Source organism: Lolium rigidum, chromosome 3, assembly GCF_022539505.1.
Source record: "Lolium rigidum isolate FL_2022 chromosome 3, APGP_CSIRO_Lrig_0.1, whole genome shotgun sequence".
Lineage (NCBI taxonomy): Eukaryota > Viridiplantae > Streptophyta > Magnoliopsida > Poales > Poaceae > Lolium > Lolium rigidum.
Genome location: NC_061510.1, coordinates 400,058,484 through 400,130,572, shown reverse-complemented (window position 1 = coordinate 400,130,572; position 72,089 = coordinate 400,058,484). Strand labels below are relative to the sequence as shown.

Genomic DNA, 72,089 nt, shown 5'->3' with positions numbered 1-72,089 from the left:
GGAGTTAAGAGCAAAAACTTGGCCGAGCCTCTACTAATAACGGAGAGCATGCAAGATCATAAACAACACATAAACAATAGATTGATAATCACCATAACATAGTATTCTCTATCCATCGGATCCCGACAAACACAACATATAGTATTACGGATAGATGATCTTGATCATGTTAGGCAGCTCACAAGATCCAACAATGAAGCACAACAAGGAGAAGACGACCATCTAGCTACTCGCTATGGACCCATGGTCCAGGGGTGAACTACTCACTCATCACTCCGGAGGCGATCATGGCGATGAAGAGTCCTCCGGAGATGAATCCCTCTCCGGCGAGGTGCCGGGAGGCGATCTCCCGAATCCCCGAGATGGGATTCGCGGCGGCGGCGCCTGCGGAAGGTTTTCCGTATCGTGGCTCTCGGTATCGGGGGTTTCGCGACGGGGCTTTAAGTAGGCGAAAGGGTAGGTCAAGAGGTGACGCGAGGGCCCACACCACAGGCCGGCGCGGCCGGGCCCGGGCCGCGCCGCCCTATGGTGTGGCCACCTCGTGGCCCCACTTCCTTCCCTCTTCGGTCTTCCGGAAGCTCCGTGCAAAAATAGGACCCCGGGCGAAGATTTCGTCCAATTCCGAGAATATTTCCTTACTAGGATTTCGAAACCAAAAACAGCGTGAAAACAGACAACTAGCTCTTCGGCATCTTGTTAATAGGTTAGTTCCGTAAAATGCATAAATATGACATATAATGTGCATAAAACATGTAGGTATCATCAATAAAGTGGCATGGAACATAAGAAATTATCGATACGTTGGAGACGTATCACCGCACCTCGTCACCGCTGTAACAATTTGGGTTAAATCTTGATTGTATGATAGGGGAAACTCTCCCGGCATTATTCTCTACTTGTTATAGATGCTATTGAGTGAAACCATTGAACCAAGGTTTATGTTCAGATTGTTATTCATCATCATATCACCTCTGATTGTATTCCATATGATGTCTCGTGAGTAGTTCGTTTAGTTCTTGAGGACATGGGTGAAGTCTAAATGCTAGTAGTGAATTATGGTTGAGTAATATTCAATGTTATGATATTTAAGTTGTGGTGTCATTCTTCTAGTGGTGTCGTGTGAACGTCGACTACACGACACTTCACCATTTATGGGCCTAGGGGAGTGCATCTTGTATTCGGTTGCTAATTGCGGAGTTGCCGGAGTGACGAAACCTGAGCTCCCGTTAGTATATCGATGCAAGAGGGATCGCAGGATCTCGAGTTTAAGGTTGTGGTTAGATTTATCTTAATTACTTTCTTGTAGTTGCGGATGCTTGCAAGGGGTATAATCACAAGTATGTATTAGTCCTAGGAAGGGCGGTGCATTAGCATAGGTTCACCCACACAACACTTATCAAAACAATGAAGATTATTAAGCCACATGAAGCGAAAGCACTAGACTAAAATCCCCGTGTGTCCTCAAGAACGTTTGGTCATTATAAGTAAACAAACCGGCTTGTCCTTTGTGCTAAAAAGGATTGGGCCACTCGCTACAATTATTTCTCTCGCATTTTACTTACTCGTACTTTATTCATCTGTTACATCAAAACCCCTTGAATACTTGTTTGTGAGCATTTACAGTGAATCCTTCATCGAAACTGCTGCCAACACCTTCTGCTCCTCGTTGGGATCGACATTCTTACTTATCGAAGATACTACGATACACCCCCTATACTTGTGGGTCATCACCCACGTGAAAGAAGCACATGTCATAACCATTTGTGACTGTGTATATTTCGCGGACCTGTTCATCATTCCCATGAAGGATATATCAGTCATCCTAGGGATGGACTGGTTAACGGAGAATGGAGCAGTAATCAACTGTGGAGACAAGACAGTATCACTCCGAAACTCCATAGGAGGTCAGATAGTGTTTCAAGGAGACAAGTACACTCAGTTGGAGATAGGATTGGAGCTGAATAGTCTGAAGGAGGTGAAGATTGAAGATATCCATGTAGTGAATGAGTTTCAAGATGTATTTCCCAAGGAACTACCGGGAATGCCACCCGATAGAGAGATCGAGTTTACCATAGATCTGATTCCAGGCACAATACCAATAGCTCAACCACCATATAAGATGGGACCAAAGGAGTTAGTAGAACTGAAGGCTCAGATAGATGAACTGGAACAGAAGGGATTTATCCAAGAAAGTGTATCACCATGGGGTACACCAGTTATCTTTGTGGATAAAAGAGATGGAGGAAAGAGAATGTGTGGAGATTACAGGAATCTTAACAATGTAACAATCAAGAATAAGTACCCTTTACCCAGAATACAAGATCTTTTTGACCAAGTTCAAGGAGCTGGAGTCTTCTCGAAGATAGATTTAAGGTCAGGATATCATCAAATCAAGTTCAAGAAGGAAGATGTGCCAAAAACAGCGTTTGTATCAAGGTATGGACACCATGAATACTTGGTTGTACCATTTGGACTAACAAATGCACCAGCTATTTTCATGAATTTGATGAACAAGATATTCATGAAGTACTTGGACAAGTTTGTGATCGTGTTTATCGATGACATTTTGATCTACTCCAAAGATAAATAAGAACATGCCAATCATTTGAAGATAGTTCTGCAGATTTTAAGAGAACATCAGCTATATGCAAAGTTCAGCAAGTGCAAGTTTTGGTTAGATAGTGTTGAATTTCTTGGACATGTCATAACCAAAGAGGGAATAGCAGTGAATCCAAGCAAGGTTCAGTCAGTATTGGAATGGAAGTCACCTAAGAATGCTAAGGAAATCAGAGGATTCCTTGGTATGGCAGGTTATTATCGGAGATTCATTGAAGGATTTTCGAAGATTGCAGGACCAATGACCAAGTTACTCAAGAAGAATACCCTATTTGTGTGGACTGATGAGTGTGAAACCAGTTTCCAAACACTCAAGGAGAAGTTAACCACGGCACCGGTGTTAGCAGTTCCGGAACCCGGAAAGGATTACACGGTGTATTGTGATGCTTCCAAGAATGGACTTGGATGTGTTCTAATGCAAGATCGTAAGGTGATAGCTTACGGATCAAGACAACTAAAGCCACATGAACATAACTACCCAGTACATGACTTAGAATTGGCGGCAGTTGTGTGTGCTTTGAAGAGTTGGAGGCAATTTCTCTATGGATCCAAATGTGAGTTGTATACGGATCACAAAAGTTTGAAGTATTTCTTCACTCAGAAGGAATTAAACATGAGACAAAAGAGATGGTTAGAGTTGATTAAGGACTATGAACTGACAATCAACTATACACCAGGCAAGGCTAATGTAGTAGCAGATGCTTTAAGCAGGAAGAGTACCGAGAATCAACCTACGGAATGGGAGATTCCGAAGGAACTTCGGAAAGAACTAGAAGAAGCTCATATTCTTCTTATCCAAGGTGATACAGTGGGAAGCATAGCAACCATGAGGATCATGGATGAAATATACTCAGACTTAAAGTATGAAATCATTCGGAAGCAAGTAGACGATTTATTCATCCAAGAAGAAATCAAAAGGATTGGAGTAGGTAAACCGTCAGAATTCAATCTCGGAGAATTTGATTCTCTATACTTTCAGAAGAGAATATGTGTACCGGATGATCCAGAAGTAAAGTCAATTATATTGAAGGAAGCACATGAAACCCCTTATTCAATACATCCGGGAAGTACTAAGATGTATATGGATTTGAAGGAAATGTTCTGGTGGAACAACATGAAAAGAGAGATAGCTCAATATGTCTCTGAATGCCATACATGTCAGCGAGTGAAAGCAGAACATCAAAGTCCTGCTGGATTACTAAAACCTTTAGAGATACCAGAATGGAAATGGGATGAAATCGGAATGGATTTCGTTACTGGTTTACCAATGACCAGTAAAAAGAAGGATATGATATGGGTAATCGTGGATAGACTTACCAAGAATGCTCATTTCATACCAGTAAACCAGAAAGATGATTCTGAGAAGCTGGTAAACATGTATGTTAAAGAAATAGTTAGCAAGCATGGAGTACCAAAGAAGATAGTCTCAGATCGAGGTTCGATCTTCACATCAGCATTTTGGAAACAACTCCAGGAAGCTTTGGGATCCAAGTTGGATTTCAGTACAGCATATCATCCACAAACCGGAGGACAAACCGAAAGAACCAATCAGATACTTGAAGACATGCTTAGAGCTTGTGCTCTAAACTTTGGAGGCTCATGGGAGGACCATCTACCATTGGCGGAATTCTCATATAACAATAGTTATCAGAGTAGTATCCAGATGGCACCATATGAAGCATTGTACGGGAGGAAGTGTCGATCTCCAATCTGTTGGTTTGAGCCAGGTGAGAATAAGGAATTTACACCCGACTACATCAAGGAGAGACAAGGAGTCATCGAGGTTATCAGAGATAGACTCAAGATAGCCCAAAGTCGACAAAAGAGTTATGCCGACCAGAAGAGACGAGTTTGGGAACCAAAGGTAGGAGACATGGTATATCTGAAAGTTAGCCCGATGAAAGGACTCAAAAGGTTCGGAGTAAAAGGAAAATTAAGTCCTCGATACATAGGACCATTCAAGATACTCAGTCAGAATCGAGAAATAGCTTTTGAGTTGGAACTACCGGAACAGCTCAGTCTAATTCACAATGTCTTTCATGTATCACAACTCAGAAAGTGTTTGAAGGCACCTGATGATCCCATTACACATGAAGAAATAGAGCTACAATCAGACTTAACCTATGTGGAGAAGCATTAAATTTTTTGGAAGTACAGTGGAAGAAGTTAAGAAATAGAGCAATCAAATACTGCAAGATACAATGGCGACATCATCCTGAACGAGAAGCAACATGGGAGACCGAAGAAGAGCTCAGGAAGTCCTACCCCGAATTATTCAGGTACCAATCTTAACTTCGGGACGAAGTTTCTGTTAAGGGGGAGAGGATGTAATAACCCAGAACATAGGAACAACGAAGGGTAGATTTAGAAATGGGATGTGCATTGCATTGCAAAACGGGGGAAATTTTCGCGCCTTATTGCAACTAAACCTAAGAGGGATCGAGGTTCTCTCTCATTTTGCACTTAGGGTTAGGCAATGTGAGTTAGGGAAATTTCGACATGATCTCTTTTGTATCTTATTGATTTGGGGGAAATAATTTCATTTGACAAGTGTTAATACATTTAACAATAAGCAATGATGATTATAGAAAATGGAATTTCCAATTTAAATACAACTTATGAATTCAAAGGACTTTGGATTTCAAATTGAAATATAAATACAACAATGATCCAGAAATATAATCATTACATAAACCAAAAAGCTCATAAGCAAAACTTGAGCTTTATTGATATACACACACATACATTGTCTTTACAATATTCTGGATACAAGAATTTAAGGAAATATAAACAGAAATAAAAAGAAGGTTACATAATTGGATCCTAAACTAAAATTCTAGACTAATGACTTGGAGGATTCTTCTTGGTCATATTCACTTTCAAACCTGCAAAATAAACAAAGAAACTAGCCAGGGGGATTAGAAGCTACATATATTCAGTTTGGTCAGTTAACAAAGTGTCATTGACACTTGTGATTGTCCAAAACCAAGGACAGCATCAGGATAAGATGGAGCAGACCAAAACTGAGCACCACCAGGGGCTCAAGTTTTAGCATATGAGCACACTGCTCATGTGTGCTGTGCACACAACAGCAAGGCAGTACACCAGCTTAGTCACCAGAGCAAGGCATGCTTGTGTGTCATGGCAGGAACAGTAGTAGGGCTCATATAAAAGGGGCATAAACCCTAGCAGCAGTAACCAGTCGACCAGATAGGATTCACAGGATAGGGTGAAGCTAAACAACACAGAGTTCATCCTGTTCTTGCTTAAGAACAATACCATCCACCACAGAACCCAACTGTCAATCCAAAACCAACAAGTAAAACATCAGAGCAGCATGGTGACTTAAGATAGAGATTAACCAAGAGCTAGGAGGAGAAGGGCTGTGATCACAACAACTATCCAGAAGCACTGCATCAACAAAAGATTTCATACTTGGAGCTGGAGCAAGGTATACATCATACCTGGATGGATCTGATGATCCCATCCATCATAAGCATGCTCATACACAAATATTGTGGAGCAGATTGTTCCACTGGTATATCATCACTTGGTATTCACCAAGTGATGCCGAGCGAAGAGGCCGGACCAAGATCTAGTGGATCTAGTCACCTGGATATGTCTATATGCTAGTTATCCATGACACTGAAACCCTAGAACAGTAGCCAACTATGTTACCTAGCACCTATGGTGAGATAAACCATCAGATCCAACCCTTTTTCATCAAAAGCATCCACAGGGCATTCACCTTGGTGATTCCCAACTGTGGAGTTTGTTTCACAAAACCAACCAAATAGCCAAATAGGATGCAACCAGATGCAGTAGACAACTACTGAGGTCACAAACCATCTCAATATGCAAGCAAGGCCACACAGGCTATTTGAAATCATCACCACACGGAGTTCGATCAAAGATTCATATTCCAAAATGATTTTGGAATTCATTTAGGCAACAGCTGGAGCATTGAATCATAACCAAACATGGTTCATCAAGAATAACTGACAGAAATTAAAACTTGGTAACATCATGACCTGCACAGAAGGATTACTGAAGCAGATGCTTCAGTAATGCCTATCTGGCTACCAAAACCATTAAACAAGTAATAATATAAGAATCAGCACATCAATTCATCCATAATTAATCCATCCAAGCATGAATATATAACAAATCCATGCAGTATTTATTTAGTAGCACACTGTGAGGCAACACAAGCATATATCAATGCATCATAGCTTCTGGATTAAGTCCAGAAAGCTATGGAGAGCCACAGCTCACACACACAGGAGCATAAGCATGCTTGAGTAGCGATACCGATGAAGAAACCCATCCATTTAGCAAAAGAAGCCACAATAACCAAGCAGATCTGATGATCCAAGAGATCAATTGGATCATGCACAGGCTACTGAACACACCACTAGCAGCACAGGTGTCAAGCACAGCAGAGCATGACAGTAAGCATCACCAACACAGCTCAGGCATAGTTATACACCTAGACAAGCAAGGATAGCATGCCAGTAAGCATAAGCAGCATTACAATCATGTATAGCATGGCATAGCATGGCATGGCATGACAATTGCAGTAAAAGAGCAGCACTGGCCATAAACAGCAAGCAACACACTTGACCAGTCACCAGAACTTGGTGAATTGGCCAAGGCTTGCCAAGAGGAAGCATAAGGAGCATTGGCAGCAGCAGCAAAGCCCTGTATGATCATTGGATCATCAGGAAGCTTGAGCAGCAGAGAAGGAGGAAGCACAGAGGAATGGAGGCGCACAGACATGGCGTTGAGAAGGAGGAGCAGGAGAACCTTACCAGCGCCTGGAAGCAGAAGCTAGGGCATGGCGAGGCAGTGCCCGCGCGGCCATAGCAGCTGCAAAGCCAGGGAAGTCGCCGGCGTTACGCCGACGAACACCACCAGCAACAGCACCGCACCAGAGACGACGACACAGGCGCTGTGAGCACAGCACCCGCGCCAGGTCGGTCTCAGGAGCGCGCACGTCGACGGCGAGGGCGAGGGGTCACCGGAGACCACCAAATCGCCCAAGGCGATTCTCCAGTGGATCCAGAGCGGAGGAGATTCGCCAGGAGAGGAAGAAATCGGAGAAACCACGCGGACTGATCGATAGATCGTCTCGCGGCGGTCAAGATCCGGTAGGTGGCCAGGGAAGGGGAGCACCGTGACGGCCGGAGCACGGCGGCGGCCATGGCGGCGATGCCATCGCCACTGAGTCGCGAGAGATTAGGGTTAGCGAGTGAGAGACGAGTGAGTGAGCGTGGTGGGCCGAGACGGTTCCACCGAACCGATTTGGGGCAAGCCTTATTGGGCTGTCCTAATGGGCCTTAGTTAGTGGGCTGGCCCAATAGGGGCCAGGAGAGGGTATTTTAGTCATTTCACATTTTATAATAGCCAGAATTTCACCAAATTTTAATAAATAAAATATACCTCTAAAAATCCATTAAAAATTGGATTGGTGAATGAAAAATTATTCTTAATAAGAATAAAATATAAAATAAAATTTAATGAACAAATTAAAATTTGTGAATTTTATGAATTTAAAATAAACATTTGGAATTTCAAATTATTATTTCCTTGTATTAATAAATCAAGGAAAAATCCCAAATAAGTTCAAATACTTATTTTTAAATATTTCAAAATGAAATTCTATAATTCCAAGTCATTTCTTTTAAAAGGAAAATATTTCCAAAGGAAAATATTCTAGTACTCCATTTAAAGAAATTAGTAGAAATTCTATTATTTCAAAATATTTTTAAATAAATATTTTTGAGAAGGAAATTGTATTGCTTTTAAAAGTATTCCTTCATACAAGTTTATAAGTAATTGCAAATTACTGCCAAAGGCACAAATCTTAACTTAACCTAAATTTTCACTAAATATGGGGGTCAGGGTTCCACATAAAATAATACATCCATGCATGCATTATTTGGATTTTATAACATTGTCCTTACCGGACAATGATGCTTCTTTACAGAACCCGAGGTCCATGTTCCATCCAACGCATTGAACTGCACTACCTCGCAGTTCACAGGCAAGTTCCCCCTTGCTCATGTCAATTTGAGTATTTTCTATTAATTTAATGCAAAGCTATATGACTTATCATTCCTGCATTGAAAATGAAATGTTAATTTTCCAATTATGAATATGACTATGTGGCTGGCAATGGAACCATGGTATGTGTTGATTGGTGGAGGTTCCATTGCAAGGGTACTATTCATCTAGGACTAAGTACCAATGCCGTCCAGTGATTCTAGCGCCGTACATATCGCGTTGACCATAAGATCTATAATGGCTCTGGGGAAGCCAGCTGTATCTTTCCCTCCTGCACGCCAACGGACTTGATAGAGCCTGGCGGGGTGCTGGAGGCACTGCCGTAGGTTGGGATGGCCTTTAAAATCCCCATCCGGACGTTTGGATGAGAGGCTCTACCGTCTATGAGGGATTGTCCATCGTACACCGTGGGTAAAGCCATATGATCGGGAGATGTCTACCGGGGGTGTACGGATGGACAAAAGGGTGGGTTTGCAGGGTCGCGGAGAAGGCGGTGTGGGCTTGGATCTTTATACCTGGCCTCACACCAAGGAAGTGTGACCGGGGGCAAGTCCCTGCGGTTGGCAAAAAGGGTGAGATCTCTTATGGGAAAAGTAACGCACCTCTGCAGAGTGTATCAAATTGTGGCTGTCACTCATTGTTCCGGGAAGGGAACTGCGAACGCGGCAGGAAAGGAACTCCGTGAAGTTCTAGTCAACCTGTGAAGACTGACGGGCATAGTTTTCAGAATAAAATAAACCTTTTGAAGAAATGATTTCGAAACATGCATTGACCTAAGATTTTCTGATCGAGGGTCGTAGCTAGAGCATCAAACACCTTTTACTCTTTTGAACTTGCTGAGTACCCCTGTACTCACTTTATTTCGACACCCTTGTTAGACTGTGATCCGGAAGTGGAGGCAAACACCGAGGTACCACCGGAAGGAGACTACGAGATGGTCTGCGAGGAACCAGATTTATCCGGAGGGGTGGAAGGCGTAGACTATGGGATAGTCTATGGAGCAGACAACACGGAAGCCGAGGAGTAGTGGAGTGCTATAGTTATCTTAGAGCCGAGCAGCGTAGTGGCATACTTAAATAAGTTGTTGAGCTCTCTTTTCATATCTACTAGTTGAATGCCCGTGCGTTGCTACGGCTCTTTGAGTCTTTTTTTCTCAGCAAACATGTAAATGGACATTTTTTTAATTTTAACGGCAATACCATCCAAGCTGAGAAGGAAAGAGCATGCAATTTGGATTACTAAATTAAATACAATCCATTGTCACTGAAGCAAAGTATGGTTACATTAGTTATTGTATTTTGTCAGATATATAAGACGAGGTCATTTAGGTACATATATATCCAAAACAATCTTTTAACATTGATATTCATCAGTGTGCAGTGTGAATAACTAAGGGGTGGTATTTGCAAGTTTGTCATACAACTGCCAGTTTAAGTACTACATATAACTCCAAAATTTATTCATCATATAGAAGGTATAAGTCTAGTAAAGGAAAATTCTGATTTAAATCTTAAATGGTCCTATACTCACAAGTAAAACATCTTCTGGTTCTTCTCATAAAGACTGGATGCCATAGTCCCAAAATCAATGATGTGCTGGTTTACATGTATAAATTAAGAACAATGCGAATTTCAGACTTGATATACTTTACAAATGTGCAGATAACATTGTGTAAAGTAATTTTTTGTTAATGTTATCTTGAAAAGTTGTAAAAATAACATTACAAAGAGTCAAAGGATATTGACTTAAAGTTGCATGTAATAACCATAGTAAAATATATGCATATCATGTTAGGAAGTATCAAATTTAACTACATGAAACAAAAGTATCGATCGGTTGCGGTTTCGCTTACGCTTTCCAAAGTGAAAACCAGTATCATAACAACATATTGACTGAATTAAATCAGTGGAACTACCTATCTATTATCTTAGTAAAGTAGGTCTGGAAAGTCAAGGAAGAGGTAGACCTGAGATAGCTTTCCTTGGAGTAAAAACACCCCACTTCCTATCTTGTTGGAATAAGAACACGTTTATCATGATGTAAAGGTCCATACAATAATTGAAGTTATTTTTTTGGAGCAACCCGTAGGGACACTACTTTCATAAAGAAGAGGGAAAATGACCAGTTAATAAGGAAAACTGGCCAAAAACCGAACAACACGACACACCGATCCCGAGACCGCGCACCACACAAATGTGGAACTGAGAGAATGCTATGTTATAAAATGTGGGACTGAGAAAATTCATATCAGGAGTAAAACAATTGCTATTTCTCAATGGTAAGGAAAACAGAAGAAACAACACGTATACTTGCAACTGAAAAATTCAGAACTCGTGTACGATTACCTGTTACTATATTGTAATTTGATGAATAGCACATTCTTATTCTTTCAACCCTACTCTTGCGGACTGTTCTTCCTAGGATTTGCGTGACAAAGGCTAAGGTTGTGTTCCCATTCTTGTTTAATCTAAGCCGACAGAGCAGGTAATGATGTGCATGTCGATCACCAAAAGAAGGTGTTTATAGATAAGAAATGTAACATATTAAGGTGACAGATAATTAGAATTTTAACACCTGCAAATTTGTCTTTGAATGCAATAATAAAATCTTCATAAGAAGCGAGCCTAGCTCATTCGGTTAGGGAAGTGGATGTACAACCCAGCCATCCGGGTTCAAGTCTCCACGGACGCAGAATTGAGTTCTTATTATTAAAAAAAACCACTGTAGGGGCTTCCCCTACCGTATTCCTTTTTAAAAAAAATCTTCATCTCTATTGGCCGTATAACTGCTCATGGATATTCAACTCAAGACTTAAAAAGCTTAATTCACAAGTATGCCAAAGTTATGGAGGCAAAAACATATAACTTCACAATTCTTCACAAGTGTTCATCCTCTAAAATATCCAGGTTAATTGGAGGGCACCTAAAATACCAATGCATAGCAACAAAAGAATTGATGTATTCAACGTAACTAAATTTAAAGCAATATAAATTCAATACACATCTGATGTAATATTTCTGACGACCAGCAAAATAAGCAAGCTTATTAACCTTCTCATTATAACTGGCTAGAAAAAATCAGTGACGTCGACTAATACCAAAGAAGTAAGCTTATTATCCTTCTTATTATAGGAAGTGTATCGAGATAAATAGCAGACCCGATATAAAATGACAGACTATATTTACATATACGATGAGAGAATCCAAATAATTCATTTCTTCATCTATGATTTATTCCAATTAAATCTTCAACCAATAATGAATTCGGAATACCCTCTACGCCCATTGCTAAATCTAAATAAAGAAATAGCAAATCAGATTACAACATATGACAATTCAGAATCAGGCAATCAATTGAATTTGCTGCTATCTATTTGCACACCTATAGATAACTCAGATATGAACAAGCACATAAAAATCATGTGGCATTCCAGAAAAAATATATGCCTTAAATTCCACACAAAAATCGCAAACAATAGAGCTGGCGTTGATTCATTACTCATTTGGCAGACTTCTGCATTCCCAAATTTGTTGAAACCGAAACAAATGAGCTTGTAAAGTGGTTATATTGTATTCCTCGTAAAAAGATTAGAAGCTTCATCTTGCTAACCCTTTGAAAAATGATCAAAAATTTCCCATATATAAGAGGCCGACAGCCACAGAGAAGGACACCTACAAGCCCAAGAAAAAAGATCAGCAGTCAAAAAATTGATGAACACCAACATAACATTCAGATCAAAAGCCATGGTTAGCTCAAAACATTAGAAAGTTTTCAGCGGTGTATGTGGTCTCCAAATCAAGTTTTACAAGCTCAAGATTTTCAGATTTGATAGCAGTAAACAAAATTGTAAATCTCTTCTCCTACATCGCGAGTGGGTGTCCAACATCAAAATATATGCCGCCACGTGTTCCCGGCGCCTGCCATCAGCTACCCATGAGACTCGTAATCCCGATGCACATCTGGTTTCCCAGCTATATACACCTGGCTAAAAAACTCACCGAGGTCTCTCCTTGTCCTACTTGTCGTCAGCTTCCACGGGCGCCGCGCGGCCTGCGGCGACCGCAAACGCCGAGTCCGGCCGGAGAGTGAGACGCGCGGAGGAAAGAATATGCAGAATATGCAGCAACGGGAAGGAGATTGACGTGCTCGGAGGAAGGTGCGGGCGGCCGGATGACTTTTCTTGAAATAAATATACTCATTCTCGTTGGACATACAGGAGTAGGAATCGACAGAAACCGTCACAGGACGGCGCCAAGCGCGAGATATAACCGGCGGCAGGCAGGGACGATGACGGCGACGCCAAAGCTTGGTGGCGTTATTTCTTTCATGGATTCCGTGATTTCTTTCCATGTTTGCTTTCCGATGATTTATTTCCATGTTTTCTTTCCCGTGATTCTTGTTTGTGCTCCATGTTTTATAAATTACCATGATTGTAGTGATCCTCTGATTGATCGGTATATAATATTTCCTTAACTCATGTTTACAAACGTATTGGAGGCGCATGCGATTGGGCGGTGCTGATTCTCCGAATGTTTGATGGGGGTTGGATTTGAGGGTCGAGATTTCTCTGATGTTTGATGTCAAAGTAACACACCATCCCCAACTCCAATATAATAGTAAAGATACTCATTTGGCAGACTTCTGCATTCCCAAATTTGTTGAAACCGAAACAAATGAGCTTGTAAAGTGGTTATATTGTATTCCTCGTAAAAAGATTAGAAGCTTCATCTTGCTAACCCTTTGAAAAATGATCAAAAATTTCCCATATATAAGAGGCCGACAGCCACAGAGAAGGACACCTACAAGCCCAAGAAAAAAGATCAGCAGTCAAAAAATTGATGAACACCAACATAACATTCAGATCAAAAGCCATGGTTAGCTCAAAACATTAGAAAGTTTTCAGCGGTGTATGTGGTCTCCAAATCAAGTTTTACAAGCTCAAGATTTTCAGATTTGATAGCAGTAAACAAAATTGTAAATCTCTTCTCCTACATCGCGAGTGGGTGTCCAACATCAAAATATATGCCGCCACGTGTTCCCGGCGCCTGCCATCAGCTACCCATGAGACTGTAATCCCGATGCACATCTGGTTTCCCAGCTATATACACCTGGCTAAAAAAACTCACCGAGGTCTCTCCTTGTCCTACTTGTCGTCAGCTTCCACGGGCGCCGCGCGGCCTGCGGCGACTGCAAACGCCGAGTCCGGCCAGAGAGTGAGACGCGCGGAGGAAAGAATATGCAGAATATGCAGCAACGGGAAGGAGATTGACGTGCTCGGAGGAAGGTGCGGGCGGCCGGATGACTTTTCTTGAAATAAATATACTCATTCTCGTTGGACATACAGGAGTAGGAATCGACAGAAACCGTCACAGGACGGCGCCAAGCGCGAGATATAACCGGCGGCAGGCAGGGACGATGACGGCGACGCCAAAGCTTGGTGGCGTGATTTCTTTCATGGATTCCGTGATTTCTTTCCATGTTTGCTTTCCGATGATTTATTTCCATGTTTTCTTTCCCGTGATTCTTGTTTGTGCTCCATGTTTTATAAATTACCATGATTGTAGTGATCCTCTGATTGATCGGTATATAATATTTCCTTAACTCATGTTTACAAACGTATTGGAGGCGCATGCGATTGGGCGGTGCTGATTCTCCGAATGTTTGATGGGGGTTGGATTTGAGGGTCGAGATTTCTCTGATGTTTGATGTCAAAGTAACACACCACCCCCAACTCCAATATAATAGTAAAGATGTTGGTTTGTAATAGTACTTTAATGTTGTAGGGTGTTCTCATCGGACCTGTGAGAATACCAACTTGTTAAGACCATGATTGTAATATATTATCGAGTGTTATGACCTGCAATGTTTCTGTTGTACCACTCTGAGGGATGTGATATTTGTGAAGAAGTCCCTTCATGAAGATCATATCAACGACTTGTATACTACAACATGCAGTGGTATGCTGGGTCACCGCACGGTGATACGCGATTTACCCAGCTTCGGAACACCTGCTCGAGGACAGGGCTTACTGCTGCTTGTCTGGAATTATCTGGGCGCTTTCGCGTTGTTACAATGAGTTGTGGTTGTGCCTCTAGGGATCCCAGGATCCGGCTTATAAAGGCGCTCGGATCTAGGGCTTACACGGAGAGTCCTAGCCGGAATACAAGATCCTAACTACGGAATATTACATTGCCGTGCACGTCAAGGATCCACCTTCCCTAACTCGCCGTAGTGGATCCGGATACTTCATGGGCCTTCACGGATCCGACTTTCGCATAGGTCGGTTGAGATCCGGCTCCTGTTCCTGGGCTGGACTTCATCCATCTTCTATCAACAGCAACTGGGCCGCCCGATGGGTCATATGCCACCATCACCATCTATGGGCCACCCGGGCTTGCCGGATCTAGACCACGTCGTTGATATACCCATAAATTATACCTACAACTGGCGCGGTTGAACTTCTTCCAGCTGGTGTGGAGGTACATCTTCCCTTCCGCGTCGAACAAGACCTCCACAGGCTACCGGCAAAAGCCGCAGCTTGCTTCCCTCAGGGTCACCTCGTCCGGTTCCCGACCTACGTGAAATTCGGTGAACTTGTCCGGGAGCTTCTTCCAGTTTAAAGGGTCGTCGTTGCCGACAGTGCTCGCGTCCTAGCTCTGACGGTGTTGGGCTGTCAGAGCATGCCATAATCCTATTTAAGGGACAACAGTTAGGGATGTTCTAAGAGCATCTCCAGTCACGTCCCGAAACGTTCCCACAAACGATTTTGGGGCGCCCCGGACAGTTAACCGCGCCTCGCCGCACATCCCAAAGGCCATTTGTATCTAGCGCGGCCCAATATGGTGTTGGGCACCCCCTTCCCGTCCCTGCTGCACAAGGGTAGTTGCGGGGGCGCTAAACACAACGCGAAGTGGTGCGCCGAGTGGTGGGCACGTCGCGTCAGTAGCTCTAACGCAAGGCGACAACTTTTCCCTTAATGCGGTGACAATTATCGAGGCGGAGGCGGGAGAGAAGTCCCGTCGCCGCTGGTTGTCCCACTCGTCGGATTAATGATGTTCCCGCCCTTTCGCCCACTGCTTCCTGCCCTTTCGTCGCTTCTTCCTGCCGTCTCGCCAATGCTTCCAGCGCCAACCCCACCTATAAACCACGCTGCTCAGCGCCATCGTCACCACAGTCACTGCCGTTGCACATTCTCTTGTCTCCACGTACACAAAAATGATGTGCCGCCACGCTACGACTGATAACCCACAAGTAAAGGGGATCGCAACAGTCTTCGAGGGAAGTAAAACCTAAGTTTATTGATTTAACACATGGGGAGGTAAAGAATACTTATAAGGCTTAACAACGGAGTTGTCAATTCAGCTGCACCTGGAAAATCACTAGTAACACGGGTGATGTGAAAGCAACAGTAATATGAGAGCAATGGAAATAGTAACACAACAGCTGTAGCAGTAACACAGAGGAGATGACACCGGAAAATATTCCAGTGCGGAGTTAACTGTAGAGCAATGATGATGACAAAAGGACCGGGATTTCCAGCTATCTACACTAGTGGTAACTCTCCAAATAACATGTGTTGGGTGAACAAATTACAGTTGGGCAATTGATAATTGTGAGGGCATGACAATGCATTCTATGATAAGATAAAGGTTACGGTAGTATTTAATTGGGCATTACAACATAATACATAGACCGTAATCCAACTGCGTCTATGACTAATAATTCACCTTCAGATTATCATCCGAACGTGTAAAGTAAACAATAGAATCATCCTTAGACAAAACATTGTTGTTTTCTCCCTAGTAGCAACAACACATCTACAATCTTAGAAGTTATTGTCATTCTTCCAGAAAACTAGAGGCATAAACCCTCTATCGAGCATAAATACTCCCTCTTGAAGATACAGGCAACTACTTGATCAGTGTAACTACAAGTACCGGAGAGCATGCAAGATCTTAAATAATAGTAGTATGATAATATGATGAACAATCTGATCACAATTCAACAATTTATCGGATCCCAACAAACACAACACCGATTACATCATATGGATCTCAATCATGTAAGGCAACTCATGAGATCATTGCATTGAAGTACATGGGAGAGAGAGTACCAACTAGCTACAGCCGAGAACTCGTAGTCCAGGGGGGAATTATTCACGAACCATCATGGAGTCGAAGTGGAGGCGGTGGAGTCGATGGAGATGGCTCCGGGGGTCAATCCCCGTCTCGGTAGGGTGCCAGAACAGGAACTTCTGACCCCCGAAACTCGTCTGGATGATGATGACGGCGATGGAACTTTTCGTGGACGGGGGCTGGATGTTTCAGGGTTTTCGCATCGGAGGAAATTTATAGGCGGAAGGGCGAGGTCGGTGGGCGCCAGGTGGGCCCACACCACCCCTAGGCGCGGGCCAAGGCCAGGCCGCGCCTAGGGTTGGTCTGGCCGGCTCCTGCCCCCCTCCGTCTCTCCTCCGAACTCCGTCTTTGTTTCGGTAAAATAGCAACTTCGGCTTTTGTTTCGTCCAATTCCGAGATTTCCTGTACAACTTTTCTGAAATACAAAACAGCAGAAAACAGGGAACTGACACTGTGACATCTTGTTAATAGATTAGTTCCGGAAAATGTATAAAAGTGTAATGAAGTATGGGCAAACAATATATAAATTGGTGTAAAACAAGCATGGAGCATCAAAAATTATAGATACATTTGAGACGTATCAACGACCTACTCCATGCTGGGCCTCAACGGACGCGGCAACCCGACACCTCCACCTCCACCTCCACCTGAGGTAGAACTAGCGTCGCCTCCGATCGAGCCCGGGCTTGGCAAGGCTGAGATGGAGGAGTTTGCCACCCTCGACATGTAGTTTATGGCTGACATGGAGCAGGAGGCGGCGACGGAGGACTTGGAGGAGTGGGAGGAGGATAATGACCTAGAGGATTGGAGCGCCGGGTCGGACGCAGAGAAGTCTGCGGAGTAGAAGGCCATTCTCAAGTCCTACGAGACTCTGAAGAAGGAGCATGAAGACACTCGTGCATGTGACGAGGCCTTCGAAGAGTAGTGGTGACGTATCGTAGGCATCTCCATCGATCGAACATGCGTCCATTGAGGACGGGGCTCGCCGCCTCATGGCGGACGAGCGACAGCGCCTCCACGACAAAGCGTGAACGTCGGCTCTTGCATCGGCGATGCTGAAGGAGCGTTGTGCGGCGAGGATAAAACAGGGTCGTCGAGCACCCAGAAGGACAGTGAGTAGGATAGGGTCTGCATTTAGCCGTTTACATTCAATTTATAATATATAAAAAATTGAATGATAACCTTTATTTTCATCATATTTCATTATTTTGGGGTTGCGTTTGGGGGACGCGGCGACACGCACCCGAAAACAACACAACCAGGCAGTGTCGCCAAACACTTGGGCTTCGTTCGCCTATAGAGGGACCGATCCACTAGAGGATCTAACCCAGGGAGTAATTGGGTGGACCCCAATCATTACCCGAATCACCACTGACCCCTTCCTCTGCTAATCCCCTCACTTGGTGCCATTCGGTTAATCCCTACACAAATCCACGACACCCTACGATAGTGCTTCTTCTTGTCTAGCGAAATCAATCTGACAGAGAAAGGGAGGGAGAGGGAGAGCCTGAGTGTCTCGTCGCCGCTCCCACCTTTCTCCGGTGTGAGGGTGCGGGGCAGATGGACATCACAGATGCTAGGGTTTCCGTCGAGCTCCATGGCGCCGGTTAGGCCCACGACGACCCATCATTGGAGAAGCTAAGCACTCGTCTCCTACTGGCAGGTTCCATCACCGAGGTCCACGACAACCCATCGCCATCCTTCCGTGGTTCCGCCGCTAGCTCGCGCTAGAGAAGAAAATCGGGAAAGAGAGGTAGCTCGAAGACTATTGGGGATTCTTTCCACGGGTGAGGTCAAGAGTTTTCCTACCCCGGTAAAACGAGGTAACCGAACACGTCATGACAGTGGGCTAGGATTAAACCCGGTGGTGTCGACCCCGGTTGACCCACGGGGATTTAGCCGGGATCCTGGCCGGGTTGGGGTGAAACGAACAAGGCCTTGACACGGTGCTTCTGCCGGACACGTTACAGGCACCATCTTCTAAGAGCTCTAAGCTCCCAGGGTTCCGCAAGTCTGTGGTTGCTCCACGTTTTCTCCAATCTGGTAGCGACACCTGTCCTTCTCACAATGTTTAGTCGGTTCGTTGGATGATGTCGTTGAAGTAGCAAAGTCGAGTTATCTAGCAACCGCCGCTTGATCCCGTGTCCAACTTCCAGATCCACCTTTTTCCCACCCTCCTAGCGTTGGCATGGTTCCCACGCCGCCGCTAGCCCAGCCGTCGTCGGCGCCTCGGCGGCCTGTATGCCTCGCCGCCGACTTGGCCTATTTCCGGTCCATGGCTTCGTCTCCGCGCCGCCTTTCCCTATCCCGGATTCCTCCCGATCCCCACTTGCCCGGCTCCTCTCTGTCCATCTCTACCTTGGCGATGTTTTCCCTGCAATTTCCCATCTACCCACCCAACCCATCGCCGCCGGCACGGCGGCACCCTCCGTGCTAATCCTCACACCAGGACGTGAAGCAGAACGTGAAGTCCACCAAGACCATCTGTCTGTAGCAGACAAACCCAGCAATGGAAGGCAAATGTACAGAGAAACAACGACCTGAATATCAGCAGGCAGCACAAGCACTTGCTTCGGCGTCTGGTTTCTGCTTGCGCTTGCCGGCTGTGCGGACAAGGGTAGTTTATTTTCCAATTCTCAATCGGTCATTCGGTCTCACAAGAAGGTGAGATTGTGAGAAGGGGTGGATGACCTGCGATATGCATACCACAGTTGCACGACAGCAGGCCAGCCACAAAGGTCAGTATGATCTGCGATGACAAGTCAAGGAAGAAGGGTATTTTTACTCGCTCCTAATTTCTGATTTATCATAGTATTAGTAGTTAGTTCATTCCCAACATAAAATTAATCTGTACATCTATAAAACCATATAAGTGAAACTGTAGAAACTACCAGCATCAAAAATCTATAAACTAAATGAAGAAGGGTATTTTTACTCGCTCCTAATTTCTGATTTTTCATAGTATTATTCGTTAGTTCATTCCCAACATAAAATTAATTTGTACATCTATAAAACCATATAAGTGAAACTGTAGAAACTACCAGCATCGAAAATCTATCAAGACATTTCTGTTTGTCCACATATGCTATGTGAAGAGAAAGACGAAGAGAGTTGGATCAATTCATAATTTCACTTTCCATTTGTTTCTATGGCAATTGATTAAATTATTTACGTGCATCTTCCATTCATAGAGAGATGACTTATTAAATAATAATTGTTAGACTGGATTTTTTTTCTATGAAGGTCACCTGCACTGAGATTATCAAATGGCTCGATGAGTTTTATAGTCATAGAGCAAAATATGGAAATTAGACTTTTTTTTGTATTGCTAAACAATATTGCCTTTTTTGTTGTTGTAAATGATAGAGTGAGAGTTCATATGATGTGATCTTTTATCTGCACAAATTTTCTACTAATACAAGACCTCAGACGTGATTGTTATTTTCTTCACCCACCTAATACTATAATCCTGGCTCCATCCCATGCTGTTGTGCCCATGTCTTAGTGGATGTATATCCAAACCGAGGGAGAAGAGCGGGCAGTCGTGATTTTTGCGGGATAACAGTTCAGGCACATCAGCGAGCATGCTTGTGAGAAGGCGACCTATGGGCCAACGGAACCAGGAGGACAACTCAGAGGAATTGGGTGACAGAAGAGATTTAGGAGGCAAGCAAGGTGGATCGGACATGCACCATAGACATTGTCGATGGAGCAGCACCGGCGGTGTGGATTTGTCAGTATGCTTACAAGGCAATGTGGTTTTTTCGTTGTGTTTCTATCAGTTAGTTAAATTGAAACCTTTGAAGTTAAATCCGATTATTTAGATGAGCCATTAGGACACACTAAAAGCAGTTCTTTTTGCGTGTGTTCTCATAGGTGTTCCAAATTACGTCTAGCATATACTCTTCAAATTATATATACTTAGTTCATACATGTCAGCCAGACAGTGGTACTGAAAAGTGAAAAACATGAAAATAGTATAATCAAAGTTGATTCTGTTTCATGAAGAACTGCTTACAAGGTGCTGCAGTGAAAATACTAGAATCTCTTTATGATATTTCACAAAAATGTTCAGGAATGATGTTAACAGAAAGTTGTTGCCTTACTCTACTCTACTCGTGTACCTGAGCTATGAAAACTTAACTTCTGTATACAATATGGGATAGTAATGTTCGAGAAATAATCAAGACGTGTGGAAATAATGTTTTCTTGTCAGTACACCAATCCGAGCTTCTTTTCTGCTCAGTACACTCTTGCATTATTGTCTAAAATGTTTTCTCTCAGAAATTAATGTAGAAGCCACACTCCCCCTCTTTAATCCATGGGTTGTTGCACATGTAGAGTAATGTGCTTTCCTAAATTTCATTTACAGGCCCAGTTTTAGTTCTATGCACTGCTTCCGTGTTCACTTGGCTACATACTGTATAATATTGTTTGATATATATTCTCTTATACCAAAAAGAACAAATTAACGAAGCACACAAAAGGATTTTCGTATTCTAGAGTGCCATGGACAAAGATCCGTTTCAAGATACATGCACATGACCTTTCCCCTCCATTTTCGGCTTTTCCAAACCTGTCTTTTCGTCTATTTGACCTCCAACTTCATTGTTGAAATTCAATTCGTATTGTCTGATCGCCATAGTTAACCAAACTCTGCTACATGCTTTTAATAAAATATAATTTCAGAGATATTCCCAAGATTGTTTGCTACAGTTATATTCTACATTTTTTTCACATAAAATCTATAGTTATGTTTGTTACTGTTTACTAGGTTCTGAAAATTGCCAGCGGTTGGTGTGGTAAAGCAAACTCACAAGACGTTCAACAAGCATCTACAGAACATAGAAACGTTGCCTTATGAAAACCTTTGGAGGAAGTGGGTACCTTAAGTTAAATTTACTATATCACTAGAGTATTACTTACATGGTTCTCATTTTCCATAGCAAGCTCTTTTTTCTTTCGTTCATCCAGCCAGCCATCCGATCCGATGTTTCCTAGATGTTTCTTTGCTGAAAAAGTTGCATTTCTTTCTTCTAATGATTCATAGATGTTCTTCTCTTTATTTTCTTCTTTGTCAACGATTGGCCAGACTGTGTGTGGTGTGTCGATTAGATTAGTTTGCACTTACTCTTATATATGTAGTGCATAATCTCAGCTTAACAAGTAATGGAAATGAAAAAATTTAACGATGGTTGAACATGCAACTTGGTTTGAATATGGATTCAGCCAAATCTATGTCGATGTCATGTTTAAACAAATACAGTATTATCCATGCAATCTGAGATATATGATGTGCTGGACATGGATACATATACCCTTGTTTTTCTCATATCAGTAAGAAAAAAAACTCAGACGTCTTCCAAGGCTAGGTGTTTGCCACGGGATATGCATATAGAGTCGAATTGACTCTATATTCGAACAAAGTTATATGGAATACCAATGTATTAGCATGTTCACATTAAACTCTATCCAGTTAAGCTAGAATCGTCTGGACCTCAAAGATCACAAATGCAGGATCGAAACAAAGATACAGTTTCGCTTCCCCTAATTAGGACATAAGTCTAGCAGTAGTCCTGTTTTTCCATATGCACAATTAACGAAACTATTATCCGTATGAACGACAATGTCATAGAAATTTATTCATGTGTATTTTCTATTATTCTATTCATATTTTTATACTTAATAGATGTTGCATAATATTTCTAGCCTCTGCAGCCACGCATGGGTTCAGGACAAGTGAGCAAGAACCACAAAACGGTTCTGAAGAGCTTATACTTCTTCGGTTTTATTAGAGTAACATGGACTATTTGCAACCTATAGGCATTGTACCATACATCTCTCCTTTTTAATACTACAATCTGAGGTCATTCAAAGACATTATGGATACCATTATGTATAAGATGTTACATAAAAGAATAACCCCACCACAAAATTGAACGATGGTATCGGAGGACGGCGCGGCAAAGCGCGCTGGGTCCATCTAGTACTATGGCAACCGTCAAACAAAAGTCTTCATTCCCATTCCCATTCCCTTCCTAAACAACTCGACAAAATCCAAACCAGCCCAAACCGTGTCACGAAAGCGTCAGACAGCGCGAGCCGCCGAGCTGTAACCCAGCTTCTTCTAGAACCTTCCGCCGGCGCGCGCGCTAGGGTTGCCCGCCGGCCGCAGCGATGGCGTCGGCCGCCAAGTCGTCGCGGTCGCGCCCGGCCGGCCACTCCGGCGTGCTCCCGATGCACGCGGTCGCGGGCGGCGGCGGCGGCGACGGCGCTGGGTCGCGGCTCGCCGACAAGCTCAAGATATTCAAGACCGACAAGTTCGACCCCGACTCCTACGTGCAGTCCAAGTGCCAGACCATGAACGAGAAGGTAAGGGATCGCCGACCCCGTTGGAATCGGAAATTGGCTTTGGTAGTGTTGCGGCGGCGGGAAAGCTTTAGTTTCGCGTCCCAGAGGGGTGCTTAGGTACGGGATTTTGGAGCTTCCCAAGTGCTAATTGGGCACGGTTATGGTTTCTATTAATAGAAATGGGGTGGGGGAACCTTTTCTGTCGGGGGTTAACTACGGAAAAGGTTGGTAACGTACTACCGTGGTGTGATAATACCCATAGTTTGCTGTGCTGATGCAAGTTTGTGGCAAAATTGTGATCGAAGTGCATACACCAGATAATACAGAAACGACGAGAGGACTCAAATTGAGTTAAGGATGACTCTATAAGTTGGTTTCATTTTGATTAATGGACCCGGGGCGGCACCCTTTCGCTCTACAGAATTCAGATTGAGTACGGATGATAAGTCTTCCTGTTGCGAGCTTTTATTCCAGCTTGGAATAAGCACTAACTCAAATAGATGTTACTTCTGAATTGTTTCGGGCACCACATAAACTTCTGTAGGTCATGTATGTGAATAATTGGAAAAGATAAATACAAGTTTGCAGCGAACATTGCTGATCGTTTGATTTGCTTTTGAGCAGAGGGAGATAAAGTCACATCAATTTTGTGAGTTTAGTTGTAGATAGCCGTGTTATGGTTCATTCAGTGAACAGATACTTACTTGCAAAGTCGTATGATTCATTCAGAGGTTGCAGATTTCATAAATTTATGGACGCAACTCGCTCGGAAACAAACCCGCTGATTATTTGTAGGTCTCTAATTAACTGGTTTTACTTTTAAGCAGGGTGGGGATCAACTCCCATCAATTCAGTGATCAATCTAGATTATTTTGGGACTCCTTTGTATGAGCTATTTTCGAATAGGTTATGTTTATACTTTGTGGACTTTGGGGTATACTATGGGTTAGGATCCTCTTATTTGTGCAATCGCAATATGCCATGTACATCAGCTTTTTTCATGCACATTCAGTTTTCCAAATTGTGCTGTTATTTGCTCATCCATGTTTTTTTCTAAGTATATTGCACTTGAATTTATCACTGAAAAATTACACGAAATGCTTTGAAAAATCAAGTGGGACTGAAGTTCAAAGTTATTTACAGGAAATAAGACAACTGTGTTCATATCTGCAAGACCTAAAGAAGGCTTCTGCTGAAGAGATGCGTAGAAGTGTATATGCTAACTATGCTGCATTCATCAGGTACCTAGAAGTGTATTTGCTAATTATGCTCTATTCATCAGGTGTGAAATTGAAGTTAATTATACCTATGAGAGTATCTTCATGAAACACTTAGTATTTTGTCTGATAAAGTCCCCTTTCTTAGTTTTGTTTCTTTAAATTGGTGTGCGTCTGTGTGCGCAAGCATGCTTTACTGCTAATACTATGGTCCCTCAACTGCTGCACGGTCTTGGAACATATTTTTTCATGGATGTTAAGTTCAATCTACGTATATATTGTAAGAAGATTCCAAGTCTCCAATAAATATTTGAGAACAACAAGGAGACGGCACTTTCTCGGTAACAGTTCTTCTTTTGTTCTGAGTGGCTGGTGTTCACTTACTTTTCTTGTCCTTCTATGGTGTCATCCTGTTCTCAAATCATTGCTTGTATATGTTACTCCATCCTTTTAATAATTCTTGTCGTGGTTTTAGTTTAAATTTGAACTAAAACTACGACAAGAATTATGGACGGAGGGAGTACATCGAACTCCTGTGTTCTTCCTCTCTACAACCCAGTTCATGACTCTAGAACACGCTGTCTAAAAATTACTCTCTTGGTTATCAGAACATCAAAGGAGATATCTGACCTTGAAAGGGAGCTGCAATCTATCAAAAATCTGCTAAACACGCAGTCAGCTCTAATTCATGGCCTTTCCGAAGGAGTTCAGATCGATTCCTTGACTACAGGACCTGAAGGTTCCGAAGAAGAGAGCTTCTCTACTGTTGAAGACCAGGAGCTTTCAGAAGTGCAGAACTGGTATACTGATTTTCCGGACAGGCTTGATGTCTTGCTGGCTGAGAGAAGAGTGGATGAAGCACTGGATGCCCTGGACGAAGCAGAGCAAATCGCTGCTGATGCAAAGCAGAAGCAAACTCTTTCCACAGCTGAAATTCTTGCTTTGAAGAGGGCTATCTCTGACAATCGTCAGAAGTTGTCAGATCAGCTTGCCGAAGCTGCTTGCCAGTCTTCTACTTGCGGCATTGAACTACGTGCTGCAGCTTCTGCTCTCAAGCGACTTGGCGATGGACCTCGTGCTCATAGTTTGTTGCTCAGTGCACATAACCAAAGGCTTCAGAGCAACATACAAACGACCCATCCATCTAGCACAGCATATCGTGGGGCGTACACAGCGGCTCTTGCAAAGCAAGTTTTTTCTGCTATATCTCATGCTCTCAGTGACTCTATGGAAGTCTTTGGTGATGAACCATCTTATGCATCTGAAGTAGTTACCTGGGCTACTAAGCAGGCAATGTTATTTGCCTTGCTTGTAAAGAGGCATGCTCTAGCCTCTTGTGCAGCCAGTGGGGGTTTAAGAGCTGCTGCAGAATGCGTGCAAATAGCACTTGGTTATTGCTCCTTGCTAGAAGCTCGTGGTCTGTCACTTTCAGGAGTTGTGATGAAACAGTTCCGACCCTGTGTTGAGCAAGCATTAGATTCCAGTTTGAGGAGAATTGAAGAGAGTACTTCTGCTTTAGCTGCAGCTGATAACTGGGTACTAGTCTATTCCCCAACTGGTATACGACCATTTGCTAGATCATCAGCTGGTAATATGGCACCCAAGCTCTCAAGCAGTGCTCATAAGTTCAATTCGATGGTTCAGGTAACGCTCTAGTTCTTGACAGATGTTTCAGACTATTAATTGGGGTCCTTTTGCTCTCCTATATTTTCTTGGTTAATTTGATACTTTCAAGGTTTTTTTTAACTCCTTAAGGTGAGAACTAGAGAGCCCACATTAATCATATGCAGCTGCTTGTATTCTTCTGCTTCACGGGACACTTCCCTTGCGATATATTTACAGTGTTTTCTTTCTATTTTGAGGATCAATACATGTAGTAATCTTATTTTGATTTGCAGGATTTCTTTGAGGATGTTGGGCCACTGCTTAGCCTGCAGTTAGGTGGTTCTACAATGGATGGGCTTCTGAAAATATTCAATACATATATTGATTTGCTCGTAAGTGCTCTACCGGGCTCAATGGATGATGAAGCGGATTTGGGAGGTTTAGGAAGTAAGATTATTCGCATGGCAGAGACTGATGAGCAGCAATTAGCATTATTAGCCAATGCATCCTTACTTGCTGAAGAGCTGTTACCTAGAGCGGCTATGAAGCTGCCATCTGTCAACCAGGCCAGCATGGATAGTATGCGTAAAAGGGGTCCAGAGAAGCAAAACCGTGCAGCAGAGCATCGTGAATGGAAAAGGAAGCTGCAACGTATGGTGGACAAACTTAGAGATAGTTTCTGCAGGCAGCATGCTCTTGCTCTTATATTCACGGAAGAAGGTGACACTCATCTGAGCGCAGAAATGTATATCAATATGGATAATAATGTTCAGGAGATAGAATGGGTCCCTTCTCTAATTTTTCAGGTACCTACAGGTTTCTATCCCGTAAAAACTTGATGGATAAATCTTATATTTAAATATTTAATACTATTTTGAAGAATATGATCTACTATGGCAAGTGTCATCATGCTGGTTATTGTATGCTATTAAATGTTTTTTTATGGTGAGACTATATTCTATAGAATGTTGATTGTTGATTGATATTAGTGGCAGTTTGACTGACTTGTAGGGTGAACAAGTCTATCAGCTCTCATGAGTCTATGATTCAGTACTACTTTCTTTTCATATGTGGTAAAAACATCGTATTATGCATGCATATACTGTCCTGGTGTTGTTTTCGACTGTTGTGTCGACGAAAAGCAGTAGTGCTGTTTTCTATCAAGTAAGAGGAAAAACAAAAATAACTGAACAAAGTTACAAAGAGGCAGGGGAGGGGTGAGGGCTATAGAGAAGGATAATATAAGCGTTGGATGTTCGTATTGTGTGATTAGCCACAAGTTATTATATTTATTTTATCAAATCAAAATAGTACCACTATTTTGAACTTTTAAAAAAGTATCTTCTGTAGGAAAGACAAATTGCAAGAAAACGTGTGCCCTTAATCGCTTAAAGAAATGCCAACCATTTGAACTTAACTGGAACTGGATACTGGAGGGCAGTGTTTTGTCAGTGTGCAGATAACAAATTATGGAGCTTGAGCAGTCAGCTGCATTTTGCAAATCTGCCCAAGAAACTATATCCTTCTGCAGCATCTCATCTGCACTTGATTGCAGGAACTTTATGCAAAACTACACAGGATGGCGGGCATTGCCACCGAGATGTTTGTTGGCAGGGAAAGATTTGCTACATTGCTAATGATGCGGCTGACAGAAACAGTCATATTGTGGCTCTCAGAGGACCAGACGTTTTGGGAGGAAATTGAAGAGGGGCCAAGGGCTCTGGGGCCCCTTGGACTTCAGCAGGTGAGCTCATTTCCCCTCTTGTTTTTCTTTTTAATTTGAGAGCCATTTCCTCCTTTTTTATGCCACCAATTATTGTTATTATTTAACACTTTCCTTTGCAGTTCTACCTGGACATGCAATTTGTGATCCTTTTCGGGCAAGGCCGTTTCTTGTCCCGGCATGTACACCAAGTCATATTGAACATCATCGACAGAGGGATGGCAGCATTCTCTGCTACTGGATTGGATCCTGATAGGTATCTTACTATTTATCCGACGCCCATATTGTGTTCTAATAAATTCTTACTGAACCAATTTACTTGTGCCTAAACTGAAATCTGACGTAGCAGTATATTAATTTCTCGCAGTGCGCTTCCAAGCGACGATTGGTTCATCGACGTTGCACAGGACACCATCAGCAGGATCAGTGGGAAGGCTCAAACTGCTTCCTCGGAGAGGGAGGTGCACAGCCCGACGGCCTCCGTCTCAGCGCAGTCCGTGTCATCTGTCAGATCTCACGGCAGCTCCTAGTTCGCACCCCGGGCAACCATCTTCTTCCGTAGACAGGTCCTTGCAGTATATTTGTAAAGCAATATAGCGTATTTCTCCCCTACACTTCTCGTCTATATGATATCTTTTCCCTGTATATTCTGGTTCCACCTCTGTGTTCGGCCTGTAGATTGTAGTGTTGTGCAGCTAGTTGCGATTGTACAGCACAGTGAGTATAGCCATAAGAAATTCTTCATTGGAGTCACAAAAGAAGAAAAAACATTCCTCTGAATCGTGACATTGTATCTGGTGCGAGTTCCATGACCTGTGTGCAAGGTCAGTTCGTTTTCCATTGTAGAACACGATGTACCAGGACAGACCAGGTCTCCTTTTATACAAAATCACAAGCCGTACACATCACACCACAGTTCGTCATTGATGGCGATAATGATCATACGACCAGTCTCCAGCTTGTAGAGTAATGTTTTGCAGCAGGTTGTGACTGCATAGCTGTGTTACACGGTGATTACAGGTAACGATCATTTGCATTAGAGCCGCAAAAGAAGAAAAAACATCTCTCTGAATTGAGTTCAGAGCTAAGGTTTGTGTATTTGGTGAGCATTGACCTGTGTTCATGGTTCAGTTCACCTTCCATCGAGAATAAATGAAACACCTCATGACTGACCGGGTCTCAGCTTCCGATGCATGACAGTACACATCACACCATAGTTCGTCATCGATGGCGACAACGTTGGTATGACCAGTCTCCAGTCTTCTCCTGTCACGTAATATAGCGCGTCGGATCGAGATCGGGTGGCCCGGATCGCAGCCCGTCGATGCTCCAGGATCTGAAAGCTTCCCCGTAAAAAAGAATCCAGATGATTGTCGCGTGGCACCAACCACAACTAACAAATTAGGGAGACCATGGTAAAAAGAACTTCCGAGGCCATCATAAAGCATGGAAATTTCGCCCCAAGACCTGTCCCCGTCTCAGCACGAGTCACAGCAGGTGACTTTTGTGAGCTTTGAACCCTTCAACCAAAAAAAGAAAAGTCATTTGACATTTGTTCCCCCTCCAAACTTCTGTTATATATACACAACCCAGCGTCTGTAAGTGACAGTACCAAAACACGTGCCCAACAATCTTGTATTCGAGTAAACTGTTCCAACAATCTTGTTTTCGAGTAAACTGTGCCAACAATCTCATCATCGGCAATGGCGCGTTCCAGACCCACGTCGAGACCGTCGCCGGTGTCGCTCCTGTTAGCCGCGTTGGCGGTCGCCGTGCTCGTGTCGGCGTGCGCAGCGGACCCGGAGCCGGTGCAGGACTTCTGCGTGGCCGCCATCACCAAGGGAGCAGATGATCAGCCGACGTTCCCGGGGTTCCCGTGCAAGCCAGAGTCCACGGTGGTCTCCGACGACTTCTTCTTCGCCGACCTGTCCCGCTCCGGCGCCGCCGCTGCGAAGGACAGCCCGTTCGGGTCCGCCGTGACGCCGGGCAACGTGAAGGCCTTCCCGGGGCTCAACACCCTCGGCGTGTCCATCAACCGCGTCGACCTCGCCCCCGGCGGCGTCAACCCGCTGCACAGCCACCCTCGCTCCGCCGAGCTCGTGCACGTCATCGCCGGCGAGATGCTCGTCGGCTTCATCAGCACGGCAGGGAAGTTCTACTCCAAGGTCGTCGGGGAGGGGGAGAGCTTCATCATCCCGCGCGGCTTGGTGCACTTCCAGTACAACGCCGGCGGCAACAGCACCGCCAGGGCCCTCACGGTGTTCAACAGCCAGCTGCCCGGCGTGGTCCTCGCCGCGCCGTCGCTGTTCGGGGCCGAGCCAGAGATTCCCGATGCGGTGCTGGCCAAGAGCTTCCAGGTGGACGGCGAGATCATCAAGCTGCTCAAGTCCAAGTTCCAGAATTGACGTAACCATCTCGATCAAGCTGCCTTGCTAGCTTGGCTGAATTTGTATACTTGTACACGAGTAAATAGCGTTGCTTACTTGGTTCAAATTTCATTACATATATTTGGTGCATCAATAAAACTTCACACCCCGACGTATCAAAGCTAAACAGTGTCACCCTAAATATCAATTCGATCGAGCTAAAGCAAGAGAGACCGGACGATAGCACTGAGTTGTTTTGTGATGCGATAACTGTCTGCAGCTTTTCTCACTCTTCCTTTTATTTTGCTGAAAATGGAAACTACGCTAAGCTAGACGATCCACTAGCATCCCACGACCCGATCGAGTTTCGTGCTAGCTCGATCTAGACTAGGCCAAGGTATCGCACAAATCGCAACAATCAGGCGACAACCGAAGGAAAAACGGCTAACTCTCTCTCTCTCTCTGACGAAACTGAAGTGTTTAAAACTACAAGTAACCAGGGGATCGGAGCTGAGACAGGGTTTATACCCAACATTCTCCCCCTCAACCTTGTCGAGCGATGCTTGTGTCGATGATCCCGATCTTGGTCCGCAGTCCTTGGAAACAAACGTGCCCAAGTGGCCTTGCTACGATTGTACAGAACTGGGATTCTTGCAGAGGGAGATGGCAGATTTGTTGTCGATGAAGAGTGTCGACGTATTGTCGAGATAGATGAGACAAGGTTTATCTTAGATGGGGTGGAGAGCGTTGCCTATATTGGATGTCCTGGACGAGATTGTTACATACACGATGTACCTAGGTTCGGCCCCTCACGGTGGAGGTAAAGACCTACACCTGCTTTGATTATGTTGATATATGTGTTTACAAGTTGTCGGGGCGGAGATGGAGTCTAAGGTGGATGAATGTGATTTAGGGTTACTTCATCTAGCCAAGCCTTATATAGGTGGCTCGGTCGAGGGTTTAGATCATACGGGTGAGTCGCCCCAAAACCTAAGTCGACTACCACCATTGGATCCTTAGATTGTTCCTCACGTTGACCTTCTATGGATCAACTGGGCCTCCGAGCCGATCCGGATTCTTCCGAGCGACTCCATCAAGGAGGTGACTGGACCGGACCACCCTGGTCATTTGGTGAGCCTACATATTCCATCTTCATTAGCTCCTGAGTGCGTCAAGGACTTGCCACCGGCTTTGTTTCTTTGCTTGGAGTCGATTGTTGACTCGGCTAAGAGATGAACCGTTGGTGGAAAATCGTTGAAGGGCTCCTTAAACAAACAAAAACAAAGATATGTAGTGACTGATAAATCTTGGCATCCTCCAGCACCCTGTCTTACTCGATTTGTAGTCGCGGCAACTTGTGCTTGTGGGGATGCAAGGTGACGTAGACTCCGTCCGCTCGTGACCATGCGTGGGTCGAACAATATCTTTGACTGCATTACATGTCTCGTCATAAGGACTAACGAAAAATCTTCCTGCTATGCCACTAAGGACTGAATAAGTACTTCCCTCCGGACAGAGTTGTGCTATTCCTTATGCCTTGACCTATACGCACATGCCCTAGTACGCACGATCTTCCTTTGCTATGTTTACGACACAATCTCCCCTGAATTTGCCACCATGCTTCGTGTTATCATCTGGGACGATAAAAAAAAAACCACATGAAGGCCAAACGCCCACCATCATTCGCATCGCACTCGTTGTTTCTCCCACTACTACTCAGGCGCCCTTTGCCCTTCCATCTCTTCGTAATATTTTAATCAAGATGCATGCCAAGGGCTACTGGAAAGAATCGTCGGTGATGGATTTCCACCCATCGGAACTTGGAGGCTCCTTGGTACGAAAATTCATCAGCCAAAAGTCTTCCATGGTGAATTCTTGCTTTCATGGAATGGAGACTGGGGTTCCCGTGATCTGAACTTTTCCGCCTCGTCTTGGCTTTCTATAACATCCAACCTCATGTAGGACATCATGAATGGCTAGGCCAGATACCACGTAATCACTAGTGGCCTCCTCCACCCGCAGGTAAGCGCATTTCTTGCTATCTAATTGTATTAAGTATTTTTATACTAAATATTTTTGCCTCTATATATTTTATTTTCTTTTCCTGCTAAATATTAAGTGGTTTTTACTGGTAATTTTTCTAGCATACAGCTATCATTTCTTTTGTTCTCTGCATCCAAAAACACTAGAAAACTTGTTGCTAGCTAGTACTAAAGCAAAACATTCATAGTACATCTTCGTCACTACAAATAGGCTAGTGCAAAGTACAAGACTAGTTTGTCACAGAGTCTATGTATCCTCTTGTGTTTTAAATTCTGGATATTCCGCTTAAATTGATTCCACATTTAAATGTAAAGAAAACATGCATAAATGAATACATATCACATTCATCTCAGGATTTAGATAAGAAATTGTGCCAATATGCGCTATAGTGTTTATGTGTTTGTACTTTTTTGAGTGTCATTAATTATTGTGATAGATATTTCCACAATCCGTGTCGTAAGAAGATATCGTTATAAAGGTTTGTAAAGTGCGATTGCCAAGTTACTTGCATCCAGGATAATGTTCTAGAGATTTCATAAAAAAAAGATAATATTCTAGAGCCTACATACGAAGCTGACATTCGTCCAATTATGAAATCCTTGGATTAAAATGAGAATCCAAATATTGCTGCTACGCCAAAACTCGGCGCAAAGAACCAACCAGCGATTGGACCAGTAAATGAGATTGCATTATAAGTCCGCAATTGAACAGACCGAGCAAGTTTAAATTGGAGTAACATGAAACCTATTAGTGCAAAAGCCCCGTGGAGAGCTACAAACGTCCGTAAACCACCTAATTGACACCAACGAGTAAAATCTTCTTGTGCTTCCGGCCCCCATAGTAGCAACAAAGAGTGTGCTAAACTATTGGCAGGGGTAGAAACTGCTGCGGTTAAGAAATTACAACCTTCCAAATAGGAACTAGCCAAATATCTCCTTCTTCCCTAATCCAAGATTGGAGAAAGAATAATGCGGTCATAAATCCATAATAGAGTCCGACCACAACGACCGAAGTAATTATCCTCATCGAGAAACTTACACTACTAAATAGAAAAGATTTTAAAATCATGGCATGGGTCTCCTTTTTTTTTTTTCTTTCTTTAGAGTTTTCTATATGCACAATTTCTCGATGTTTCGACGAGAATTTCTTGACTTTCCATATATAGAAAGAGATAGACTATAAATGATATATCTTATCTCAATAAGACCAAAGGGATGGATATTAAATGATAGGAAATGCTAGGAAGTGAAATAGAATGAAATAGAGCTACTTTTGGCTTCCCTATGAAATGAGACATGGAACGGAGCCACTACGAAGAAATTCTGGGAGTTACGAAAGAAGCTTCGGACTCATATTGTTCATGGGTTGACAACGGGAGTTGAACTCTAAGAGGTCGAATCCCCCCTTGTTCCTCAGTAGCTCAGTGGTAGAGCGGTCGGCTGTTAACCGACTGGTCGTAGGTTCGAATCCTACTTGGGGAGATTTGATTCATTCTTTAATGTAAGAATAAAGAATTGAATTAAAGGGCTTGCTTTGACCCTTAGGAGTAGGTAACCCGTTCGCTATCCTTATTTCTATTTCTATTGCATTCTATCTCATCATATCACATTGATTGGATCATATGAGAATGAGACTTTTATAAGAAATAGGCTATTAAGTAACTCTAAATGAATTGTGGATACATCTATATCCTTAACATACTGAAACGATTGCCATTATTCGTATCAAACCAATAGCGATTCATACAAGCTAAACCTTCTAATCAATGGTGGGCCAATAATGAATTTTTTTGCATATGTATTAAGACGCTCGGCATGATTTCGAAATTATCGTACTTTTGCCCTGGGGAGTTTATTTCTCATTTAATAAATGTCTGGAACTTTAGATTAAGAATTGGTGGAATACCCGGCAATCCGAAACTCTCTTACCTTATATTCAAGAGAAAATGATTCTAGAAAGAATCATAGAATTAGAAGAACTTTCTCTCTTGGACGAGATGATAAAAGAGAAACAAGAAGTTCTGGCCCAGGAGGTATAGTATCAATCACTTGACGTCCATATGATGCATCAACTATGGATATTTCATGGTTTTCCAGTAATTCTAGATACATGTTAGAAATTTTGGGTATTTTTTTTGTTTAAACCGTTTATCTATCAAATTCAGTTTAAGATAGGAGAATTTAAGATAGCAATTTATGAGCCCGTATGAGGTAGGAAACTCTCAAGTACGGTTCTAAGTGAAGGAACCTCCTATTCCGACCGAGGAGAATAGGCCATTCTACAGGGTGATTCGGAAATTGTGGAAGCTTGGTTTGATCAAGCTAGCTGAGGAAGAATTTGTAAATTAACAAAACCGGGCGGATGAATTTTTTTTGTGCAGTGGTTTAAACCAGTGAAGTGCAAGGAGGCCTTTGTTGTGCATAATTTTTTTTTGACAAGAATCATAGCTTTAGCAAGGCTAACCATGACATCATCCTATACCTTGTATATCATGCTCACTGGTTGCTCAAAATGAGTACAGTTTATATGCTCATGCTCACTGGTTTGGTTCAAAATGAATGCTCATGGTTGCTATATATGTGTATATGTTGTACATGGTTCTCTGGAAAGTAGAGCACATAGAAATAAAATGGGCATTTTCTGGTTGTAAATGATTTATTTATAAATGATTCGGTCTTTAATTTTATTTGTACTTGCCGATGATTAGAATGTTTGGTCACTACACTCTGGGGTGGGGTGAGCGAATGACAAGGGATTAACTTGTCAATGCCTACAAGTTATAGACTATGGTTTTGTTGGAAGTAGAGGGCAAGTAGATCTCGAGGGTTTCAGCCGGAAAAGTACTCGACTGCTATAAAACTAGGGTTATGTTGACAATGATTCGATTCTCTCTTTGTCCCTCGACTCCTCCTTATATAGGAGGCGGAGCCGAGGATTTTGTGATACACAAGTTACAAAGTCCGGGAGACTCTTTGAGTTTGTCCCGTAATAGTTACAAGTCATTATTCCTAATACAACTCTATATTTCCAAACTACTTCATAACTGGGCTTCCGGGCTTCATAAACTTCGTGTCGTGGGCCTTCAGTAAACCCCAGGTACCTTCTTCGGCAGGCCCATTGGGGATGCCTATGTCAGTAGCCCCCGAGATTTTGTTTGAATCGAAGAATCGGGGAAAATCTCCATCTTTACAATTACCATATGATTTCTTCGACTCAATAAATAACCTTTATAAAGAAATTGTATATTGTATAGGGATAACGGTAATTGGGACCGGTTCATCCGACGGATCGAGTACCGATTAATCGCTCTTGTGGCAATCCGCAAAAACCTACTTCGAGATCACGTCCCCGGACATGATCTCGGGATACCGGCGTAATTCGACATGTGCCGCTTAAGGTCTTACCAGATGCCGAATTCCAGTTATGTTTTATCGGGTACCTAACGCGTCTGTTAGGATTTTCTTCGTATCTGTTGATACGGAAAAAAGTAGCAAAACACCGTCAGAGGCGGTGCCACGCTGCGCAGGACAGATCCTGGGGACTTACCTTCGTAAAGTATTGCGGCATTCAGAGATTAATTCGCGACTAAGGCGCTCTGAGAATATATTTTCGATTGCCTTTTTCGGCTGCTGGAATAGCACATTTATTCGAGTCAACGGATGACTTGTATATTGTTATCTTGCCCTCCCGATGGGAGTATATGAAGAGTTAATTTATAACTCGGAATATGCTCACCATAACTTCTTAAATTTCATCGGGCACGCGAACAGTGTTCCCGATGGGAGTAGCCCCCGAGGCAAGCACTTGGTTGTAGGCTCACCTTTTTAGAACCTTTGTCGCTATATTGTCATTTCTTCTGCTTGTCTCATCTTTATCGGGTGTGCGACCAGCGCTCCCGATGGGAGTAGCCCCCGAGGCTACAGTCGAGTATTTATACTTGGTTGTAGACTCAACTTTTTCTTTGTCGCAATATTTGAAATATCCCCTTCTGAAGCAACTCCTTCATCAAACTTCCTCAAACTTCTTTAAAAAGTAGCCCCCGAGCATTTGAACAAAAACTTGTATTTGATCAAAGGCTCTCGAGCTTATCACTATTACTCCTGCTGTCGACGATCTTCAAAAATGCTTGCATCCGCAATTTTCTTCATAGTAACATCATTGCTGACGATAGCCACGACCACTATATCGGGAAGACGTGAGTTCTGTCCTGTAGCTGACATGTGGACCTAAAAGTTCGCAAAACTTGACACGTTACGCAAGTGGGGGACACACATCCTCTACTTTTCCTGGCACGCGCGATGTAGCGCCTGTTCGGTTCCATCACAGTAAAAAGACCTTTTTACCCCAAGAGACACATGTAGATCATCAAACCCATTCTTGCTGCATCCAACGGCACGGCGATTCGCGGATTTGATATAAATTACCTTCTTCCTCCTTCAGCTTTCCCCTTCGCTGCGCCGCTCTGTTGCCTACCAAAACCCACCGGCGAGCAGTGGTTAAGCAACACGAAGAGCCGGGAGGCTGCCAAGACTGCTGGGTGGGCCCTGGTCCCTTGACGTCGTCCCGCAAAGTTCCGGCACACGTCCTGGCGGTTGCAAGGGCGTGCCACCTGACCTATACCTGGTCAGGAAGGTGTTGGATTGATTCGATTAGTCTCCTGCATGGTAGACACGTAAACATTAAATACGAGCCCGATCGACTCTCAGGTTGCCCTGTGGATCGGCTCAAGGAGCCGATCGCCCCATGATTCACGTTGAGTTTACGATGACATGGGGCTCCTGCTTGATCAACACAAAGTTAAACCAATCCACGACAGTTTAGGGTTTTTACCGTATGATCGGAACATCCTACGCGTAGTTGAGCCTAATAGACATGAAAGATGATAGAAAGCTAACACTAAAAGAGGCCTAAAAACCAACATTAAGGTAATTCCCGGAACAGTCCCTCTTAGAGATAGCAAACTATACCTTACGCACTACCGGATCGTTCAACCCGTTTGCAAGGCCTAACCATACGGATATTAAACTAATCCTTGAAAAACAAGGAGCAACTATAACGGATTGGATCTACTAAACGACGCACAAGCAAGGTGCTGCCCTTACACCTAGATAGGTATAAGGGCAGCTAGATATTGAGGGACGGCATAGCTAAGCAAATATGTGTAAGAAAAGCACCAATGCAAGCCCCAAAACATCTACGATAAGTAATGTTACTCGCCATCAACAACGCTTCAGCACGAGCAACACAAGATAAACGAATAAACGTACGCTGCCTAGATCGCAAGATGCGATCTAGGCATCATGATGCATACTTGCGATCTAGGCATCATGATGCATACCCGGAAGAAACCCTCGAAACAAGGGGTGGCGATGCGCCTGGTTTGTGTTTGTTGTGAACGTGATTGTCCTCCTTTCTCGATAACCCTAGATACATATTTATAGTCCAAGGGATTTTCTAATTCGGGCGTGCACCTAACCGTGCACGGGTTAAACTCTATCTTTTAATTCTAAACTAAGATGCAATCTACTATAATTTATAGATATACGGGCAATCTAGCCCAAACTCTCCGTGCAAGGCCGTTTTGGAGACGCTCCACGTGTATGTCTTCAAGCCCATCTCAATTACGGCCCATCTCCTGATTTGGCCAAAATCTGGTGATAACACATGCCCCCCTGGTTTTGGCAATGATAATTTCAAAACCACCCTGTTTTTCCTTCGAGGGGTCATGTCGTGGCAGAGCAGAACCGTCGCAGTATTCTTCATCATGACGCCTTGCCTTCTCAACTTCTCTGCACGATTTGACAGTTTTGGCACCACATCCTCGAAAACTGCTCAAGCATTAAATCTCCACTATATCTCCTTTTATTTAACCGCATCGAACAGTTCACCTCTTCATCCCCCTGCTCCAAACTAACATCAGAAAACCCTCCTTCACACCATGGATTCTTCCTCCTCCTCCACAGCTTCCTCAGGGCTTTCCTACGTATCCTCTCCCCTTCGAGAGTCGACACCAGAGTGGGGCACGCAGGCGGCGTACGACATCCTCGCCCCAACGATGTGGGACAAGGAAGACCACGACTCCTCCGTCTGGTCCGAGGATGACAAATCCTTGACCGACGAAGAAGCCGACCTTCAATTCCTCGTCAATGGGGAGGAAGAGGCGGAGAGCGAGGACGACCGCTTCTCCTGGGACGACTTCACCTCCTCTGACGAGGAAGAGGAAGACGAGGAGGACACATCCTCATTCTCCGACGAGCCGTCGGCCAAGCGCTTCCGCGCCGGGTCGGATGATGATGACGACGACGACGATGACGACGACGACAACGAGAAGGAGTACGAGGCCCCTGCCGAAGGCTACGGCAGCAGCGACGAGGAGCCCGCCGGCAGCAGCGCCTTAGTCGCTCGAAAATATATTCTCAGAGCGCCTTAGTCGCGAATTAATCTCTGAATGCCGCAATACTTTACGAAGGTAAGTCCCCAGGATCTGTCCTGCGCGGCTGGCACCGCCTCTGACGGTGTTTTGCTACTTTTTTCCGTATCAACAGATACGAAGAAAATCCTAACAGACGCGTTAGGTACCCGATAAAACATAACTGGAATTCGGCATCTGGTAAGACCTTAAGCGGCACATGTCGAATTACGCCAGTATCCCGAGATCATGTCCAGGGACGTGATCTCGAAGTAGGTTTTTGCGGATTGCCACAAGAGCAGTTAACTGGTACCTGATCCGTCAGATGAACCAGTCCCAATTACCGTTATCCCTATACAATATACAATTTCTTTATAAAGGTTATTTATTGAGTCGAAGAAATCATATGGTAATTGTAAAGATGGAGATTTTCCCCGATTCTTCGATTCAAACAAAATCTCGGGGGCTACTGACATAGGCATCCCCAATGGGCCTGCCGAAGAAGGTACCTGGGGTTTACTGAAGGCCCACGACACGAAGTTTATGAAGCCCGGAGCCCGCTATGAAGTAGTTTGGAAATATAGAGTTGTATTAGGAATAATGACTTGTAACTATTACGGAACGAACTCAAAGAGTCTCCCGGACTTTGTAACTTGTGTATCACAAAATCCTCGGCTCCGCCTCCTATATAAGGAGGAGTCGAGGGACAAAGAGAGAATCGAATCATTGTCAACACAACCCTAGTTTTATAGCAGTCGAGTACTTTTCCGGCTGAAACCCTCGAGATCTACTTGCCCTCTACTTCCAACAAAACCATAGTCTATAACTTGTAGGAATTGACAAGTTAATCCCTTGTCATTCGCTCACCCCACCCCAGAGTGTAGTGACCAAACATTCTAATCATCGGCAAGTACAAATAAAATTAAAGACCGAATCATTTATAAATAAATCATTTACAACCAGAGAATGCCCATTTTATTTCTATGTGCTCTACTTTCCAGAGAACCATGTACAACATATACACATATATAGCAACCATGAGCATTCATTTTGAAACAAACCAGTGAGCATGAGCATATAAACTGTACTCATTTTGAGCAACCAGTGAGCATGATATACAAGGTATAGGATGATGTCATGGTTAGCCTTGCTAAAGCTATGATTCTTGTCAAAAAAAATTATGCACAACAAAGGCCTCCTTGCACTTCACTGGTTTAAACCACTGGCCTCCTTGCCCCACTTCCTTTCCCCCTCGGTCTTCTGGAAGCTTCGTGCAAAAATAGGATCCTGGGCGTTGATTTCGTCCAATTCCGAGAATATTTCCTTACTAGGATTTCTGAAACCAAAACAGCAGAAAACAGCAACTGGCTCTTCGGCATCTTGTTAATAGGTTAGTGCCGGAAAATGCGTAAATACGACATATAATGTGTATAAAACATGTAGATATCATCAATAATGTAGCATGGAACATAAGAATTTATCGATACGTTGGAGACGTATCAGGAGCCTCGTCGGGGAGACGAGTGGGGATGCTCTAAAGGAAAAGGAAAAAGGGCAGGGGCGTTGCACGCGCGCTGCGAGAGCTGCCGTGCAGCTGGGCCGCGGCAGGATGGCCAGGTGGAGTGGGCCGGTGTGGCCGGGTGGGCTGTGGCAGGGGAGCTGGGCCGGGGTGAGGCGGTAGGGAGCTGGGCCGCAGCGAGCGAGCGGCGCCGGGTGGAGTGACGCACGGGGCGAGCTGGGCCGTTCGGCTTGGCCGCTCCTTTTTCTTTTCCTTTTTTTATTTATACTGAAATTGGAAATACACTTTGGGGCTTCAAATGAAATTGGAAAAATGCAAATGAGGTACGTTGGATTCGCTATAAAAAATACTTCAATATGAGACTAAATTTGGAACAAACATATAAAATTTATAAAACTAAAATTTGACATACATGTCTATGTGGCTATAGTGCCCTTTTTCGGGTTTAATGTTTTCTCAAATTAATAATTTCAAAAGTTTCAAAACCTCCGGAAAAAATAGAGTATTAATTAAAATCTTTTGAAACTAGGATTTATGAAAACTCCATTTTTGCAACAACCTTTTTAATATCCATTCGTGAAAATAAAATAATCATTACATACATTTGGCCTATATTGCTACTTAGTCATTATTTTGCAAATAGAGTTTTTTAGGGTTTTGTTTTCTCAAATACAAATCCATTAAGGATTTGAAAACTTGAAATACAAAATATGTTTGATTTTAAAAATACTTTGAAACCAAAAGTATTTGAAAACACTATTTTGGAATTAACTTGTAAATAACTTTATAAGTTTTAATTCTTTGTGAATTTTCAATCAAGTTCAAACAATCAAGCACTAAATTTATTTTTATTTCACATTCCAAAATTTAGAAAATTTTGGGATGTGACAGACTACCACCCTTAAAAGAAAGCTCGTCCTCGAGATTTGAGAAAGGTTAGAAATAAAATGTTTTGGGTTCAGGTCTTCTAATAGGTTCATACTCACTATTGCTTCTTTTTGGAACATCTCCGAGGGGATTTCGGAAGTTAAACTTGGGCTTTGAAAATGTTACACTAAACCATATGTGGTTATACTATGGACGGTATCCATTCTTGTGAGGGTACTCATCCCATGGGTATTATCTTTTACTTGAGTACACTTGGTCATGAGGAACTCCTTGTGATATCTTCTCCAAATAACATCTCATGCGGCATTCGGTGTAAATACATAATCCAAGGGTATGACTTCTACCACCCTTAAAAGAAACTTTTGTAGGTAGTCTTAGGTCTTGGGTTTAGGTTAAGCTGAACTTGGATAAGACTTGACCTCAGGTCATCTTTGGAAAACTTCTAGGGCTTCTGGGCTAGGTGGTTGTTTATTCACATATAGTGAACAACATATCTCTCCAAGGTGAGTCAAAAGGTTCCTTCATAGTAGGGCTTCTAATCCAAATGGTTGGTTGAACTAATTTTTACACTATATGGGGCGACTCTTTGGGTAAACAGGAGACCAAGATGTGTAAACTTCATGACATCCTTCATCTTTTTCTTCTTGGTGTCTTTGACAACAACCTTCCACCACTCTTCACCTAGTGGCTAGATCTTCAATCTCGTTGTAGTCCTACGCTTGGCAGCACTTGCCTACTATAAGGGTATAATATTTCTCCACCCTATGGTTTAGGCTTATTCGCCGACATCTATTTTGTAGGTATGTCTCTCTAGATTCGCAAAGTCAATATTACGGAAGCGAATAATAAGAGTAGTAGGAATGGTGATCAATCCATCCTGCACCCAAATCATTACTCCGTATTTGATTTATTAAATCTCGTATTCTAACTCTTGGTCAACCTCACAAATTTGACAAAAACTTTCCATGGAGAATTGAATCAATGTTTCAATCCCCATTATTGAACTATTTTGAAAAACATTTCTATCGATCCATAACTAGGGTTTTGCGTATCCCACATCATATGCTTCTTCATCTTAATAGGAACCATCATGTTTTGTTTCACTAATGTTGTCTTCATGGCGAGTTGCCGAGAAAACATTCTCTAGGTTGGGTATAGATGAGAATAGATAGAAAAATTCTAAATAAGATTCCTACCCAAACACATCAAATCAAAGCAAAACATCTTACAAACAACATCTAACAAGCATCAAGCAACATGGTAAAACACAAACAAACTAGTATGGTCATACCTCAATTTGGTAAGATCAATACTTTGTTACTTTATCGTTGGTTCTCTTAAAGAAAACTAATGGTGGTCTAGTCTATTTCTATATTGGATGCATCAAGTTTCTATTCTATTCCTTCGCTGTATCTTCACGTGTTGCGCACTCTGCGTCGGAGTCTTCCTTCAAGTTCTTCATTGGTCTTCCATGAAACACTTCTTGCGGAATTGAAGAATATCACATGAAGAATCAGTTCCTCACTTCAGATACAAGGTCATCATCTCTACTTGCTTGATGGTTTCATAAGGTAGGTCATCTAAGGCAAGAGGAAAACAATTTTGAAGATGGAGTAGATGAGAATACAAGAGGTTCAAAATCCAAACATTTTTTAAATTTAAATAGGATTAGAAAATTTCTTCATCCTAGGATCTTCCTATTTCTAATCCAAACCTAGGGTCTCGATCCTACAGGCATTACTATGCTCTGATACCATTCTGTAGCACCCTACCTTATAATAAAGGCAAGATACTTGGTATAGTGCTATTCCCGGGATCACTGATCGCACACACATTACAAAATATAGTAATCATTGCAATAGTATCAAATTACTACATATTTGATCCACAGGGTAAAGTAAAACCTTACAAATTGCATAGTCACATGGACTAGCTTAGTACAATGTTCAGAACAAACACAGGGGAAATGTAAATCATCAATGAGCCTTCATCATCTTCATGTGCCACAGGCAGTCATGTTGGAATGTAGACTCGAGATCCTACCACGTACTTCTCTTCAGAAAATCCTGCACGTTTGAATATGCAGCCCCACGAATGGAGGTCAGTACAATGATGTGCTGGCAAATGACACTTATTTGGTGGCAATTTTAGGCATGACTATCTACATGATATTTGGCTAGTGGAGTTTAGGCACAATTTGCATAAAGCCAATTTTACCCTAAATTTTATTTAAAATAAAACATTTTACAAAACTTGTAATGATGTCAGAAACAGTATCATGTTTACATCTCCCATGTACTATCCGACAGTTGCTACTCAAATTTTTAACTCATTCAGAAAAGGTGATGAGATTCTTTCGTACATTCCTTGCCTAGGAGCTCAAATTGTCCATAACCGGGGTCACGGCTAAGATCTTAGGTTTACTCTCGAGAGGTTGTGCACTTTCACCTTACGACCCACCCTTCCTAAGAGAAGAATGAGACAAGATCTTTCAGACGAAGGTTTCAACCATACTAGATAGACCCGTTCCCATTTAGCTGCAGCCACATCATCATGTCTAGCAAACAAGTTGGACCTCACGACTTACTTAATCTCGGCAGAGCCCATAATACCATAAGGTTGCACTGGAAGCTATCTAAAACATGGACGACATAATAATCTCTTTAATCCTGGGTGACTAACCACAAGTGAAACCCATAGGCTTAAAACCCATTACAGGTAGTAAACCCCTGCACGATCCCCTGGTGAAAACCAGAGGTGCAGTCTAGAGCAACCACTATTCAATTGCGTGCTCTCAGGTACCCACATGTCCACTGTTTAACTCCAGGGATCGGAGCCCTGAGAAGCCGCCCACCACACAACCAATCCACCCAGGTGTTTCATTAAAGTTGTTAATTTTAATTCCCGATACTCACAATCCAAAATAATCAAAACAGCAGTGACATTTTGTTATTGCTAGGCAAACTAAGAATCCTAGCAAGGGTTCATGGGTGGCTACACACTACTAGGATTAATAAGCATAGCATAACTTTCGAAAACAAAATCCTACCATGCATACTAGTTTGAAAAACACTAATGCATAATAAAATAGGTAGGAATTGAGTGTCACTTGCCTTTTTGGTAGTCGAAGCGCGTTCACTTCTCTTAATCAAAATACGTGCCTCTCCGTACGAACTATAATTTAAAATATAGCACAACATAAACACACCATTCAACAACAACAATAAAATCAAACAAGACAACAATCGGAAATCGCTCTATGGTACTAAGGTGTGGCATGAGGTTTGGCTTGCAAGATATGGCAGTGAGAGTTTGGACGGAAAGTCACATGATTAGAAAGAATTGGATAATCTAAGATATAAATGAAGAATATTTATGCTTTACAAAAGCATGAAAAGAATTCGGAACGGCTTATGTGAATTGAATCACATAAATGACAAATAGTGCAACTACAATACTATTGAATATGTGTGACAACAATTACTCAATAGTATGAATTACACATAGGCTTGGGTATGGACCAATGACATATGAAAGTACTCAATTTACTCATTTGTTAGTTGAATAGTTTTAAACTAATTCAAAGGGGTGAATGAAAAAGAATTTGGATAGACACGATATTGGTTCAAGGTGAAGTGTCTAGTGGTATTGGTGTGTGGATGCGATCATAAGTTTTACCTTCACAAAAAAATCATGTTGAAAAAGGCTTATAGAAATGGATAATGGATATATACTCAAATTCTCATATTTGAATTTGAATATTTGCAAAGTGATTCACAAGACTTATGCAATTGACATAGTGTGACAACACTTATCAGAGTAGCACAAGGTCACACATAGCATTGGATATGAACTAATGATATATTGAACTAGTCAAGTAACTCATTTGAAAGTTTGAATAGTTCGAACTAAGTGGAAGGGTTGAATGGCATGAGGTTGTATAGGCATGAATGATATCGGAATTTGGTTCGCGGAGCCTAATGTATAACAAAGGTTCATCACTTGTGATATGGGGTAGAATATCTCCACCCTACTAAAACAAGGTAAAAATCTAAACAAAGACATATCACACTTTACTCAAATAAATCAATTGTTATTTGAATAATATGAAGTAGACAACCAGAGGTAAGTTATGCATTATCTTTGAACATGATAAAGAATTATAACTAGTCTTGGAAGATGGGTATGATCATAACGATCAATTTGGCTAAAGGAACTATGTTGAAGCCAGTCATAGGCCTGCACTTTTCGCGAAAAGTCATTTGAAGAAGTTTTCCGGATGGAAGACCTTTCTATACAGAAGTTGTAGAGAATTCCATTACAAGCGTATCGCCAAAAGAATCTCTCGAAAAAAGTTTGTAGGATTTATTTTATAGACAATGTTGCGGATCAAAGAGATACCCCGAAAATAAAGTGGGTGAAACTGTCACGCAAAACGTCTAAAATAATATACGTGATTTGCTGATTCCAACGATATAGGGTTTGTTGAAATCCAACGTATAGAACTCAAGATATGGATTTTACAGAACTAAATCTAAGTGGTTATAGTTCTAATTATGTACGAAAAGTTGTCCGAACAAGTTGCTTGGATAGAAAAACTTTTAACACAAAAGTTGTAGAGACTCTAATTACAAACTTAATGGAAAAATTCAAACCGGAGGTGTAGATTTAAGAAAATAGGAGATGTAGATCTAAGGAAATAAAATTACAAAGTTACGTGTGACAATCTACGTAAAAAGAATGGAAATAAAATTATTACCGGACAGGGATCCATTGAGTCGCGACATTTTACAAAATAACGTTGCAGATTTTTTTTTTTTTGACACTCAAATAACGTTGCAGATTGCGTCGTGTATGTGCGCCATGGGCTAAAAAGAGCAGCTTTGCGCCATGTGTGCTGCGGCACGGGAGAGAGAGGAAGAGGCGCCGGGCGCTGCATGTGTATTTGGGGTTGTCCATTGGATTTCTTATATAGGCTATGGGGCTGGAGAAATTTTGACTAAGAGGCGAGGTGGTACTAAAGGAAAAGGAAAAGGGCAGGGGCGTTTGCACGGGCGCTGGGAGAGCTGCCGTGCAGCTGGGCCGCGGCAGGATGGCCAGGTGGAGTGGGCCGGTGTGGCCGAGTGGGCTGTGGCAGGGGAGCTGGGCCGGGGTGAGGCGGTAGGGAGCTGGGCCGTTCGGCCTGGCCGCTCCTTTTTCTTTTTCTTTTTTTATTTATACTGAAATTGGAAATACACTTTGGGGCTTCAAATAAAATCGGAAAAATGCAAATGAGGTACCGTTGGATTCGCTATAAAAAATACTTCAATATGAGACTAAATTTGGAAAAAAATATAAAATTTCGGAATTATATTCATATTCGCTAGCCGCGTCATGCACCCAAAATTAATATGACAAAGTCGTGAATGCCAAATATCGGACTCACTATCATTGCAAACATGATTAATAATTTGAGTACATATGTCTGACAGAGATAAGCGGAACAAGCCTCCGCACACATAACCCTTTCCAACAAATTGTCCACACTTGGAAATTACAACTTTATTGGACTCAAAGACCAACTTAAAACCATCTCGACATAAAAGCGATCCGCTAACGAGATTCTTATTAATGGAGGGAACGTGCTGCACATTCTTCAGCTGGATGGTCTTTCCCGAAGTAAACTTCAGATCCACCGTACCAACACCACGAACGAGAAGCACGTGAGCCGTTTCCCATCGACACGGAGGAAGTCCTTGCAACTTCGATAAGAAGAAAACATAGACATATCGGAACATACATGTGTATTGGCTCCGGTGTCTATCCACCAATCGGGAGAATTACATACCGAAAGGACGAGTAGGAGAAATACCGTACCCAACGTCCTTCATCTCGGTATCAACGCCAATAACAACATTTGCGGACTTGCCGTCGTTCCCACGCCGATCATGGCGTTCGGGCAATCGGAGCCCAATGTCCGGGAGCGCCACAAACATGGCAATTCCCTTTCTTCTTATAAGGAGTCTTCCTCTTGAAGTTGGTTGAGTTTGAGGCTTTGTTCTTCTCGTCAAACTTGCCTTTTCCATTGTTCTTATTCTTAGACTTGTGAGATTGGAAGTTTTTCTTCCGTACCACATTGGCACTAGAACCTCCTCAAAACTACGAGCGCGTGTGTCCTTTGCTCTCGCCTTCTCTTCCACATGAAGCGAGCCAATGAGATCCGAAACGGAAAACTCTTGTCTCTTATGTTTCAGAGAAGTAGCAAAGTTCCTCCATGAAGGAGGAAGCTTGGCAATAATGCCACCGGCCACAAATTTGTCCGGTAAGGTACACTTAAACTGCTCAAGTTCTTTGGCAAGGGATCGAATCTCATGAGCCCGCTCAACCACGGAGCGCTCATCGCTCATCCCGTAGTCATAGTATTGCTCCATGACATACAATTCGGTGCCGTCCGAGACCCCAAATTTGGCCTCGAGCGCATCCCACGCATCTTTACCATGGTCGAAAGCCATGTACGGGTCAACAATGTTGTCCCCAAGAATGCTGAACAAGGCCGCCTTAAACATGGCGTCGACCTTCTCAAACTTTCCCTGCTCCTCTGCAGAGAGAGGCCCCTCAGGTCTAGCATCCGTGGCGCTAAAACAGCCTAGGTTTGTAAACCATAGGATCTGCCTTTGTGCGCCACCTCTTGTAATGCATACCATCAAAGGAGGGAGGTCGAGTAGCGGCAGCAATGCTGCTTGAATTGATTTGCCTATAATCAGGTTTTTGGATTGTTGAATATATAAGCAAATATCCATATGAAATAATCCGTACGAGTAATTGATAAATCATGACTATGAAAACAATAAGTAAACTAATCGTGCGGACTAGTAAGGTAGATGAACAGATCACATCTAAACAAGACAAACCGATCGCATCTACCACATATACTAGAAGAAGAAACTCTAACGAGACCGAAAGAGAAACGACAAGATCACGTACTTCACAGCGAGCGTCGTTGTCGCCCATGTTGAGGTTGTCGAAGAAGTTGCTCGAGGTCCGGGAAGAAGTTGTCGGTGTGGAGAAACTCGTCGTCCGAAGACGACGTCGTGCTGCCGTAGTCGCGCCGAGGCGCTCCCCAAACACCTGATTGCCCCTCACCCGTACGAGGTTCACGAGAGGCGGGGTTCCGGAGGCCTACTCGTCCCGGCGGTCGGTGCACGCCGACGGACGGGATGAGGAAGACGAAGGCGGCGGCGCAATGAACTGGAAACAGGTAGTCGCATATGTGGCACGTACGAGGCTAGGGTTCTCGTCCGCGCTTATATAGTGCGGTTCGGGAAGGTCGTGAGGCGCAGCCCACGTCCGAGTCGGCACAGCCCACGATCCAGAAAATCCGGAAGGCAAAACGGCTGAGTAACGCGTCCGTTAATGACTCAGAATTGATTACACAATTAATTTCCCAAACAGCAAAAAGATAAGCTCGGCTCGGCGAGATTCCCGCAACCCGCGGCGCGTCGTGACGAGGCGAGGCGTGGCGAGGCGGGCGGCGGAGGAGGAGGAGTGCGCGAGGGCTCTCTCTCTTCTCACTCACTTACTAGGACTAGAACAGCCCACCTTATATACCACTCCAACTCTCTCCCAACTAGCAATGTGGGACTAAACTTTAGCCACCACTAGTGCTGCCACTGATTATTGGAATGGGCCATGTGAGTTTCAGAATTTGATAATGGGCCATGGGCCAAAGGCCAAATGCCCACAAATTCCAGCAATCCCCCACAAACTCTCATTGGCACATCCCATCAATATGTTTCCAGAACATTGTTTTATATACCGGTATGTCGTGGAGACTGTTAAGTTGAACTTCCACTTAAAGCTTCATACTACACTAGATTGCAACTTGGATAGTGGACTAGGCCTTGAACTACAAGTTTTCTGCGCACTAGCTTCATACAAAGCCTAGACCGATACTAGGCTGCCACGAGACTTCCTCGCGGTTTGGAGCTTATACGTCATACTCCAGGGCCTTTCATGAGTTTACTAGAGAGCACCCAACTCTCATAGATTGCGACGTTTAACAATCGGACTCATATAGGTGTGTTCTTCAAAAGATGTTCGCGAGACAACATCTCTCGCTAAAATAAGCCACTTAGAACACATTAAGATAATTATCAACTCTGCCATGCGAGATTAGGAGAGTATTGCATCTTACGGAGTGGTAAAATTGCTATAGGGATATATACTCTCCTCTCAGTCGACCAACGACCTTGTCTCCCGCTTCTAATTCACGGGATCTCCGATCACATAGAGTGGGTTACCACCGTGGACAACTCATAGTGTGGGTCTCATACCCATCTCCCTCGATGCATTTTCTATCACATTTCGTGATAGTCCCTTTGTGAAGGGGTCTGCCAGGTTTCTAGACGTATGGATATAATCCAACGCTATAACTCCGGAGTTTCTCATTTTCCTGACAGTTTTCAGTCTCCTCTTCACATGCCTTGATGACTTCATATTATCCTTAGAACTGTTTATTTTGACGATCACAGTTTGATTATCACAGTTCATAGGAATAGCGGGTATTGGTTTTTCAACCACAGGTAAGTCCATCAATAGCTCACGAAGCCACTCCGCTTCAACAGTGGCTGTGTCTAATGCTGTGAGTTCTGCTTCCATAGTTGACCTCGTAATGATGGTCTGCTTGCAAGACTTCCAGGAAACAGCGGCACCTCCAAGTGTAAACAAATAACCACTTGTGGCCTTAGTCTCATCAGCATCAGATATCCAATTTGCATCACTATAACCCTCAAGTACCCTTGGATACCCAGTATAGTGAATGCCATAGCTCGCAGTGCCTTTTAGATAGCGCAAAACTCTCTCAAGAGCACGCCAATGAACATCTCCAGGTCTAGACACAAAACGGCTGAGTTTACTTACAGCAAAGGAGATGTCGTGCCTCGTGGCGCCGGCTAAATACATAAGCGAGCCAATGATCCGCGAATATCGCAATTGATCTCTAGCAATTCTTTTATTCTTACGAATTATCACACTAGGATCATAAGGCGTTGGAGAAGATTTGCGGTCGCTATACCCGAAGCGACTCGGGATCTTTTCCACATAGTGGGACCGAAGCAAAGTAATCCCACCATCGTCATCCTTCGGCCAGCTTGATGTTTAAGATCACATCAGCTACTCCCAAGTCCTTCATCTCAAAACAACGAGATAGGAACTCCTTGACCTCCTTAATCACGGTAAGGTTGGTCCCAAATATCAATATGTCATCGACATAGAGACAAAGAATAACTCCCTCGCCCCCACCATGGCGATAGTATACACACTTGTCGGCTTCGTTTACAACAAAGCCTTCAGCGAGTTAAAGTTCTTTCAAACTTCTCATGCCATCGCTTAGGCGCTTGCTTAAGCCCATACAAAGACTTCGATAACTTACACACCTTTCCTTCTTGACCATCTACTACAAATCCATCTGGCTGCTCCATATAAATTTCCTCTTCAAGCTCTCCATTTAGGAAAGCAGTCTTAACATCCATTTGATGAACGAGAAGACCATGTGAGGCAGCCAAGGATAGTAGCACTCGAATGGTGGTCAATCTGGCAATAGGTGAGTATGTATCAAAGAAATCTTCACCTTCTTTCTGGGTATAACCCTTGGCCACAAGACGTGCCTTGTACTTTTCAATAGTACCATCGGGCCTAAGCTTTTTCTTGAACACCCACTTGCATCCTACGGGTTTGCACCCATAAGGACGATCAGTCACCTCCCAAGTTCCATTAGCTAAGATGGAATCCATCTCGCTACGGACAGCTTCCTTCCAGTAGTCAGCGTCCAGAGATGCATAGGCTTCTGAAATGGAAGTGGGAGTGTCGTCCACGAGGTACACAATGAAATCATGTCCAAAGGACTTTGCAGTCCTCTGTCTCTTGCTCATTTTGGGAGCTTCATTGTCATCCTCCACAGGATTTTTAAAGTGTTCTATAGCCATGGTAGGTTCAGGAAATAATTCCTGAGTAGATGAACTGGGCATCTCCTGAATTGATGAGCTAGACGTTTCCTTCATAGGAAAGATATCCTCAAAGAAAGTCGCATCATTCGACTCCATAATTGTACCAACATGCATGTCGGGTACCTCAGATTTTACTATCAAAAATCTATAGCCAATGCTATGAAAAGCATATCCCGGAAGAACACAATCCACGGTTTTTGGTCCAAGCTTGCGCTTCTTGGGTATTGGCACATTTACTTTCGCCATACAACCCCAAGTTCGTAGGTAAGAGAGTTTCAACCTTTTCCTTTCCCATTCCTCAAACGGGGTAAGGGTTTTGTTCTTTGTGGGGACACGGTTTAGGACATGACATGCAGTCAATATCGCCTCCCCCACCATGCCTTGGATAGACCCGATGTATCTAACATGGCGTTAACCAAATCGGTTAGAGTACGGTTCTTTCTTTCGGCCACCCCATTTGACCGAGGTGAGTAGGGAGGCGTCCTCTCATGGATAATACCATGTTCCGCACAAAACGAATCAAACTCGTTGGAAAAATACTCTCCACCACGATCGGACCTTAGCCGCTTGATCTTTCGATCAAGTTGGTTTTCTCGCTTCAGCTTTAAAGATTTTGAAGTAATTAAGAGCTTCATCTTTAGATTTCAGGAGGTACACATAACAATATCGAGTAGAGTCATCAATTAAAGTCATGAAGTATCTTTTCCCTCCTTTTGTCAATTCACCATTCATTTCACATAGATCCGAATGTATAAGCTCCAGGCGGTGCTAAGTCTCTTGCCTCCGCAGTCTTGTGAGACTTACGTGGTTGTTTTGCTTGCACACATACTTGGCACTTGGATTTCTTGACAATAGCAAATTTCGGAATTATATTCATATTCGCTAGCCGCGTCATGCACCCAAAATTAATATGACAAAGTCGTGAATGCCAAATATCGGACTCACTATCATTGCAAACATGATTAATAATTTGAGTACATATGTCCGACAGAGATAAGCGGAACAAGCCTCCGCACACATAACCCTTTCCAACAAATTGTCCACACTTGGAAATTACAACTTTATTGGACTCAAAGACCAACTTAAAACCATCTCGACATAAAAGCGATCCGCTAACGAGATTCTTATTAATGGAGGGAACGTGCTGCACATTCTTCAGCTGGATGGTCTTTCCCGAAGTAAACTTCAGATCCACCGTACCAACACCACGAACGAAGCACGTGAGCCGTTTCCCATCAGCACGGAGGAAGTCCTTGCAACCTGATAAGAAGAAAACATAGACATATCGAACATACATGTGTATTGGCTCCGGTGTCTATCCACCAATCGGGAGAATTACATACCGAAAGGACAAGTAGGGAGAAATACCGTACCCAACGTCCTTCATCTCGGTATCAACGCCAATAACAACATTTGCGGACTTGCCGCTGTTCCCACGCCGATCATGGCGTTCGGGCAATCGTGGAGCCCAATGTCCAGGAGCGCCACAAACATGGCAATTCCCTTTCTTCTTATAAGGAGTCTTCCTCTTGAAGTTGGTTGAGTTTGAGGCTTTGTTCTTCTCGTCAAACTTGCCTTTTCCATTGTTCTTATTCTTAGACTTGTGAGATTGGAAGTTTTTCTTCTGTACCACATTGGCACTAGAACCTCCCTCAAAACTACGAGCGCGTGTGTCCTTTGCTCTCGCCTTCTCTTCCACATGAAGCGAGTCAATGAGATCCGAAACGGAAAACTCTTGTCTCTTATGTTTCAGAGAAGTAGCAAAGTTCCTCCATGAAGGAGGAAGCTTGGCAATAATGCCACCGGCCACAAATTTGTCCCAGTAAGGTACACTTAAACCTGCTCAAGTTCTTTGGCAAGGGATCGAATCTCATGAGCCTCGCTCAACCACGGAGCGCTCATCGGTCATCCCGTAGTCATAGTATTGCTCCATGACATACAATCCAGTGCCGGCGTCCGAGACCCCAAATTTGGCCTCGAGCGCATCCCACGCATCTTTACCATGGTCGAAAGCCATGTACGGGTCAACAATGTTGTCCCCAAGAATGCTGAACAAGGCCGCCTTAAACATGGCGTCGACCTTCTCAAACTTTCCCTGCTCCTCTGCAGAGAGAGGCCCCTCAGGTCTAGCATCTGTGGCGCTAAAACAGCCTAGGTTTGTAAACCATAGGACTGCCTTTGTGCGCCACCTCTTGTAATGCATACCATCAAAGGAGGGAGGTCGAGTAGCGGCAGCAATGCCGCTTGAATTGATTTGCCTATAATCAGGTTTTTGGATTGTTGAATATATAAGCAAATATCCATATGAAATAATCCGTACGAGTAATTGATAAATCATGACTATGAAAACAATAAGTAAACTAATCGTGCAGACTAGTAAGGTAGATGAACAGATCACATCTAAACAAGACAAACCGATCGCATCTACCACATATACTAGAAGAAGAAACTCTAACAGAAACTGAAAGAGAAACGACAAGATCACGTACTTCACAGCAGCGTCGTTGTCGCCCATGTTGAGGTTGTCGAAGAAGTTGCTGAGGTCCGGGAAGAAGTTGTCGGTGTGGAGAAACTCGTCGTCCGAAGACGACGTCGTGCTGCCAGTAGTCGCGCCGAGGCGCTCCCCAAAAACCTGATTGCCCCTCACCCGTACAGGTTCACGAGAGGCAGGGTTCCGGAGGCCTCATCGTCCCGGCGGTCGGTGCACGCCGACGGACGGGATGAGGAAGACGAAGGCGGCGGCGCAATGAACTGGAAACAGTAGTCGCATATGTGGCACGTACAGGCTAGGGTTCTCGTCCGCGCTTATATAGTGCGGTTCGGGAAGGTCGTGAGGCGCAGCCCACGTCCGAGTCGGCACGGCCACGATCCGGAAAATCCGGAAGGCAAAACGGCCGAGTAACGCGTCCGTTAATGACTCGGAATTGATTACACAATTAATTTCCCAAACAGCAAAAAGATAAGCTCGGCTCGGCGAGATTCCCGCAACCCGCGGCGCGTCGTGACGAGGCGAGGCGAGGCGAGGCGAGGCGTGGCGAGGCGGGCGGCGGAGGAGGAGGAGTGCGCGAGGGCTCTCTCTCTTCTCACTCACTTACTAGGACTAGAACAGCCCACCTTATATACCACTCCAACTCTCTCCCAACTAGCAATGTGGGACTAAACTTTAGCCACCACTAGTGCTGCCACCGATTATTGGAATGGGCCATGTGAGTTTCAGAATTTGATAATGGGCCATGGGCCAAAGGCCAAATGCCCACAAATTCCAAGCAATCCCCCACAAACTCTCATTGGCACATCCCATCAATATGTTTCCGGAACATTGTTTTATATACCGGTATGTCGTGGAGACTGTTAAGTTGAACTTCCACTTAAAGCTTCATACTACACTAGATTGCAACTTGGATAGTGGACTATGCCTTGAACTACAAGTTTTCTGCGCACTAGCTTCATACAAAGCCTAGACCGATACTAGGCTGCCACGAGACTTCCTCGCGGTTTGGAGCTTATACGTCATACTCCGGGGCCTTTCATGAGTTTACTAGAGAGCACCCAACTCTCATAGATTGCGACGTTTAACAATCGGACTCATATAGGTGTGTTCTTCAAAAGATGTTCTGCAGGACAACATCTCTGCTAAAATAAGCCACTTAGAACACATTAAGATAATTATCAACCTGCCATGCAGATTAGGAGAGTATTGCATCTTACGGAGTGGTAAAATTGCTATAGGGATATATACTCTCCTCTCAGCCGACCAACAGCCTTGTCTCCCGACTTCTAATTCACGGGATCTCCGATCACATAGAGTGGGTTACCACCGTGGACAACTCATAGTGTGGGTCTCATACCCATCTCCCTCGATGCATTTTCTATCACATTTCGTGATAGTCCCTTTGTGAAGGGGTCTCGCCAGGTTTCTAGACGTATGGATATAATCCAACGCTATAACTCCGGAGTTTCTCATTTTCTCGACAGTTTTCGGTCTCCTCTTCACATGCCTTGATGACTTCATATTATCCTTAGAACTCGTTTATTTTGACGATCACGCGTTTGATTATCACGAGTTCATAGGAATAGCGGGTATTGGTTTTTCAACCACAGGTAAGTCCATCAATAGCTCACGAAGCCACTCCGCTTCAACAGTGGCTGTGTCTAATGCTGTGAGTTCTGCTTCCATAGTTGACCTCGTAATGATGGTCTGCTTGCAAGACTTCCAGGAAACAGCGGCACCTCCAAGTGTAAACAAATAACCACTTGTGGCCTTAGTCTCATCAGCATCAGATATCCAATTTGCATCACTATAACCCTCAAGTACCCTTGGATACCCAGTATAGTGAATGCCATAGCTCGCAGTGCCTTTTAGATAGCGCAAAACTCTCTCAAGAGCACGCCAATGAACATCTCCAGGTCTAGACACAAAACGGCTGAGTTTACTTACAGCAAAGGAGATGTCAGGCCTCGTGGCGCTGGCTAAATACATAAGCGAGCCAATGATCCGCGAATATCGCAATTGATCTCTAGCAATTTTTTTATTCTTACGAATTATCACACTAGGATCATAAGGCGCTGGAGAATATTTGCAGTCGCTATACCCGAAGCGACTCAGGATCTTTTCCACATAGTGGGACCGAAGCAAAGTAATCCCACCATCGTCATCCTTCGAGCAGCTTGATGTTTAAGATCACATCAGCCTACTCCCAAGTCCTTCATCTCAAAACAACGAGATAGGAACTCCTTGACCTCCTTAATCACAGTAAGGTTGGTCCCAAATATCAATATGTCATCGACATAGAGACAAAGAATAACTCCCTCGCCCCCACCATGGCGATAGTATACACACTTGTCGGCTTCGTTTACAACAAAGCCTTCAGCGGTTAAAGTTCTTTCAAAGTTCTCATGCCATCGCTTAGGCGCTTGCTTAAGCCCATACAAAGACTTCGTAACTTACACACCTTTCCTTCTTGACCATCTACTACAAATCCATCTGGCTGCTCCATATAAATTTCCTCTTCAAGCTCTCCATTTAGGAAATCAGTCTTAACATCCATTTGATGAACGAGAAGACCATGTGAGGCAGCCAAGGATAGTAGCACTCGAATGGTGGTCAATCTGGCAACAAGTGAGTATGTATCAAAGAAATCTTCACCTTCTTTCTGGGTATAACCCTTGGCCACAAGACGTGCCTTGTACTTTTCAATAGTACCATCGAGGCCTAAGCTTTTTCTTGAACACCCACTTGCATCCTACAGGTTTGCACCCATAGGGACGATCAGTCACCTCCCAAGTTCCATTAGCTAAGATGGAATCCATCTCGCTACGGACAGCTTCCTTCCAGTAGTCTGCATCCAGAGATGCATAGGCTTCTGAAATGGAAGTGGGAGTGTCGTCCACGAGGTACACAATGAAATCATGTCCAAAGGACTTTGCGGTCCTCTCGTCTCTTGCTCCTTTTGGGAGCTTCATTGTCATCCTCCACAGGATTTTTAAAGTGTTCTATAGCCATGGTAGGTTCAGGAAATAATTCCTGAGTAGATGAACTGGGCATCTCCTGAATTGATGAGCTAGACGTTTCCTTCATAGGAAAGATATCCTCAAAGAAAGTCGCATCATTCGACTCCATAATTGTACCAACATGCATGTCGGGTACCTCAGATTTTACTATCAAAAATCTATAGCCAATGCTATGAAAAGCATATCCCGGAAGAACACAATCCACGGTTTTTGGTCCAAGCTTGCGCTTCTTGGGTATTGGCACATTTACTTTCGCCATACAACCCCAAGTTCGTAGGTAAGAGAGTTTCAACCTTTTCCTTTCCCATTCCTCAAACGGGGTAAGGGTTTTGTTCTTTGTGGGGACACGGTTTAGGACATGACATGCAGTCAATATCGCCTCCCCCACCATGCCTTGGATAGACCCGATGTATCTAACATGGCGTTAACCAAATCGGTTAGAGTACGGTTCTTTCTTTCGGCCACCCCATTTGACCGAGGTGAGTAGGGAGGCGTCCTCTCATGGATAATACCATGTTCCGCACAAAACGAATCAAACTCGTTGGAAAAATACTCTCCACCACGATCGGACCTTAGCCGCTTGATCTTTCGATCAAGTTGGTTTTCTCGCTTCAGCTTTAAAGATTTTGAAGTAATTAAGAGCTTCATCTTTAGATTTCAGGAGGTACACATAACAATATCGAGTAGAGTCATCAATTAAAGTCATGAAGTATCTTTTCCCTCCTTTTGTCAATTCACCATTCATTTCACATAGATCCGAATGTATAAGCTCCAGCGGTGCTAAGTCTCTTGCCTCCGCAGTCTTGTGAGACTTACGTGGTTGTTTTGCTTGCACACATACTTGGCACTTGGATTTCTTGACAATAGCAAATTTCGGAATTATATTCATATTCGCTAGCCGCGTCATGCACCCAAAATTAATATGACAAAGTCGTGAATGCCAAATATCGGACTCACTATCATTGCAAACATGATTAATAATTTGAGTACATATGTCCGACAGAGATAAGCGGAACAAGCCTCCGCACACATAACCCTTTCCAACAAATTGTCCACACTTGGAAATTACAACTTTATTGGACTCAAAGACCAACTTAAAACCATCTCGACATAAAAGCGATCCGCTAACGAGATTCTTATTAATGGAGGGAACGTGCTGCACATTCTTCAGCTGGATGGTCTTTCCCGAAGTAAACTTCGGATCCACCGTACCAACACCACGAACGAAGCACGTGAGCCGTTTCCCATCGAGCACGGAGGAAGTCCTTGCAACTCGATAAGAAGAAAACATAGACATATCGGAACATACATGTGTATTGGCTCCGGTGTCTATCCACCAATCGGGAGAATTACATACCGAAAGGACAAGTAGGAGAAATACCGTACCCAACGTCCTTCATCTCCAGTATCAACGCCAATAACAACATTTGCGGACTTGCCGCTGTTCCCACGCCGATCATGGCGTTCTGGGCAATCAGGAGCCCAATGTCCAGGAGCGCCACAAACATGGCAATTCCCTTTCTTCTTATAAGGAGTCTTCCTCTTGAAGTTGGTTGAGTTTGAGGCTTTGTTCTTCTCGTCAAACTTGCCTTTTCCATTGTTCTTATTCTTAGACTTGTGAGATTGGAAGTTTTTCTTACTGTACCACATTGGCACTAGAACCTCCCTCAAAACTACGAGCGCGTGTGTCCTTTGCTCTCGCCTTCTCTTCCACATGAAGCGAGCCAATGAGATCCGAAACGGAAAACTCTTGTCTCTTATGTTTCAGAGAAGTAGCAAAGTTCCTCCATGAAGGAGGAAGCTTGGCAATAATGCCACCGGCCACAAATTTGTCCGGTAAGGTACACTTAAACCTGCTCAAGTTCTTTGGCAAGGGACTGAATCTCATGAGCCTGCTCAACCACGGAGCGCTCATCGGTCATCCCGTAGTCATAGTATTGCTCCATGACATACAATTCGGTGCCGGCGTCCGAGACCCCAAATTTGGCCTCGAGCGCATCCCACGCATCTTTACCATGGTCGAAAGCCATGTACGGGTCAACAATGTTGTCCCCAAGAATGCTGAACAAGGCCGCCTTAAACATGGCGTCGACCTTCTCAAACTTTCCCTGCTCCTCTCAGAGAGAGGCCCCTCAGGTCTAGCATCTGTGGCGCTAAAACAGCCTAGGTTTGTAAACCATAGGACTGCCTTTGTGCGCCACCTCTTGTAATGCATACCATCAAAGGAGGGAGGTCGAGTAGCGGCAGCAATGCTGCTTGAATTGATTTGCCTATAATCAGGTTTTTGGATTGTTGAATATATAAGCAAATATCCATATGAAATAATCCGTACGAGTAATTGATAAATCATGACTATGAAAACAATAAGTAAACTAATCGTGCAGACTAGTAAGGTAGATGAACAGATCACATCTAAACAAGACAAACCGATCGCATCTACCACATATACTAGAAGAAGAAACTCTAACAGAAACTGAAAGAGAAACGACAAGATCACGTACTTCACAGCAGCGTCGTTGTCGCCCATGTTGAGGTTGTCGAAGAAGTTGCTGAGGTCCGGGAAGAAGTTGTCGGTGTGGAGAAACTCGTCGTCCGAAGACGACGTCGTGCTGCCAGTAGTCGCGCCGAGGCGCTCCCCAAAACCCGATTGCCCCTCACCCGTACGGGTTCACGAGAGGCGGGGTTCGGAGGCCTCTGCGTCCCGGCGGTCGGTGCACGCCGACGGACGGGATGAGGAAGACGAAGGCGGCGGCGCAATGAGCTGGAAACAGGTAGTCGCATATGTGGCACGTACGAGGCTAGGGTTCTCGTCCGCGCTTATATAGTGCGGTTCGGGAAGGTCGTGAGGCGCAGCCCACGTCCGAGTCGGCACGGCCACGATCCGAGAAAATCCGGAAGGCAAAACGGCTGAGTAACACGTCCGTTAATGACTCAGAATTGATTACACAATTAATTTCCCAAACAGCAAAAAGATAAGCTCGGCTCGGCGAGATTCCCGCAACCCGCGGCGCGTCGTGACGAGGCGGGCGGCGGAGGAGGAGGAGTGCGCGAGGGCTCTCTCTCTTCTCACTCACTTACTAGGACTAGAACAGCCCACCTTATATACCACTCCAACTCTCTCCCAACTAGCAATGTGGGACTAAACTTTAGCCACCACTAGTGCTGCCACTGATTATTGGAATGGGCCATGTGAGTTTCAGAATTTGATAATGGGCCATGGGCCAAAGGCCAAATGCCCACAAATTCCAGCATCATCATCCGTAGATGCGTGCCTGTGACATCAACATGTGTTGCGTTAGGTCCGTCGTGCCATGTGCACTTGTCTCCCGCCGTACAATAGGACTTCTACAACACCGAAGAATCGGATTGTAATGTATATGTAACTTAGAAGTAAGCTAAATTTAACTCGAACTTGTAAATTACCTTAGCTTCTTCATCTGAGATCTCTGATAAAATGAACCCCTTATCCTGCATGGAAAATATGTCATGCCTCAAGGCTCATGTAGCAGGCAATATATTAGGTACGATAATCTGTGAATAGGACTTTACCTCTAAAGCGTACATAATTCGCAGTTGGGTTTTATTTGTTTCATTTGATGTTCCATGTAGGTCTGACCATCTTTACAAATTACAAGGTTTGAAATTCATATTCTCATCAGTGTATGATTTTTTTGTTAAATTGTTGTCGATAATTTCTAGCTGTAGTAGAATCTGATTGTTTGTGTGTTTATCCTGCAAAGAATGGTCATATAGTCAGAAAACTCTTCTTACACTTGAAAGGCAAAAAAAGAGAGGTTGTGACAGGGTGTTATTCGGGATGTGCATACTTCAGGTCTAGCATGGGTTGGTCTATGCATTACATATTCTGCTTTGCTCATCAGGTGGTTGACAATCTATTTAGAAAGACAAAATTAATTGTTATTCCATGGTAGTAAAAAAGTAATTATTGTGAAGTGTAAATGATATTGAGCACAGCTTGATCTTCTGATTGGCAGATGAAGAGGAGGCTGGAACAAAGCTTTGTGCTTTGTGGCGGATATGGTTGGTGGATGATGGGGAGGTCATTTCATACCATGTGCCTGTAACTGAAGAAGTGTCGATAAGTTCAGCTAAGCTCTCATATATATGCTGGAAGCTACAATGACCGTTGATCAAGCAACCACGTCCCAGATCGTCCAAGTCGGATAGTTCGCTTGCCTTTTCTTTTAATCCCCACTCCTTCCAGGAGAGGATTATCTATTCTAGTATTAGGGTTGGTCTGGCTCTGTGCGTCTTTGTAATCTGTTGAGTTCGTCTTAAATTAAGATATACTAGTCAGCTTCACGTGCTTTGCACGTTAAAAATCAGTCATTGTAAGGAATGCTCTCCCTAATTTCTAATAAGAATGACATTACAAGCCGCAAATTTAAGATGATTATGTCTTAATCATACATTGACACGTATTTCTCATGCAGAAGTACAATTGATGCCATGTATGTGGGCTTACATATATTTGTTGAATTTTGCACATCATTTTTAAACATTTTCTGGCTACCTGCGAAAGCTCTGATCGATTTATCCTCCCATCCATGCCACTAATGAGACACGTACCAGCAAATGTTTGCACTGTTGTAGATGCTACGCAACTAATGCCAGCAAGCAGCAAGGTGCATATGCATAGAAGTATAGAACGGCTTGTTCGGCTCAGCAAGATGCTATGCCATCGTGCCACCCTTCCGCCGTATTTAGGGCCTGTTTGGATTGTGGCCAGCGGCTACCTTACCAAAATCTTGGCGTTGACTGGAAGTATAGGCCAGCATTTGGATTGAAGCCCATCTAGCCGAGCCACACCAAAATATTGGCCGCCCAGTTCAGATTTCACGCCACGCGCGGGCGAAACAGGGGCGAGCAAGGGCCTGTTTGGATTGTGGCCAGCGGCTACCTTACCAAAATCTTGGCGTTGACTGGAAGTATAGGCCAGCATTTGGATTGAAGCCCATCTAGCCGAGCCACACCAAAATATTGGCCGCCCCGTTCAGATTTCACGCCACGCGCGGGCGAAACAGGGGCGAGCAAATCCTTGACCAAAATATTGGCACGCCCTGGATTTGGCGTGGCTAGCCTGGGCGTCAACCAAACAGACCCCAAATCCTTGACCAAAATATTGGCACGCCCTGGATTTGGCGTGGCTAGCCTGGGCGTCAACCAAACAGACCCTTAATAACAGACGCTCAGCGACGGGACACGGTTCGTTGGTTTGCCGTCGGGTCTACGTGGATTGATAGCGGAGTGGCCGAGTAAATAGATGGATGTTTCTGGAATGTTGTAGATAAAATAAGTGTACTGTAGCAGTGAATCCCTGTATCCTAGGCCATTGGATGGTACACAATCAACGACAGAAATTGCATTTCCATGCCTGGACCCAAGCTTTCAGAGACAGTGATCTCGTTATGTGACTGAATATTCTTCATCAGTTATTAATTTCGTTTGAGGTCTCACTAGTACCTGCATGTACCTTATTTTGAGATCGTCTTGTTTTGTTTTTGGAACATCATGTTCCAATTGAAAACTATTCTATTTCGCGGTGGTTACATATGTGGCCAGAATATAAATCACCGTTGTACGATGTATTGAAACCTAACTGTTCTGGTTCACGGTCATAATATATGTAGCCAAAATATTGATAACCTGCTCTATGAAGTATGACACTTATGCTCTGGTGCTCCTCCCCTGAAAAAATTCTAGACGCGTCAAATACAACAACAGTGGAGGTCTTTTCATACATGTTTGTAAGTGGGGGCACGATCGTAATTTCAGTGTAGGTCCACTATCCGTACAGCCCTGTACATGCCCGTATGGTCCGCGTTATGTTGTACCTTGTTTTTGTACGTATCTACGGTCACGTGCGTGTACTAGGGTTTGTTCAAAACAAGGCACGCACGACGTGGGGCTGTACTTAGGTGGATGAGATCGTTAGCTGGTCACGTGACTTTTTTTCCTTACGCGACATACACATACTGTATCAATACAAACGGATATACATGGATTGGATATGGGTTTCGGCGGACCCAATCCAGGAAAAAAACTCAACTATAACCCTTCAACTTTCTTTAGGGGGGAGCACCGGAGCTGGCCTCGAAGTATGAAAGTAATTACTGGTGGTGGCCGAAACGAGTAAACTACTACAGTATTACCGTACTTTTACTCTTTTTTTACGGGTAAAAGTGGTTTTATATTAAGCAATAGGAATAGTACTTCTACTTCATACTACTACTGTTGTTTTGTACAATTGTACTACTACTCTACCAGTAACCAGCGCAAGTACCACCAGCTCAAGGCGCGAGGGCAACCAATACGGAGCTTGTCCGCAGTAGAGATCCTTGATCAGACTAAGGCAGAGACGATCGATCCGGATGGCCGCGCGCGTTGGGGGAAGGACGGACCTTCGACTAGGATGCCGTAGGCGGCGGCGCGAAGCAGGAAACAAGAGCAAAAGGGCGGCGCCACCGATCGCAGCTGAGGCGAGGGCAGACCACAAGAGCACCACGGCGCCGCCTATATTTTTTCGTTCCAGTTTTCCAGAACAACGGAGACGATCGATACTCTATCGGGATGGAGAGCTTTTCCAGAACAGAGGAGAAAATGCCCTTTTGGCACTTTCAAAAAAATAAATTACACACTGGTCCTCTTGATCCTCTTGCACAGACGGCCAGATCGGGTTGGTATTCCACGGTCAGTTTTGGAGTACCAGGGTACCGTAAAAATCCTCTAAGTATTTTTATACTAAATATTTTTGCCTCTATATTTTTTATTTTCTTTTCCTGCCAAATATTAAGTGGTTTTTACTGGTAATTTTTTTTAGCATACAACTATCATTTCTTTTGTTCTCTGCATCCAAAAGCACTGATCAGAAAACTTGTTGATAGCTAGTACTAAAGCAAAACATTCATAGTACATCTTCGTCACTACAAATAGGCTAGTGCAAAGTACAAGACTAGTTTGTCACAGAGTTTATGTATCCTTTTGTGTTTTAAATTCTGGATATTCCCCTAAAATTGATTCCACATCTAAATGTAAAGAAAACATGCAAAAATGAATACATATCACATTCGTATCAGGATTTAGAAAAGAAATTGTGCCAATATGCGCTATAGTGTTTATGTGTTAGTACTTTTTTTGAGTGTCATTAATTATTGTGATAGATATTTCCACAATCCGTGTCTCTAAGAAGATATATCGTTATAAAGGTTTGTAAAGTGCGATTGCCAAGTTACTTGCAACTAAGATAATATTCTAGAGCCTACATACGAAGCTCACATAAAGAGATTTGCTGTAGAATCCATCCCCTCCTCTTACCCTTGCTATTTTACACAACTCGATCGGTTTTTTTTGTTGTATTGAGGATGCATGTTCCATCCGTGGTCAATTAATAATAATGTTTGTAATATGCAAAATATGGGACAGATGATTTAAACTCGAGTGTACCTTTTACCCTCTTGCTCGAAATGAAAACCAATGAACTATCCCATTGAAGCCAAGACCGGCATATCGCCCAGCTCCTACGGTCTTATCCGTGCATCAGCATAAGCTCAAAATTTCAAAAAAAGTGGGTCTCCACCTCCTCCTACCCGTGCTTGACCAGAATGGCGCGTAGAGCACGCCCCTAGCCAGGATGAAAAGCTACTGGCGTCTGGCTCCTCCCAAGATCGATGTAACGGAAATGCACATTAGCTAGCTTTTGCTAAAATTTATAACATCTTCAAGGAGACAGGGAGTGTCTAGTTCACAGGCCACCGAAAAGCGCCTGAAAGTTTTTGTCACGTGTCTGTCCGCACGGCAAAGGGTGCGCCACGGCAACGTTCAGAGCTTTTGCTGTGCACTATTTCTTTGCCGTGCGGCGTGTAGAGACTTTGCCGTCGTCGTTTCTTTGCATGCGCTTTGTTCGGACTTTGCCGTGCACAGATTCGTTGCCGTGCACCACTGCTGATTTTGTCGTGCATGGATTCATTGTCGTGCGCTGCGCTCAGGCCTTGTCGTGTGGTTTGTCTTTACCGTGCGTGGTGCTTGCTGCGCACGACAAAGATGTCTTTGCCGTGCAGTGGCCCACGGCAATGCCGTTTTTTCCCATAGTGAATAATACCAACAAAACATGCAACTTGAAAAATAATAGTGTCATTGCATGAAAGAAACTGAAGTGCAACAAATATAAACTGAAAACAAATTGAAACTAAAGCAAAAAAGACGATAAAAATTCACAAAAGTGGAGACTTCACATAAAGTGACTCAAGCTTATATGCAATCCAGACGCATATGCCTTCTCGCTATTCTGAGAGAGAAAAGCGAGAAAAAAAAGTTACTCGATAGAGAATTTGATAAGCGAATGTTTTTTTTCGTCTTTCATAATACGGTTAACCACCATGTTAACTAATTGATTACGAAAAATAGGATCGGAGTTTGCAGTTCTTTTTCTGCAATACCTCGACGTGACATGAGCGTGAAAGAGCTTCAAGTATCCGCTTTCTTCCGTCAATTGAGGAATATGTCTATTTTTTCTGGATCTAGAACTAATTATTAAAATTGAGTGAGCTTGAAATTGTTTTTCATTCTCATAGTTAGCAAATGGTAAGAAAGATAAAATACGAGCCTGTTTTATAACAAGAGTAATTACTCGTTGTTGTTTCATGGGTAATCTATTTATTCGTCTAGATAATATTTTGCTTGTTCACTAATAAATCTATTAATTAAAGTCAAGATTCTAAAATCAATTCATCTCCCGGGCCAATCCAAGGACGGCAAGGAAAAGGTTGTTTAGATTTAGGAAAAGGTTTTTTAAATTTACGAAAAGGTTGCTTGGATTTATGAAAGGGTTGTTTAGATGTACTCCTTACAACACAGGCCCTTGCCAGCAGGACGAATAAGCCTCACTGGCAGCCGTCGCCTCAGTACAGTAGCGTCGTAGGTGTTCGACAAGATCATCGATGTACCTCTCCTGGACCATCTCGTCCGCAAGAATCTGTTGCAGCTTCCTGGCGTTGCTTGCCAACACTTTCCCTTCATCGTCCACCATGACACGCCGCACTGCCGCGGCGACAGCGTCCCTCTCAAACGAGCTGTCGGTGTCCCTCGCCACCTCCACGCCGATCCCCTTCTCCTCCATGACCCGCGCGACGAGGGGCTGGTCGACGATGAACGGGAGCATCACCAGCGGGAGGCCGAACGCGAAGCTCTCCACGGTGGAGCCCCACCCACAGCCCACTGTGCGTCAGGAAGGCGCCGGTCGCGCCATGCGCCACTGCGCCAGCACCGCCACTTGCGGCACCCACCCCGTGCACACCAGCCCGCGCGCCCGCGTCCTCTCCTCGAACCCGTCGGGAAGCACCCCGCGCTCGCCCGTGTTGCCGCCGGAGTCGTACGGTCCAGCCGGCTTGCGTAGAGCCCACAGGAACCGCACGCCTGCGAGCTCCAGCCCGTGCGCGAGCTCGTGCAGGTTCTTCCGCGTGAGCGGCGCCTCGCTCCCCAGCGCGACGTAGATGACGGACCTGGGAGGCTGTTCGTCGAGCCACCAGAGAACCTCGTCTCTGTCGTGGGCGGCGACGACCGGCGGCAGCAGGACGCCAGCGGGGATGGCGGGCTTGTGGAGGAGGTCGGTGAGTAGCGCAAACATCCCGGGATCGACGACCCATTTTTCCGCCGGCGAGGAACGCGGCGAACGGTGCCGCGAGCCCGTCCATGGCCTTCTTGACGAGCTCGATCTTCTCCGGCGGCACGTCCGCGGTGGACTCTGCGCCGTCCGGCAGCCCGTCGACGCGCGGCAGCGGCATCGACACGAAGCGGAGGCGAGCAGCAAGGTGCGGTGGTACGGGCGGGAGCCTGGCGAGGTTCCGCGGCGTTGAGACGAAGGCGATGGCATGGCCACGAGCGGCAAGGCGCTTGGAGAGCTCGAGGAACGGTAGCATGTGACCGAAAGCCAGCCACGGGAACACAACCACCTCCATCCCGCCGCCTCCGGCTTCGATCTTTCGTTTGTGATTGGAGGGATCGGCGGCGACGATGGCACACGTGGGACGGAGGAGGATCGGAGCAAAATCAGTGAACTAATGGAGGAAGGATGAATCCATGGCGGCGGTCGAGTGTATTTATATCGTGCAGACCGCGACCGACCTCGCGCTTGTCGTGCCCGATTTTAAACTTGAATTTCTATGCGTCAATGTGTCAACTCAACCATCGGATCAGCTTGTCGTGCCTATTATAATCGAGGGTGAGTGTGCCCAGTGGAGAAGTGCAACTCCTAACATAGGAAGGTTCCCGCCACTATCTTTGCCATTGATTTGTTGGACATTCGTGCAAACATATATCTAGAAACAACCTTTCACCTCAAACTTTGATTTTTCACAACATCCCCTAGAATTTTCAGGTTTTCTATGTTAGACATGCTGCTTCATGAGGCAGCAACATTTTTCAGTAGTTCCACAAATTCAAAATTATCAGTTTTCACTGTAACTGCAATAAAAAAATAATAACTTTTCAACCGAAATGAAAATTTTGCAAGTTTCGTTATTTAACACAAACGAATTTTTTACAAGTTTCTTATTACATACTCCGTACTAGTTTTGTTTATCTCTTTTTTCAGCCAACACATAATAGCTTTTACTGTAACAAAACATAATGGCTTTCTTTTCCCTAAAATAGTTTATTGGAGATTCACATAAGATTTGTTTTCCCTATAATTTATTTTGGTCCAGAGCAAATTTTCACCAAATTAATTAACAAATTTTCACCAAAGCTTTATTTTCTCTAAAATAGTTCTATTTTTTCACCTGCCAAATCTTTTGTACAGGACCAAATCTGCCATGAAGCATCTTAAGAAAACATGAATCAAGATTTTTAGAAGATGCATAGTTTTATATAGGAGATTTATGAATAACTTGTAGAAGTTTCATAGTTTATATAAAATCCATGCATGTTTATTTCATGTTTCATCAAGATTCATACGGATTCATATTAAGACAGTAGATGCACACAGATTCATATTAGATTCACACACTTCATAGAAGATTCAAGAGGAGTGAAACAAAATTCAATCAACATAGATGCAGATTTCTATTTGCAACATGATTCATACAAGATCCATACAAAGGAAGTCATCGTGAACAAAAAAAAATACTGAAAACTGCATGAATCACACGAGATTCAGAAGATAAATGTAAAAAAAATTCAAGAAAAAAGAACAAAACATGTTTCGGCCCAGATCTGCCCGTTCCATGTAATCCTACTGCAGGAGGCGGCGGCGGGATGGAGAGGGCCGGCGCTCGGGCGAAGTGGTGCGCTTGGCGGTCGGCCGCGTCGCCCCGCGGGCCGCGGGTCGGCACCGGAGAGCACGGTGCCTAGGACCGCTGGTGCGCCGCTGCCGTGTCCCTCGTCGGCCCGTAGAGCGAGCGCTCGGGCGAAGTGGTGCACGAGGCGGTCGGCCGCGTTGCCCCGCGAGTCGGCACCGGAGAGCACGGCCCCCTCGAGGTCCGGCGCCTGTGGGCGTCAGGAGCGGGGCGGGTGGCGGTGGCGGTGGCTGGCGGCGGCGGGCAGAGGCGGTGGCTGGCGGGAGGAGGCGCGGGGGGCGGGGGGCGGGGGGCGGGCGGAGGCGGGGTCAGGGAGGGGTCGGTCGGGGCTGGGTGATTAGGGTTAGGTTGGGTGTTTTATAGTCCAGTGTGCGCTACGGAGATGATTTCGAATTTTCTAGGAGGCTAAAATGCAAATATGCCAAGACCATTGACTGGGTGGACTTTGCACGAATCTCCAACCTATGTGTGGTATAGATAGTACCGGGGTGCCTTCCTACATTAGAGAAATCCGCACTCGTGCCCAGTGCCCAATGACAAGGTTTTGGTCAGGTCAAAAAAAAAAACATGACAAGGTTTTGGTTACCGGATGAATTATCACGGTTAACGCCCGGTAAACCGTTTTACCGAACCCTCCTAGCAAATTCTTTTACAGGCCAAAGTAGCGGATTAGTTCAAGCGGATCAATCTCTATAAAGGTAACAAGGTGTCTACTGTATACTCAATAATTGCAAACACCTTTTCGCACTCGTTAGATAAAGTTCTGTGTAATGCAGATCGTTAGGTCGAATCGTGTTGACCAATTATTATTTTTCAATCACCTTAAGACTTAAAATGCAAATAAAATACATCCACGAAACTCGAACCTCCTGGTAAATTATTTTACCGGCCAAAAAATACCGGATTAGTTCAAGCGGATCAATCTCTATAAAGGTGTCTACTGTATGCTGAATAATGACAAGCACCATATCGCACTTGAAGGTACAATTCCGTGTAGTACAAATCGTTAGGTCCAAATCCTCTATGTAGGAGTCTACTGTATACTGAATAATCACAAGCACCATATGGCACTTGAAGGTACAGTTCGTTAGGTCCAAATCCTCTTGACAAATCCTTTTGATTAGCTTAAGACATAAATGCAAATAAAAAAAAGAGTTAAGTCCATTTTAAACCTTGTACTTGTAGGCCATAGCTAAATCAAACCCCAAACTTACAATCCCTAAAGTTAGCACACTTAATTTAGCAATCCCAGTCTAATTCCAACCTTTGTTCCCTTCCAAACGTAGATTGCCGATGGGAAAAAACCTGCTGCTTGGATCAGTTAGTTTGAGGCTTTGGTTGATTCTCTTTCATTCTTTTGTTGAACGGCCCAGTCCTAGCAGCCAAGTCAGTATGTAAGGAGCCTCTGCCCTTGGTTTTTCTCTGCTTGTGCGACTCAGCCGCGACGACCTTGGCGATGAGCAGATGAGCGCTGCCGCCAGCGACGATCGTGACAACAAGAGCCCGGCCTTGGCAAGCAGCTTCTCCATCGCATCGAGGGAGCACACTGGTACTACACCTCCCCAGTGCCCAGCTACAGGAACACCTTGGCCAACTCCAGCTTCTCGAGCGTCAGGCGGGTGGAGTCCATGGTCATGTTGAGGACCTTGAGAGCGAGGGCAACGGCATCCTCGCGGGTGATGCCGCCGCGGTAGTCCTTCTTGAGCATGGACTGGGAGGCCTGGCTGGCACCGATGGCGGCGGCCTTCCACCTGGGTAGTTGCCGGAGGGGTGGAGGCCTCCGAACTGAGTGTAGCCGTGCTTGGTGTCATAGAGGGACTGGACGAGCTGCTCGACGGCGATGGACTCCTGGTAGGCGAGCACGTAGCGCCGGGCGTGGAGGCGGGTGGTGTTGACGAGGACCACGCCGCCCATCGCGAGGATGCGATCGAGGGTCGAGCCGGCGTTACTGATCGCCTCCACTGCGTACTCCACTTGGTGTAGACGGCTCTCCGGCCGCCGCCGCCACACGCACTCCTCTGCTCTCGTGAATCCTCTTTCCCCAAATTAGGAAGCCCAACTCGAACCGTGATTCTTCAACGAGCCGGTCAAGCCCAACCTGGCAGTGGGCCTGCTCAAGTCAACAATCCCAGGGTTTAACTAGCCACGTCAGCAAATTTCTACTAAAACGGACCAAAGGTTGGAATTAGACTAGGATTGCTAAGTTGAGTGTGCTAACTTCAAGGATTATAAATTTGGGGTTTGATTTAGCTATGGCCTACAAGTACAAGGTTTAAAATAGACTTAACTCTAAAAAAAAATACAGCCATAAAACTCGAATCTCTGACCTCCTCTAAGGGTGGTACCCCATCCTTAAAGCTAACGTGATAGCTTTAAGGATTTTAGCTTTATTAAGTCAATAAATACATTAAATTCAAAATTTGTTCGAAAATTTCGTCTGAAATAAATTTCAATTCTTTTCAAATAAATTCAAACCATTTAATTTTGGATTATTTTAACTTTTGATTAATGTGCGGTATTTTCCGGGTAACCCAAAATACTTACCCCCTCTGGTATTTTTTTAAATCCAGCTGCCAAAACCTTACCACTGCCCAACTAAGCTTTTCAGACAAAGAAGTTTTGGTAGAGGAGGGATTGCATTACTTAACGTCCAAAATGATCTCACATCATCGGCGGAGGGCTCATGTGAGTCGTGTGCCCGGTGGATCTCCTGGGATCCGGTCGGTTTTCGTGTTCATTGGTGTGATTTCAGATCAGTCTCTTCCGATTTATGGTTGTCATCTTTGGCGACGGTTGCTGCTCTGGCGCACTGGTTCTTTGGGGCCTTAGCACGACTACTTCTCATTTGTCTACTACATTAGGCTCTACTATGACAAACTTTGCCCGACTCCGGTGATGGAGGGGTGAGGACGGCGGCGCGCCTTAGGCTCGCGTCAATGTTTGTAGTCGTCGTTAGGTGGTTCGAAGGTCTACTTGTATTTTTTATTACTTTTAGATCTGATTGTACTTCTAATGATGATTATTAATAGATTGGCGGAATTTTCGCAAAAAAATAAATTTTGAATTCAGAAAAACTTTTTTTTACTATTAAGGTAAAACTTGTGGTAGTGTCACAGCTTAGATGACGTCACACTTCAGTGTGGCGGAATTTTTGGTTGAATTAGTTTGCATCTGTGAGGATGAAACACATCCTATGTTAGTTGGAGGTGATTTTAATATTATTAGATGCCAAGAAGAAAAGAACAATGATGATTTCAATACCCATTGCCCTCTTATTTTTAATACTATAATTGAGAGTCTCAATTTGCAACGATTAGTCCCTCGGGCTGACAATTCCCTTGGGGAATCACAGAAAGAGGTCAACATATGGAAAATTGGACTGCATTTTGGCAATTGTCTAGTGGGACAAAAATTTCCTTGGGGATCTATAAGAGCCTTGCCTCGCAGGTTCTGATTGTACCCCCTCTGTATTACATTCGACCAACAAGCACATATTGGAAATAAGGCCACATTCTCTTTTGAGTTGGCATGGCTGAAAATGGGAAGGTTTCTTTGAAATGGTTGCAAAAGAGCGGCCATCTACGAAGGAACTACTCCAATGGAGTGGTGGCAAAATAAGGTACGTCACGTGCGCCGATTTTTTAGGGAATAGGCCCGTAATCAAAGTGGCATCTATAAGCAAGAAAGAGAGCGATTACTAAATGCTATTGATATTGTTGATCGCAAATCTGAAAGTGTCCCTTTTAACGAAACAAAAAGAAATAACTTGTGCGAGATTAATGATACAAATAGCTAAATTAAAGCATGATGAGGAGTCCAGGTGGACTCAACAGAAAAAAGTTAAGCATGTTAAAGAGGGTGGCGGTAATACACACTTACACCTAATTGCAAACGACAAGCATAGGGGGAAATTATCTTTCAGCTGGAACAAGAGGAGGGCATGATAATTGGCTAATGTGAAAGTGTACATATCTGAATACTGTAAAATTTTGCTCATACCACCATCCAACAACAGTGTTACTATCATCGAGACGGAAAACAAGGATATCCCCCTGTTGTTGACTACTGAAAATGCGATTTTCCGCATCTGATTTTATAGAAAAAGACATACATGATGTAAAGAGTTCAATTAGAAATTCGAGAAGACTCTAATACAAGATTTGATGGATATGTTTGATAGTTCGCAAAAGTAAGAACTCCCTCTGTTTCATCTAAACTACGAGACAACAATTTTATTACCTAATAAAGAGAATGGAATACAAATACAACAATATAGGCCGATTTGTTTGCTTAATCCCAGTTTCAAAGTGTTCACTAAGGTAGGGACAAACCGCATAACAGTGTC

General features: G+C 44.0%; 2 protein-coding genes, 1 non-coding gene and 2 pseudogenes across 3 annotated transcripts; 3 read left to right on the top strand and 2 right to left on the bottom strand.

Annotated features, from left to right (window-relative positions):
• The first annotated feature begins 22,917 nt into the window (after positions 1–22,917).
• LOC124704609 (exocyst complex component EXO84B-like) lies at positions 22,918–28,261 on the top strand. The gene is made up of 7 exons (XM_047236880.1): positions 22,918–23,189; positions 24,312–24,409; positions 24,994–26,029; positions 26,284–26,796; positions 27,546–27,734; positions 27,836–27,969; positions 28,081–28,261. Exons 1-7 carry the CDS (start codon positions 22,995–22,997, stop codon positions 28,241–28,243), a joined length of 2,328 nt encoding a protein of 775 aa, XP_047092836.1. The 5' UTR covers positions 22,918–22,994; the 3' UTR covers positions 28,244–28,261.
• Positions 28,262–29,416: 1,155 nt separating this feature from the next.
• Positions 29,417–30,260, top strand: LOC124700916 (germin-like protein 3-7). Its single transcript, XM_047232974.1, has one exon. The coding sequence runs from the start codon at positions 29,417–29,419 to the stop codon at positions 30,116–30,118; it is 702 nt and encodes a 233-aa protein (XP_047088930.1). The 3' UTR covers positions 30,119–30,260.
• A 3,271-nt stretch (positions 30,261–33,531) lies between these two features.
• On the top strand, positions 33,532–33,603 carry TRNAN-GUU. Its single transcript has one exon. It is a non-coding gene; the product is annotated as a tRNA-Asn (tRNA).
• A 31,692-nt stretch (positions 33,604–65,295) lies between these two features.
• LOC124697751 lies at positions 65,296–68,934 on the bottom strand (annotated as a pseudogene).
• Positions 68,935–69,093: 159 nt separating this feature from the next.
• Positions 69,094–70,094, bottom strand: LOC124697750 (annotated as a pseudogene).
• Positions 70,095–72,089: the final 1,995 nt, after the last annotated feature.

Excerpts from the sequence above, each read along its gene's own strand:
- LOC124700916 (XM_047232974.1), top strand. The coding sequence starts at position 29,417 with ATGGCGCGTTCCAGACCCACGTCGAGACCGTCGCCGGTGTCGCTCCTG.
- LOC124704609 (XM_047236880.1), top strand. The coding sequence starts at position 22,995 with ATGGCGTCGGCCGCCAAGTCGTCGCGGTCGCGCCCGGCCGGCCACTCC. Across the intron at positions 26,030-26,283 it reads AGTTCAATTCGATGGTTCAG|GATTTCTTTGAGGATGTTGG; the intron begins GTAACGCTCTAG and ends TTTGATTTGCAG. Across the intron at positions 27,970-28,080 it reads ACTGGATTGGATCCTGATAG|TGCGCTTCCAAGCGACGATT; the intron begins GTATCTTACTAT and ends AATTTCTCGCAG.